The following is a 72,089-nucleotide window of genomic DNA, read 5'->3' as shown; positions in this document are numbered from 1 at the left end:
TCACGACCAAAAAAAATATGCACACCCTACTATTGTCCAATTCAACCTGTAAAAACACAAAAACTACTTATTTTGCATTTTGTGGACGTTAATGGCTTTTCTTCATCGGAGCTCACAGTTGACGTCAATAAAATCCAAAATATTGTGCCGATCGCTTTGGTATTTTCACAGCTTGAAGTGGCCCATGAGTAGAGCCGTGCATGTGAATTTTGGAGACTGATTGGAGACTGTTTATAGACGCCAGGTGACAACGCAATGTGACAAAGCAAGCCAGGAAACAATATTACAATGCTTTCCTCCTTCAATTACGTAGTCAGGGAGATGTGTGGAAAAAAAAAAGCCGTCACCGTCCACAAATAATGGCCGTCATTAAGATGTGCTGGATGTACAATATGCATTAAATCACCACTGAGTTTTTCAGGGGGATGAATTTTAGTGCTGACATTTTTACAGACAGACTTATTACAAAGTGCCAATGTTCAGGCCAACCAATGGCCCCTTTAAAAGGGAAGGTGATGTAAAAATGGAAAACTGTTAACCCCACTGACACAGCTTTTTTTTTAAAAATGTGTTGCAAATTCAAAATGAGAGCCTATTTGCAAAAAACTGCAGTAACATTTGTCAGTTTGAACATGAAATAGATTTGTAGTGTAATTCATCATAGGTTGAAAAGGATTGGAAAATGGCATTGTGTTTTTATTTATGTTTTACACAACATCACAACTTCATTGGAATTGAGGTTGGGATAATATATTGTGGGGAAAATGACATTTGTTTTATTATGCAAAGCGCGGCAGATTAGTCATTTTATGCAGTATTTTCCTGTATAAAAGATTTATATCGACATCTACACATCATCAGACATTACATCTATGCATGAATTATGCATTTTTCTGGACTGTTCCAGGCTGAATAGAAATACAATAAAATCTGAGCATTAGCATCTGAAACATGCCTGTGTTCACTAGGCTGCAGTATTATGTGTTCAACGTGCCTCAAATGATCATCTCGAACTGAGATCTTTAATGCTCGACACCTCATCAGGTTTCAAATGCAGTAACCATGGCACCAATTTTATGAACCAATGAACTGGTGGACATTTTGATGAAATGAAGCACCCCTGCTGTTAGACAATACGGAATGTGGACATCTTCTGTGCTTTTCAACAGGTTGCATCAATAATTGATGGCTGAACCAAGGTGAGCACTTTAGAGTTCACTTTTGGCAAAAGGCTTATCAGTTCACGTGAAAACAACGTGCACGTTTCTCTTCAGGTTTGTGAAAGTAACATTGTACTGTTTGATGCTCACCAAGGAATAACACTCAAGCCCATGTTTGATTTTGCAGCAAAATCAAAACACACATTTTAATTTACTGGAAGATGTGCTACTCCTGTACAGTATTTGCATAACAAGGGGGTTGGGGGGGCTAATATTTTATCTCAAAGTAGAAATGAGAAGCTCATGTTACTAGTCTAAGAATAAATAGCAACCCCTGAATAATCAGCTTATGCATCACCTTTTGTGATTAATTTTTTTTTTTTTTACAGTCAAAATGTTTCAACATGCGCTGCATATCAGGGCAGCATTTCCACACTGTCTTTACGTTGCTTGAAAATGTATTTGTTGTGAGAAGAGTTTGCAATACAATAGTTTACTACCCCAAAAATATTGCACTACCTGAAAATGTGTTCTCACAGTGCTTGAATGGTTTTTGTTTGGGTATTGCAGCTTCCCCACACATTCCCAATACATGCATGTTGGGTAAATGTACGCCTCTGAATTTCTCTTAGGTATGAATTGATTTTTACCTATACAGTAGGTCGTCGGTAATCGCCCTGCGATTGATTGCCAAACACTCCAGGGTGGGCCATACCTCTCACCAAAGTAGGCTGGGCTAGCCTGTAGCACACCCATAACCCCGATGAGGACAAGTGGTGTGGAAATGGATTTGGGTTTTTTTTCTGAAGGACAATACTCTTTTGGAAGATCCGTATGCCTTTCAAGATGCAAAGCTGCAGCTGCTTCAACACTGAAGCGTGGCCGTTAAATGAGCAGCCACAATTTAAAGTCTGATCAGCCTGATTACCCTTAAAGATTGCCAGTATTTTCACAAAACTATTTAAAGTCTTTCTGCCTTCCAGAGGATCATAAAAACATCCCCTTCATCACCACGGAGTTGAGAGAAGAGCCAAATGTACGTGATCAAATGGAGCTGGCTTGTGTCCCAAACCTTCTGTCAGCTAATGTTAATGTTGCCTCAACATTGGCTGCATTTCAGCACCCCATTACCTTGCTGAGTCTTCTCCTCATTCACTCTGAGCCAGCTTGTAATCACTGGCAGCATCAGCTCAGGAGGTCCAAGTGAAGCTGACATGATAGCGCTGCAATCTGATATTTCAAACAATAACAACAAAATTACATCGCGGGCCCAATTTTTGTGCCCAGCACAAGTCTAGTGCAACGTGCAGTCTAACTGTGGCATGAATTTCGTTTTCTTAATTTTTTGGGGGGGTATTTCTAAAGATAGGCACAGTTAGAAAAGGGCCTTTGCGCCATTTTGGGAGTGAACACGGCAGACTTTGACAATGGTTGTTCATACGCTATGCAGCACACCATTAGGGTCAACTTCAAAATAAAATTGCAACAAGCAGGACTGTACACAGATCTCAATGCTCCACTTTTGCTTTATTTTGTGGTTGGCCCTCGTTGCGGCGATTGACCTGACTTCAAATGGAGGCTGCCCATCCTGACGGCTGTCAATATACGTATATATATATATATATATATATGTATTCACGATACTGGGTGAAAACTCGTTATTGTGAAAAAGATCTCGTTGTGAAAAATGAGGACAATATTGTGTTTTTGTACACATTAACAGCAGTGACAAAGAAATAGCCTTGACCAATCATTTTATTGTCACGAGCTCCTAATGGTTCAGTGTTTTGTATCATGGACTATGTAGTTCACAATGCTGTGTTCGTCTGAAACGACTGATTTATGTGAGTGATAACCGCTGCAGTGTGTCCTGTTAAAACATCGTTTTGCCCATGTGATGAATAATCCGACCTGGTTTTCTGTTTTTTATTTAGGGTGTGGAGAGCTGGAGCTACAATGATCAGTACAGTAATACGGTTCCACAGGGGTGTGCTAAAATGCAAAGAGCACACTATATTATTTGTGTTCTATGGCATCCTGTCATACTTAGCGGCTGACAACAACATCTTGTCTGTGGGTGTCATATCATGAGTGTTGTGGAATTTTTGGAAGTGAGAGGGTCAGAGTGTCTCCACAGGGCTGCTGCTCCAGATGGCTCATTAGACAAGCGTTTGAAAGAATCCTCTCTATAAATCTCACTCGACTGCCATCCCTTCATCCTTCTGTCAACACTCCACCACCTGCTTACAGAACACCTGAAAGAAAGAGCAACATCATACAGTACATGGTGAAAACAGAAACTAAAAGCAAGTAAAATACAGGGTGTTCCGAAAACATAATTTTGAAATATGAATGTAATTGTCTAAATGTCTGGAGCAAACACAATTAAGCAGACTTATGTTGGAAAAATAAAAGATGTATTGAACAGAATTCCAACAACATATTAAAAGTGGTGCGCATTGTTGAAACAAATTCGCAACACTTCACAAATACTGTATTCAATATGCAGAATGAGAGGTGCTGCTACAATCGGCCCGGGAGCTCATCGGCTGTGTTCAGGCCCCCAACAGCACAAACTCCCATTTCTAACACTGCGCATCTATAAAAATACCAAAAGAAATCTAACTCCACCCATACTCAGAGTGAGACTGCGCTTTGTACTAGTCTTGCGCTAGGCACAAAAACCGAGCCCTTAATCTGAATATAAACATTAAACGTATGTTGCATATCTTTTTCCACGCTCAGATCATTTAACAGATAATTGGCTATGTTATTAGATTACGAAATGATTCTTGAAACACCCTGTTTTACAAAGCGTCACACACTGCATCTTTGTGCCTTTTCTCTTGAGTGTGCTACATTGCTCAAGATGTATCATTTCATTTTGTATTCTTTTTGAAGGGGTTTGTGTATTTATCTGGACGTTCTACTTTGCGCTGTTGAACCTAAATAGATTTGAGCGAGAGTGTTTTGTCTGTCCCACAAAAAAAAAAAAAAATCTGATGAAAACATGAAAACTAAATGGCAGTTTTCATGCAATGTGTTCTATTATGCAGCAGAGACACAAAAATAGGTTGAGCAAACATTAGACCATTAGCAGAAAACATTAAGGCCTTTAACATATTGCTTGGCAATGTAAAATCTTTTACAGATGCCTAAGGGTGAGGGACACTAAAATGCTTCAGCTTTTAATTACTCCATAAAGAGTTCGTAAATTCACCTGAACGGTGTCGCAGATGTTTGCTGGCCACAACTATTTAAAACATTAAATTATGAAATAAAAGGCTCTTCTAATTGAGATATTCCTCGATGATCCAAGTGACTGAGGTACACAAGTACTTAGGAACTTTTTAATGGACCGGTGACACATTCTCTTCCAGAATGGAGACAAGAACGCTTAATGACGAGGACAACGAGGTCATTCTCTTACCTTAAGTAGTGGCAGTGCAGCAATTTATTGATTTACTGTCATTTTTATGACTTCAGCGTTATATTTGTCTTCTATCTTTCCCTGTGCAATTACTAAAATGGAGGCAGTTAAAGGTGTGGGCACAGAGGTGACCTGCCTGCCGCATTAATAAATCAATCTATTACATGAACATGGCACACTGCTTATATGACAGTACCATGCCTTCCCACAATTGAAACTACCGACGTTATTTATTTATTTACTCATTATCGGTACGTTGTGTGGCTCTGTAAAGTTGATTTGACTTTTTTTTTTCTCTCCATGCAGACCTGCTATTACTTGCATGCGTGCGCTGTCTTCAGTCGATCACAAAGGCAGTGCATTAAGCCCTGCACTGACATATAAAGTCCCAGCTTGGGAATGTGATGCTGATTAAATGGCTCTGATTGAAATGGGTCCCCTGAGATGGGCTTGACCGGCAAAGAGCCAGCAGGGCCACGCTGCCTCATTGCTTCTATAACAATCACCGTATTTTTAAAACTCTGCCCTACACACTTAGACGTGTCCCTCACTACCTTTATGTCACAAGCATTCAGCCTTTTAGGTTATGCTTAAGGGTTAGAGAAAAGAGCAATCCGTGAAACTCAACTTTTAAACTTGAAGCAATTATCATTCAGAAAGAGTTGCCGTCAAACTTCTGAATTTGACTATTTGGACCTGATCTGTTGAAAGTGTTTCATCACTGAGTCATGATTTCTGATTGTTAATCAAAGATTCTTGCGTTTTGACTTTTTCCCCTACCTTAGATCACAAAGCAGAAACCTCAACAAAGTTGGTTTAATATTTTGAAAAAAGAAATAAAATAGTACAATTCTATATCTGATATACGGATATCATTGCATCCATTCATATCCGATATCTGTTCAAGATCATTAAAGTTGGAACCAAGTTCCACTTCCATCACCAGAGTCACCGTTTTTTAAATTTTAATCAACATGATCATTTGGATTTTTTGACCAACAGATTGAGAAGTTGAGTGAAGTTTTGTGATGAATTAATTTACAGTTGTGTTTCAGGACCAAGTTCCCGATGATTGGATTTACAGTATACTGCAATGCTTGCTACCACATAAAATTTTAGCGCCTGCAATATATCCATCTACTATATTTACATCAACTTCAATATGACTCGCCTGTTATGCCCAGCGTCGACGCCAGCAATTTTGGTACCTGAAGCATAAATGCTCTGTGGTGACCCCCCCCCCCCCCCCCCCCCACACACACACACATACAGTGACAGTGACAGAAATCAACATGATCTGAATATTTGTCAGTTTAGCTTTCTTTTACAAAATAACGTGAATATTAATGTTTCAAAAACATTCACATAAATAAGATGTAAATAATAATAATTTAGTCTTTATAAAACTAAGAATGGCACCAAATACTGTACTCAAATACATTAAAAATAAACAATTTAACATTAAAAAAAATAAATGCCACGACTATTAACAGTGAATTATAGGTTTGGACCATGGTAGAAACATTTTCTAAATTAATTGTTATTATGTAGGCCTATATTTAAAACACAGGTATGTGACATTTTCAATATTCTATCCTAATAGACAAGGACTGATAGGGCACAAAAAAAATATTCTGGACATAATGTGGAAACAGTGAAATGAAAGGGAGAAATTATACAGTTTTAAGATCGATTTTTTTTCCCCATATGACAGTTTCACCAATATATGTCGCCAATGAACCTCTTGAAAATGTCAACATGGTCATTGCATATAAAACACCTGTGTCTCGTAACATTCCATTTAATTTTCATGGCGTAATCAATGTGCAGGTCAACACTTTTCCACAACAGCATTTTGGGTTGTTTTTGGCGAGCTTGTATAACACAATCGAACCAACTAGGAGAGACTGTAAGAGCTGGGACTGCAGGGCACCAAAGGTAGACCAACGAGAGGTCCCCACAGGAGGTTTTCATTTTTTTTTTTTAAATAATAAGCGTAAATAAGCCTCTGTTATTTTCGTACTACATACAAAGGTTTTGCCCAAGTTTCTCTTCACGGCAGGTCTTGAAAACGACATGATTAAGAATGAGTAACAGGATATCTTGTCCTTCCACTCGGTGACACTTCAGAATTATGTTTCACCGAAAGCTGTAATGAGCCTCAGTTATGGCAGCCCATAAGTACAAAACGCCCGGGGCAACAACACAGCAAAAAAAGGTGGCGGCAGCACTAAAATTAAATTCTGATGTTAAGTAGAGAGGACCATAAAATGTGATCATGGAGATCGCAAATGGTTCCCAGGCCGCAAGTTTGAGACCCCTGCTATAAATCATTAATTTATTAGAGATCTCGTTAAGATTCATGTCCTGAGCTTTCCTCTCCGCTGTATGTATTCCGTATTTCCACTTTTAAATCACAGCCTCAGAGAGCCAGGGAGTGGACACTCACAAGACACTGTCGCGATGAGCACCTGCTGGAGCACTAACAGTCTCCTTCCCTTCCGCTCACTGACAGGCCTCCAAGTGCAACCGGCTTGAGTAAAACAATCCACCGATTTAATTGTATATACATTCTTGTTTGGTGCATTTCATGCGTCTCAATGTGGCGAGATGGACTCAGGTAACGGCTCACATCGGTTTACTTTCTTTGTCTCATGAAAGGTTCATTTTCTGTGCTTTTGGATTGCCTCCTCTATCACTGGAAGCCCGACGGTGAGAAGCAGCCACACAGTAGGGACTTGCTGCAAACCCCTGGAAAAAAAAATACTCATAATAGCACACGCATGTGCATTCAGGGTCTGTCTTAGAAGGATGAGGCGTGGGTTTATAAGTTGGGCCGGTATATCTGTACCATCATCATGACACATTATACTTATTTTCACTGTTTCGAACATTTTTGTGGGGCGGCATGGTAATCAATTGGTGAGCACGTTTGCCGGCCTTCCTGTGTGGGGTTTGCATGTCCTCCTTGTGCCTGCGTGGGTTTTCTCCGGGTGTTCCAGTTTCCTCCCACGTTCCAAAAACACACACGGCAGGCTGATTGAAGACTCGAAATTGTCCCTAGGTGTGAGTGTGAGCACGAATGGTTGTTCGTCTATGTGTGCCCTGCAATTGGTGGGCAACCATTTCAGGGTGTACCCTGCCTACTACCCAAAGACAGCTGAGATAGACTCCAGCACTCTCGTGAACCTTGTGATCATAAGCGGATTGTAAAATGGATGAATGGATGGATATTTTTGTGGGCTTGCAAAGTGATAGCCGCAAACAGTTGGCAATTATGATCTGTTGTGGATAGCTACTTTGCAGTCCTGTACACAAAGTGGCTGCTTGGACATTAAGTGTGATATGAGGGTTATTGAGAAAGAACTGGCAGGTTCCTGCGGGATTATGGTGGCGGTTCAATCAGAACACGAATGAACCCTGACTTTACTGACCTCTCTGAGCTTCAGAGAGAGTTGGCGGCCGCATACAGTGCAGCCAATTATACTCGACCTACAATGGAGACACACGAAAGATTAGACAAGGGCAGCGGCATGGTAACTGATTAGTGGGATGCTATTGTGGTGAGTTGGTGGGTTTGACGCTGAAAATGGAAAAATGTGGCCAGTTATGCAGCCAATTTGACGAGAGATTATGATGTGACATATAGTGTTGTTACTTTGTACTACAGCTGTATAAATATATACATTTAAAATAACACATTCAGAGTATGGTTGTGAAAGGTATTACTTTAGTGAGGACAACTGCATTGAATCAATACTTAGTTCTTATTAGTCTTATCCTTGTATTGGTAAACATGAACAGCCCAAGACAAGAGACATATTAAAATGTTGCTGGCTGTGCAGCTGGCGGTGTTGTGTATGAGGGGCCATGACAAACAAAATTTTGAATCACCCTCTCGCACTTTTCGAAACACTTTTATTCACTTGACAGAAAGGCTCTCTTACTCAAAACTGAATTTCTTTCTCTCACACACGTTGAAATGCTCTCATACACAAAATTGTTTCAGTACTGTGTGTGTATATAAAAGCGTTCAAGTCACTGATGTATTGGGCCCCCTAGCAGGTTCCGATACATTTTGAAAGTGAAGGAATGCATGAAAAACGAACACTTGATTTTGTTTTTGGAAATAAAATGCAATTTCCAAATTATCCACTAGGTAATGCCCTGATATAGTCAGAATAGAACAAATGAAAACAGATGATCGCAGTGCTCCTTGTGCTAATTATTGAGTAGTCGACTCTTATGAGCCAAAATGTTTAAAAAGAGAAAAGCGGATGCCGAGTGCAGAATTTTCCAAACTTTTCAATAGTGTGTATAGGTGTGTTTCAGTAGTTGATGAGCAATAAAAAAAAAAAATAATGATAATAATAATTTTTAAAAATCAGTCACAGCATTTCAGCATTGTGTATAAGTATATAACAGCATTTTTAATGAGGCCCAACACAAGTGTTTATGGGCAAAAACATTTCAACACTAACTTTAAACATTTTGCAACCCAACATTACAATTAGCGCAACATCAGTACCTGACTTACAAACATTATATTTCTTTTGATTAGGCTTGGGTTTGGACAAAGTTAAAAAAAAAAAAATCGACAAGGATCACGTTTGGTGGTATTCCTGTCTTTAAAATGTTGACAATGACACGGGTACGTTTTAAAATCTCTCAGCGGAGACTCCTTCTCCTCCACCACAACCCTCCCCGGGGACGCCATCACACCCACTATCTCTCACAGTTACCTCAGCTCTCCATCCCATCACCGTGGAAACCCATCAAACTGTTCCCAGCAGGCGTTGATCGCGAGCACGATTCAGCCATTAACACTGTATTATCACCTCCTCTAATGGAGTCATTTAGCTTCTTCACATTTCTTTGAGCGCTAATTAGCTTCTGCTCTGATGAAGTTGAATAACCAACATGTTCAGGATCGAAGTGCTTCATCAGAAGAGGATCTTTTACAGCACCAATGAGGCAACGCAGCTTCTCGCCACCAATCAATTTTTGGATGTTAACCTCCGCGAGTACATTTAGTGATTTATTCTTTCATTTTTTTATGATGGACTTGTCATTTATTTTTACTGTGTTATTGCCCATTTAGTAAACAATATTCCTTTTCAGAAATTCATCTTTTTCTAAGACGGCACTGCTTTCCTTGCACATCAACTCACCTGATCCCTACAGTGACATTCTTTTGTTTACTGCATTTGTCTTGCTAGAATTTCATGTAATTGTATCCACGGTGATAGCACACTTTGTAAGTAAGTAAGTAAGTAAGCACTTTGGACTGCTCTCCATCTAATATTACAAATGTATGCCTCTATAATCTACCAGAACAATCTAACCACCTTGTCTTACATTTTCTTTTGGTTATACTGGGGGGACAAAATGACATGTTCAATTGACACAATTTTATTTTGTCAAGTGGTGGCAAAAAATAGAATCGTCTGGATTTGGATCTATTTTAAGTAGATTTATAGTCGACTTGAAAAAAAGGCGTCTGTATTCAGATGCAGATGCTTTTATTATGTGCCAGCACTTGATGAACTAAAATAGAGTAAATTCCACACAACCATTTTTTATTGCAACACACTGAGCACACTGAGCTGTAAGACCAACCTTCGTTGCTTAAATTCATCACTGACTGAACAAAGTGAAAATAACAGAGTCAAGCATTTTCCATCGGGGACACATTATGAGAAATTTGGAGAAAGCGTCCTTTGTGGGACAGTCTTTCTTTATCTAACCTTTAAAGTGTTGTCTTAGCTCTATTAAAGGCAGCAGACCTCCTTATGGGAGGCCTTGTGCAGTCTGCAGTAAAATTGTCTCAGTGAGCCAAAATGGTCATACTGTAATTTATCACAACATTACACTTCTAATTATTTGAGCCATACTTCCACGACCACTGATGGTTTTATGGCTCTACGGTCCCCGTTCTGACCAGATAATTCAGTTCAAGTCAGCTTAAGTCAGCTCCATTTTATTTATGTAGCGCCTATCCAGAACAGAAGTTATTTCACGGCTGTTTCCATATATAGCCGTAGTAGGTCCGCACTTGTTCTACCTGAAAGGAGATTTCTATCCATCTCTCCTCTAGACAGCTTACCATAATTAGGGTTGCTCATGTGCTGGAACCTATCCCCTCTGACTTTGGCAAAGAGGTGACGGATAACCTGCTCTAGGCGGCAACCAATCAGAGAAAAACTCAACTCAATTCAACTTAACTGTATTTATAGAGCACTTTAAAATAACCACCGCTGTATACAAAGTGCTGTACATGGAGCAAATATAATTTACACAGCAATAAATGACATGTCTTATCCATCCATACATACATTTTCCAATCCGCTTTATCCTCACAAGTCAAGTCAAGTCAACAGTATTTATAGAGCACTTTCAAACAGCCATCGCTGCTCACAAGGGTTGCGGGCGGTGCTGGAGACTATCCCAGCTGTCTTTGGACACCCTGAACTGTTTGCCAGCCAATCGCAAGCCACACAGAGAGGAACAAACATTTGCGCTCACAATCACACCTAGAGACAATTTAGAGCATTACGGGAGTGTGAAACTGCCAGTGTGGAATAAATACTTTTAGACAAGGCTATGTTGGCCATGGAGAAAGTGGAGAATGGCGTGCCCGTCAATACTGTCCGTTGAGGATGTGGAAGACATCTACATTATCGGCCTTTTGATAACAGGTATGCTGCTGTTTGGTGTTGGCAGCTTTCTGTTCTATCGCAAAATTCAACCGACGGGAGCGGCTTTATTGGAAGGGAAGAAGCTGCCGGTCATTCTGGATGGTTTGGCGCGAGTGTCCAACACTCAGACTCAAGCGGTGACTGAGCTCAACCGCAATTTGATGCGGTTTTGGAGCGACTCGGTACGATCTACAACAACATGGAGAAGTTGGAATCCGTGCTGCGGAAAGAGATTGCGGATTTGGCTGATCGGCGCCATTGAAGAGATACAGGCCACGGACTCAAGGCTGTCTGAAATTGTTGGCGGCCGTCCCTCCGAAACAAACAACGCTATCTGGCCCTTTCCCCTGGATGGAAGTACGCATGGAATCTAGGGCCCCCACCATCACCCCCCTCCTTCTCGGCCATGGACTGATAAGCCGGGACTGTCTTCATGAGCAGACCTCGACGAAGCAGCTATGACCTGTACACGCATACACATACACAACTGGACAACCACACGCGCATACACATCCTTATTATCACCGTCTTCATCGCTCCGATTCTTTTTCCCCCGTGACGTGGTTCAATCTGCAGATCGCTCGTGTTGTCCGTGCAGCTGGTCAGGACGGCCGCGTCGCGGTCACCCCCCCCCCCCCCACCCCCCTTCCCATTCATCCTCCCCCTTATTACATGTTATGTCTTGGGACTTGTTGTAACTGTCATATGCTTATTTATGTGCTAGGGTCTTTTTTATCCTGGACTTAAATTATCCTCAGAAGAGGATAGTTCGAGCGTGTTTTTTTTTTCCCTCTCCCTACCCAGCGTTTTCCTTTCTGAATTCTGACTGTAATTTCCCCATTGCGGGACAAATAAAAGGGATATCTTATCTTATCTTATGTTATTTGACGGTACTGAAAAGTCGTTCGAACGTACTGCTAAAGTTGTTTTAATGTATTTAGTAAAGTTGTTCAAACATATTTAATAGTTGTTGGATCGAATTGGTAAAACGTAGGCTAAATGCTAAAAATATCCCATAATGCCACAAGGTGTTATGAGCATAAGAAGTAGATCACACTTCTCGCCAACCTAATATCATAGCCGGTCCTGAACCTGACATCCTTACTAAGTAGAGGGGCTTCATAAAGTTAAACTTGAAGCAGCATAATCTTCAGTCTTGTAGTTAAAAAAAAAAAAAAGATAAAATGGCAGATGGTTTAGTATCTTATTTTACAATCTAATCTGTTTTACACAACACACCTTGCTGTCTTCAATCTTGAATCTCACCACATTTTCCGAGTGACATTTTGCACATGCATACACAAAGTGAAGTCCGTGGGTTCTCCTGAGTGCCTTTTTTTTTCATTCAAACACATTAGGAAGGGAATGCATCAGCGAAACATGCCAAGCAAACAAAGATGCAAAACATTTGTTGGTAACAAATCCCAAAAGTAATACAGATAAAAGACACGCAAATACAACAGATGAAAAAAACGGATCAGATTGCTAAATGTACATACTTGACGACAGACAATGTCATATAGATACATTGTGAATCTCGCATTTCCTCAAGTTGTGGTGAGCCCCGCTATACAGTTCACATTGCGGTCAAGCAGCAATTAGCATACACTGCTATGCCTGTAATCCAGTGGGTGCCTTTATCTGCAAGCTCCAAAAGACTGCAACATTCTAGCCAACACTATCGTCGAGTGTAACATTAAGGCCCCATTGGGACCTTCAAAGCAAAGCACTTTTTAGTTTGTGCCATAATGAAAAACAGAAACTCAAAGGCAATTACAAGATCAAATACAAGAGCTACAACATAATAATGCTGAGATAGATGGTAACGGAACATGTTTTTGTTGTTTTGGGGGGGCTTGTAAATTACTCTGCTTCAATAATGTGATGGCTCAGGGAGGGGACACTGAAAACTGTCTCTTGTATTTTGGTGACCTTTTTAACTTATGAGATTGATGCAATGTTATAAAAAAGTTTAAAACTTGTGATAACTGGTGTGTGTGTGTGCGTGCGTGCGTGCGTGCGTGCGTGCGTGCGTGTGTGTGTGTGTGTTTATGCAGTGAGTAATTCATTTCACGCCAGGCTTGTTTATTATGCTTGCCTGCAGGCTACGGGGAGGTCAACAGCACCCCCTGTCCAGCATCTGGAGTAACACAAGTGGGACATTACCTAATTGTGTGAAGCTGCCTTTGAATGTTTTATTTCCCTCAGACACCTTTGCACCACTCTATATGTTAATTAGAGAGGAATTCATGCCAACATGGCAGTAAAAACATACTGGATGAAAGTACTCTTGGAAAGTTAATCTTCGCTCAACTCACTTTGCCGCTCTGGCTTTGTCACCTATCTCTCCTGAGGTCAGCAAAACAAACAAATGTTGTGTTTGTTTGCCTGGATCCCCCCCCCTCCCCCCCCCCCCCCCCCCCAAAATAGAATATCGTGATGTGGGGAAAGGTTTCATAAAGGCACTGTGAGAGTGTCATTATTTTTGTTACCACACACACACACACACACACACACACACACACTACAGTATAATACAATACAAGCCATGTTTATTTATATAGCACTTTAACAACAGCTGCAGCTGTAACAAAGCACTTTACAAAACAGTTAACATAAAATAACAGAATAATATAACACAACACATTACGTAAATGCCTCCCTGGTGAGGTGTTCCAGGCATGTACCACCGGCAGGGGACCCCGGGGGACGACCCAGGACACGCTGGAGAAACTATGTCACCCAGATGGCCTGGGAACGCCTCGGGATCCCCCGGGAAGAGCTGGAAGAAGTGGCTGGGGAGAGGGAAGTCCCTGCTAAAACTGCTGCCACCGCGACCCGACCCTGGATAAGCGGTAGAAGATAGATGGATGGATGGACATAACATAAAAGATGGACAGTCGTGCAATTTTAACCACTTTTCCTGCATACGCTTTGTTTTTTGAAGCAGTTATAGATGAAAGAGGAGAGAATCAAAGTGCCCTTTCACCACTGGATCAGAGACGTCATGCTCAAAACATGCACACATCTGCTACAAGTTTGAAAGTAAATAAGAAGCTATAGCGCTCAATGACAAAAAAAGACATTGGTTCACTTCTCCTGTCCCATGTAAATCCAGTTCAATTCCAAGCACAGACTCTCAGGTCCAAATATGCATCCGTGCGGAGCACAGACGCTCCTATCTCCTTATCCTCGGCTCCAAAAGCCATCCATCTAGCCACACCAACGCATAATGTCCAACAACGCCGACATCTCCGCTAAACAAAGCGGGGCTGTGAAAAATGCTGCCCATTATAAGCGCAAAAAAGCCACATGAGGCCCGGGGCTGTCCAGAGGCGATAGTCACTGAATTTAAGTTAACTGACCTCTTTGTGCCGTTTTGGAGGACCTTTTTGAGTTGTAGTTGAGTTGTTTTTGTTGTTGTTTAGAGTCATCTATATTGTCGACTGCATAAATAATAAGTGCATGGAAGGTAAGTTCAAAATGACACACACTATACAAGAGTCATATTGCGAGCAGGGATAAACATCCCACAACAATTCAAGTTGTTGACGCATAACTCCCTTGGTGTTCTTTAATCTGAAATGCAAGAGACGAGGCTGCGGAAAATCTGTTGTGAGCTTGTTAGTGTGAAGACAGGAAGTGTATTCCTTTAGGGCCTTATCAGCATTTCTCCCACATTTGCAAGACATGCAGGATGCATACCAGTGAATACCATAGCTCATCATTGATTCCCTGCTTACGGCATCGTTTGTAGAGCCAATGATTAATAATTTCCTTGGGTTTGCAGCTCTCCTAAAGCAGCATTCCCTGCTTTACCTCGCTCTCTGTGCTTACTTGCTCGTTAATGTGTGAAGAGCCCATTCTAATGACAATGGGATGACCCTGAAATAACACAATATTTAATGGTTTTTTTCCCCTAAATCTCTTATCGTCAATCTGATGCCTTCAATGCTTTCCCCCAAAATAGGGACAGGTCAATATAAAAGACTGGGGAAGGTTGGAAAATTGCACAAGTGAACAGGTTGTGAGTGTCATAATTGGGCAGAAAAGGAGCGTTCCTGATAGGCAAACTTGTTCACAAGCAAGGACAAGGTGAGATTTACCATTTCCGTTTTTTAATGGAGTTTTATCATCAGTATCTAACCATTCAAATGCGATTTGGCAAATGAATGATCAACTCAGTTTTCTTGTACTTTCACTTACTGCAGGCCATCATGTCCCAATTAAGTGTACTCTTTTTATTTATTATTTTTGTAAAGGCAGGATTGTTTCGTGTTCCCTTATTTTGGCTGATGATTGAATAGGGAAGGAAAATGTTTGCCATAAAGTTTATCATATGAATTATCGCACAAATTAAGAGCCTTAAAATCTGCATTTCCCTGAGTAGAGCTCAACAGTTTAACATCTGAGTGACCCGTGGTTCAACTTTTGTTCATAACTTTTAACCCAGGGGGAATATTTTAAGCACCAGAATCATTTTCAATCTGACGCTCTTTAAACGTCTCCTTCATCATTCTCATGCATGCTCAACACCCCCCTCAAGGTGATGAACTTCAAAGGCTGGTCAGACATCATCTGCCACAGTGCTCTGGTGTAACTATGTGTCAGCCTCTCATCTTGACAAGCAAATGTGCCTCATCAGCTGTCTCCACTGCATTATTCATTGGATGAGTGGAAATGAGTGACTCAGACACACTCCATCTTTGTGCAGTGAGTGCCCATAGCCTTTAGCAGAGTACGTCGCTGGGAGCTTGAACTGAGTAGAGTACAAAGAAAAGCTGGTAAAAATGTACTTAAAAAGTACAGTGTAATGTTTGTGTGTGCCTCTGATTTCTTTTTTTAAAAATGATTGAGGTTTAACGGATGATATTGTGTTGGACGTGTTCTCTATGAAACCACTTACAAATCAACCCAGAGATGTGTATATTAACTCATCCATCCATCCATTTTTTGGTGTCCTCATTTGGGCCACAAGTGAGCTGACTTTGGGAAAGAGGCCATATACACACTGGACTGATCATCAGTCAACCACAGGTTCCCACTCATTCACAAATTCACACCTATGGTCAACATAGATGGTTTTGATTTGTGGGAGGAAGCTGGAGGACCGGGAGCCAACCAACAAGCAAACTCCACCCAGAGCTGAGATTCAAACCTCTCCTGCACTCTTTTCCGTGGCTTGAACTGAAAAGGTAATGATGAAACTTGCCACTAGAGGGCACATTTATTCCTACCAAAACACCCTGGCAAAAACATCAATTGGAACTGTTTAATTAATGATAGATACAAATGTGCAGGCTATGGATGAACACAGTATGTGTCTGGTAAACCACTTTTAGAGTTTGAAACATTTTACTTGTTAACATTAAGTGTTCTAACTCATTCTCACAGTGTCCCTCACCTTAATGTCACAATCTGCATTTGCTGTCTGCCAGCGTTTTTGACATTCTAAAGCTCTGCAAGTGGATACGCTGGATATTCACCTCCGTGAAAATATGAATCATTCAGCAGGGGGCACACGACAAGATGGTTAGCTGACGATGATCTTAGGAGTGCAAAAAATTCCATCATCACTTACTGTTAGACTGAAGCTGTAAACTTTACATACAGTAAATAGCCAGTACTCATTACAGCAAGGGAGAAAGTTTATATTGCTGCACATACCATAATAAGTGATTGTGCTAGCATATTTACTAGCACTTATTGTTAAGAATTATTCTTAAGGAATTTGATGATTGACACGTCAATTCATCGATTAACATTGATACCTCGAGATCAAAATGTTTAATATTTCTTGAGAAACAATGTGTGTAATCGCCAGTGTTTGGGATTTTTCACTATAGTTCGTTTTTTTTTGGCTTTTATTTTTTTTAATTCAGTTAGTTTTAATTGGTTTTTAGACCAAGTTGGTTAATTTTTTTTGTTTTTTATTTTGCTTAATTTTTGTTACATTTTAACTATTGTGTAATAAAGTAAACTGCAATTCTCAAATGACTGTTTACCCTTTCCTCTTCTCTTCTAACATACAGCAATGCCGAAATAAACACGTTTAGAATGAACTAGTTCCCGGTAGTTTAATAAATATCAGATGTGTTTTCATTTAGTTTTCTTTTTTTTTTTTTTAATTTTTTCGTCGAATTGCTCTTGCCACCATTAACAGTGGTGATCAATTTCTGCTGTTTAAATGTTTCAGCATATCTGTCTGAGGTTGCATTGCTTGGGTACTTTACGTGAAAATACATGTGAAATAATGCAATAGAAAACACATGAAGTAGTAAACGTGGATGCACCACATAGATGTCCCTGGAAATGTGAAGTGAAAGAGACTAAAAAGCATCTCATTTTTTTTCTCAAATTCCTTGAAAAGCACAATGCGCAGAGCCTCTGATGGAATTGTATATTGTATCCTCTCTCGTTTTAATTGCTTTATTCCTTCTTAGGTTAATCGCACCCTGCAAACTGTTTGAGATCATCAATTTGCACCCTATGTAAGTGAGACGCATGTGCCGCGTAATTAGCTGCTTTAACATTTGCTGAGAAAGTGAGATGATGCGTCCCTCCAGTGTGTTTGTTTTGATCTTAATCCTCACTCCCCATGCTCCTCACATGTAACCTTTCCCCTGGCCCCGCCCAAAGCCACGTACATTTTCTTTGGGGACAAAAGGCCCGTCCATGAATCCTGCTGACTATGTGGCAGCGGTCCGGTCCCAGGGCTGCGCCACACTGAGCTCCCATGGGGGCTACGACCTGAAGGTTTCAGCATCAAAGAGTCGCTGGGTCAAGGGGCAGAGTAAAACCTGATTTAACCCTCCCGTACCCTTTGCATCACAATGTGTGGGTATGTTCTTGCTCTTTAGCCCTCACTTTCCCCCATGATATGCATATATCAATGATGCCTCCACGCCTCCCCAGCAATCTCATTTGTCCCTCCCACTTCTGCTTGGCCTACAAGTCACATTGAAAGCAGCTTCACTCCTCATTCAGAATTCATCTGTGCTTCAATATGTGACCTTGCCACAGGAAAAGTGATCTATTTTATAAATTTGAGGCATAAGACCAAGTCCAAACTCACAGAGCAATGAGGATCCATCCATCCATGCATCCATTTTCTAATCCGCTTCCCCTCAAAAGCTGGAGCCTATCCCAGCTGTCTTCGGGCAGTAGGCGGAGGACACCCAGAACCGGTTGCCAACCAATCGCAGGGCACACATGGATGATCAATCATCCGCGTGTTCCATTAACCTGCCATGCATGTTTTTGGAATGGAGGAAACAGGAGTACCCGGGGAAAACCAACGCGGGCACAGGGAGAACATGCAAACTCCACACAGGGAAGCCGGAGCTGGAATTTTTCAAATAAAAGCACCATTCCCCATACTTCTTAGTGCTACTAGCCATTTATCAAGACATATTTTCAAGTGCCAACACAGAAGCAAAGGATAACAAATTATTAAAATCATCACTCACCATTAGCAACATTTCAATAAGTAGTGGCCCTTTGGTATGCAGTATTCCTATAATGATTACGGCAGTTGCAACATAGTGCTGTAAAGTCTCATGCCATTGCTTTTTCTATGATGAATAAAGTTCACATGAGCACAGAGTGGTCTGTGCATTATTGGATATAATAGTTTGGCGATGAAGTTCCACGCCGTGTCAATTACTCTTGTTCCTCGCTGCTGATATGAATCAAAATCTATTAAGACCAGTGGTCCCCAACCGTTTTTGGACAATCCGTAACAGTTGGCAGCTCTGAATAGGTATTTGGGATCGATTTTTTTAATGTGACAAAATGATATTTTATTGTTATTTTGGCAGTTTGAGCTACACAAGAAGGCCAGAGAGGACACTCTATGAGGTAGTGCAGTTCGAGACCACTCCAAACTAAACTTGCAGTACCACTCTGAGGGCATCAATCAAGACTGAGCGTCATTTTAAGAGCAGAATTTAGAATACAGCTCTTAAACGGAATCTTATAAAGGAAACTATGTCGCATTAAACATGTTTTCTTATTGAAATTCAAGCCAAAGGATTTTCACAAGTTCCGCTTGCAACGGAAGAGCAGAAGGCAATTGTCTCAAGGGGAGGCTGGACTTGGCTAACTTAAATGGGAGGTGGAGACGCAGAGGGCAAAGGGCACAATCTTACATGAGTTTTCTTTTTCAGTGATACCCAATAAAGTTGTGAAAGGAAAGGAAAATGAATGGCAGCGGTGGGGTCACCGGGAGAGACACAATTGTGGCTGAGAAGGGGAGAAATCTAATCAGTTTGGAGATGCTAATTTTATGGAACACCAATTAAGGAGAGCTTTTATGACACATTTTGGGAGAAAGGAAAACACCGCGATCGCCCCCCTGTTGCTTGAGGATCTATTGTTAATGCCGCCCCCCCTCACACACACACTTATCCTCAACCTCAGCAGCATTGAGCCCAGCCTCTAATGGGATGGCACCTCCTTTCTGCCTGTCCTCGCCCACATTGGGGAAATGAGGCTGTGTCTGTTTGTTGTTCTGGAAGCCTATATGCACCGTTTATCACTGTCACAGCACAGAGACACATAGAAAGAGGAGGACAGAGGGGGGCTTTGCTGTCCAATCTGTCCTGCTTTGGGCTTTATGACCACCGGCCTCACGTGGCGAGTACCCCACCCGAGACCCATACATCTCCATCGCTGCCTTGCGGGCACGGCGGCCTTTTTATCGGCTCACTCCGGCTGCCAAGATATGCGTCTGCGCCACTAATGGGGACCCGTGTTGTGCTCCTAACTAGACAATGACAGGAGAGGCAAGATGGCCAATGTTTAACCAGCGAGTGGCCCACTCATGCCCCTGTCCGGCCCCACAGCCCCCTGTGCTTTTGTAGGCTCAGGGTTAATCTTTTAAAGGCCGGAGCTGGGACATATCCCCTCCTACCTACTGCACTGAAAATATACTACCACACAGTCACTAGAGTTGTACTTTTATAGGACCTTTTGTTTGAGTGCTGTGTACAGTCAAAGCACTTCATGACTCGACGAACCCTAAATCCCTTTAGGAATTCAAGGTTACTTGGTTGACCAAAGAAAGCGGAAGTGTTGAAAAGCTTTCTTAATCTGTTTAACTGACCACATGAGCTGCAAAGGTGAGCGCACAGAAAAAACGAGACGTTGAATTCACTCCGTTTTAGTTTGTCGAGTGATTGTACAAAATAAAATCATCTGGATCCAGATACATTTTTCAAGTAGTTGTATTTTCTAGAATTACTAATTGTTGTCTTCTTACAGATGAGAAGCAATGAACCAAAGATTCCAATGCAGCATTTGTCCCGTGTGTATGAAAGTGGAGCATAAATGGAAGAGAAACTGAAAACTGAAAATCACCATAGATGTCAAGTGCCGGTTGCACAAAATAAATGATGTCCAGATATTTCCATGTGTGACAATGAAATTAAATCATCTGGATCCAGATATTTTTTTTCAAGTAGACTCTACAACTATTTGAAGAATGTATCTGGATCCAGATGGTTTAATTTCATTGTTTTTTCAGGGTATCCCTTGCAGCTCCCTTATTCTTATTCCTTCACATCTATGTTGGTTTTCACACTCCTATCTCCTCCATCTGTGGCCCACTTTCATGCACACGAGAGAAATGCTGCGCTTGGATCTTCTTTCATTGCTTCTTGTCTGGATCAAGTATTTACGGTCCCTCATAAACATGTATTGATATTTAATGCTCGACTCAGCAGGACAGGGTCTGTTGTGCAGAGCTTGAAGGCCTGCGTTTCTCCAAGACAGAAAAAAGTGAGACAAAGAATATCAATGACAAAGGTGCTAGAACAAGCTAAATAGGCCACACGGCGGTATGGTTTTTGCCTAGTGTAGCATCTGTGGAACAGACTGTGATCCTTGACTCCATCTGACCTGTCGAGATGACAGCTTAGTGCATCAATTTGACTGAACACTGGCCAGCTGCTACGTTAAATCTACCACATAATCGAATGTGGTCAAATACAAGAGCGCTAATAATCAGTTTCGGCGATAGCAAAAGAGAATTATTATTTGAACAGTTTGCCAATTTATGTTGAGCTCCACTTCATCACGCTGTGAGTTATTTTCCTGACTTGACATTTTTAGCATAATGGGGACCCAAAACGTGATTAACATACTAATGTGAAATGTATCTCTTGAGGGGAGTATCATCATCTGTACAGTATATTATAATACAACTCATGTGCATTTTGCTGTGCAGATGTTCAGCTTTCTTACAAAGATGTACTGCATTCTATTAAATTAAAGCTAAAAAATAAGCAGTAATTGCCATATCATGTGGCCCGGTAGTCCAGTGGTTAGCACGTCGACTTCACAGCGCAGAGGTACCGGGTTCAATTCCAGCTCCGGCCTCCCTGTGTGGAGTTTGCATGTTCTCCCCGGGTCTGCGTGGGTTTTCTCCGGGTGCTCCGGTTTCCTCCCACATTCCAAAAACATGCATGGCAGGCTGATTGAACACTCTAAATTGTCCCTAGGTGTGAATGTGAGCGTGGATGGTTGTTCGTCTCTGTGTGCCCTGCGATTGGCTGGCAACTGATTCAGGGTGTCCCCCGCCCACTGCCCGAAGACAGCTGGGATGGGCTCCAGCACCCCCCGCGACCCTACTGAGGATCAAGCGGTTCGGAAAATGGATGGATGGATGCCATATCATGTTAACACATTTACTCCATATTAATTAGAATTTTTTTTAAATTGCGTAATGATACAGTATATGTTTCTAGAAAGTGATGCAGAGGTGAGAAATGAGTTCAAGTGTGAGAGGTTATTTGGCTATTGTCAGAGATTTTTTGGGGAGTGTGTGGTGGTGTCAGAGAAATAGTTGCATTTATGAAGTCTAACCAATGTCCGTATGATATTTTATTTTAGTGTGAGGATAAGAAAGATAACTGTCTTCCTCTCCAATATTTTCTTAGCATTTTGCTGTAAGAATAGAAAATGGAGCTGATTAATGTCTCATCAATAATAATTACTTTGAAAAGCCATAATTCAATGCAAATGAAAAAATGGTCAAAAAGCGAAACATTCAAGTTTTGTTCTACTCCTGAACATTACGTATTGTTTTGTGTTTTTTGTTATTGTAAAGTGTCATTGAAAGGCGCTTATTAAAAAAATGTATTATTATTATTATTATTATTGTCGGCCCGGTAGTCCAGTGGTTAGCACGTCGGCTTCACAGTGCAGAGGTACCGGGTTCGATTCCAGCTCCGGCCTCCCTGTGTGGAGTTTGCATGTTCTCCCCGGGCCTGCGTGGGTTTTCTCCGGGTGCTCCGGTTTCCTCCCACATTCCAAAAACATGCATGGCAGGCTGATTGGACGCTCTAAATTGTCCCTAGGTGTGAGTGTGAGCGTGGTTGGTTGTTCGTCTCTGTGTGCCCTGCGTTTGGCTGGCAACTGATTGAGGGTGTCCCCCGCCTACTGCCCGAAGACGGCTGGGATAGGCTCCAGCACCCCCCGCGACCCTAGTGAGGATCAAGCGGTTCGGAAATTGGATGGATGGATTATTATTATTACCATTAATGGCAGCCCAAGACCACCAGAGAACACAAAAATGTACATTTACCTTCACTTGAGATCATTTCTACCATTGATGTGAATGTTTTTGCTTGACGATATGTGTATGAATAAATATCCCAAATTTATAATAAATCCATCATTAAGGTTCATGGGCAACAAGCTGACACGCCTCTGCAACATTGTGTGGACATCGGGGACAGTGCCACTGGTTTGGCAGATCAGGGTGTGGTGGTCCCTCTTTTTAAGAACCGCAGACCGGAGGATTTGTTCCAACTACAGAGGGATCATACTTCTCAGCCTCCCTGGTAAAGTCTATTCGGGGTTGCTGGAGAGGAGGGTCTGTCGGGAAGTCAAGTCTCAAATTCAGGAGGAGCAGTGTAGTTTTTGTCCCGGCTGTGGAACAGTGGACCAGCTCTACACCCGTAGCAGGGTCCTCGAGGGTACGTGGGAATTCGCCAACCAGTCTACATGTGTTTTGTGGACTTGGAGAACGCGATGACCATCTCGACCACGTCCTTTGGGGAGTTCTGTGGGGAAGTGCTTTGGGAGTATGGGATACCGAACTTGCTGATCAGGGTGATTTATCGGTCAATCTATGTTCCTCCCCTCACCTATGGTCATGAGCTGTGGGTGATGAATGAAAGAATGAGATGCCGGATACAAGTCACTGAGTTTCTTCTGCAGGGTGTCCGGGGCCACCCTTTGACATAAGTTGAGAAGCTCAGCCATCCCGGAGGTGATCAGAGTCAAGCCGCAGCTTGTCCACGACGAGAGGAGCCAGATGAGGTGGCTTGGGCATCTGGTTAGAATGCCTCTTGGATGCCTCCCCGGTGAGGTGTTTTGGGCAGGAGGCCCCGAGGACGACCCAGGACATGCTGTCGACTTTCTCCTCCAGCTGGCCTGGGAATACCTCAGAAAGAGCTGAAAGAAGTGGCTTGGTAGAGAAAAGTCTGGGCTTCCATGCGAAAGCTGCTGCTCCCGTGACCTGACCCCAGTTAAGCGGTGGAGAATGGATGGATGGATGGATAGATGGGTATGGTTCACGGTTGATCAAAGCCATGCCTGACATATTAAACAAAAAAACAGCACGTCATACAATTCAATCTCGAAATGTGTACTGCTTAAACACTGCTTAAGGGAATAAACAAAACAATGCTGCACATCAACAAAGAGTGATAATGAACAGTTTTTGGGACATTTGAAGATCAGTATGACCCTACCCATCAGTTCTATATTATGCTGCAACTGGATGATAATGTGCCACAGATTTCCTCATCAGCATTCACATCCACCCATATGCAATTTAAGGTTTAATGTATGCCAGTAATTACCCACCTGAGTCCGCAGTGCCTTGTGGAGTCAATAACTACATTTAAAAAAGGAGCACAATTTGAAAACACATCTTCATACACGATAAATAAACAAATAAAAAAAAATACAAAAATAAAAAGATATTAAAAATAGTGAGTAAAAAAAAAAGAGCACATTAAAATACTTCATCTAAAACGTCAATGGTTTCAGGCAAGACATCCTAATAGGGTGCGCATTTTTGGAAAGTCGTTAAGCGCAAGTCCTGTGCCAACTTAATTGAGGTAATTGGCAGTTATATCTTTAAGTGAAAAACTAAAAGAAATCAATTGTGAGTCACTAACTACCCTGATGCCTTCCTAAAGTGGAAGAGTCAAGAACACCAACACACTTAATTTGGTGGTCGGTGATCAACTCATCAATCAAGAGCCAATGAGGATGGCCAGTGGCCACCAACACTCAGGTTATTGTGTGTGTTCACCTCAGGGTCAGCAATAAGTAGCTGAGGACTATGAAGCACACAAAGGGACAGCATCATGTACTTTCCACATACAGTTGCGTTGCCGCCGGCACCCATCTGAATGGACACATGGCAGGCCTATCCACAGATGGGACATAGACAAGGAGGGGGTGCGGGGGCGCTGCGTTTCTTGTGTGTGTTCGTTGCCATGGCGAGGGTGCACACGCAGAGGTAACAGACTGAAACAATGGTGCTGATGAAAGCAACAGTCGTGCCTGGGCTTCGGGGATGAAGATTATTGGGTGAGCATGTCCCTGATTCTATCCGCCCAGATAACATAGAGACAAGGGGGGCATGGGGGAAACACAGGCAAGGGCAGGGGGGGTGCAAAAAGTGGCAGAAGTTTGCAGACTGCCGACACAATGCCACCCACATGCCTCAATGAGTGGCCAACTGTTCAAAAGTGTGACATGCACACTGCCAAAAACCCCCACAATGTGTGTGTGTGTGTGCGTGCATGTGTCTGTCTGCCGGTTTGTTTGTTTTGCATTGATCAAGATTACAAAGCTGCGAATAAGACTCGTTATTTTGTAAAAATCTTTCATTAGAGGATCAGACAATTTAGCATTGGTGATGTAATGTCATATGAAGGTGAATGTATCATTATACGAAATGTATCAGATAGAAAGCTGCAGCAACAATGAAAATATAGAATTTTGTCTGAAATTGATACCGATCTTAAAAAATAAAATCAAATCAAAATTCTATTTACATCATGAACTGTGGGATAATCCGGAGCATCCGAGTTTTGCCCCTGCAAAAAAAACAAACAAACAAAAAAAATGTTGCTATTGATGCATGAACACATTGATTTGCCTTTAATTTAAAATGCTGCCTGATGATGTCGTGTTCCCTCGTCTGACTTTCGTGCAGACACTGCGGCTTCGGTTCCCACTCTGTGATGGTGTGAATGTGTGAACGGTGGTCTGTGCCCTGTGACTGGCAGACCAGTCAATGTGTAGTCCACCTTTCACTTTTTTTGAATCACTTTTTAAATCAGAATGACAATTGAAATTCCTGAAATGGCTCAGATCAAAGGTTTACATATTGTTGCCTTGTATGTTTGGCCCGATAATCATTTTTGCCACTTGAAAACATCACTTTGGTACTTTGCTAATTACTTGGTTTTCAAAGTTACTACAATCCATTACACGTGACTTCTTTAGTGACAATGAGCAGCTGGCGACAACACACCTCAATATAAAACCGTTGACATGCATTTTAACGGTAATGTATAATAATAAAGGTTTTATGAAAAATAAGGACACATCTTTCTTGACCTAAATAGTTGGGGGCTTTTTTTAAAGTAATAATGACAATCTGTCTTGATTTTACTGAACATGTACTGTACAGGAGTCGCTGACGGTGTAGTGGTCCACTCGCCTGATTTTTGTACGGGCAGCGTGGGATCGGTTCCGACTCAGTGTCGGTGTGGATGTTGGTGTGAATGCTTGTTTCTCTCTATGTGTGCCCTGTGACTGACTGGCGACCAGTTCAGCGTGTAGTCTACCTTCTGCTCAAAGTCAGCTGGAATAGGCTCCAGCAACTCCGGCGACCCTGTTCAGGATAAGCGGTGTCGAAAATGGATGGATGCATATGCTGAAATTCCAGCAGACAGCTCTGAGTGGCACTGAACAACGAATGCTGAAGTGGCTCATGGACAGAACCCGTTCGGCGGTAGGTGCAGCTCGTATCTCTTGTCTTGAACAGTTGAAGGAAATCGATTGCGCATAGTTAAAGATTTTTGTGGCTCCAAATGTTTACTACATCCCAAAATCAGAAAACACAGCCGAATAAAAACAGTTTTTTTCATAATTAATGATGTAATATTAATCCCGCTCATCTGTTTTAGATCTCAGTGGATTGTGCTGGTGTACCTTATTTTGTAGCCATGCATTGTTTATACAGGTTTATTTATCAAACAAGGGGATACATGCAGTTTGCATTTTGGACTTTTAAAAGGCTAAACAAATGTGTGGTGACAATCTCGGGAATGAACCATCATCAGCATCACCACAAACTGAAGGCCAGCATCTGGATCTGGGCCCGACACCTCCTGAAGGGGGTCTGTACTGCAATCAGTTCTGCACTTTCTGTTCCTTTCACAATCTCGCCCTCGGGCCAGTTTTTCCACCCTCTGTCTTCCCCCCGGGGTAATTGTCCGGTAATTTATGAAGTTCTATCAGCATGGCCCAGCCAATGTATGGGGTAGCCTGCTGACTGAGTTCATTCAAGCCAAGAAGAGAAGGCACGGACTCCTTTCATCCCACTCATAATCGTCAGTTCTCCATGGACCTGTGTCCTTCTTCTGATTCCCCTCGCCCCGCAGCCCTCCTCAGCAGGTGATCCTCCGTGGCTGCTTAAAGATGGAGGAGAAAGTTATTGGGCTCTTAAGTGACTCATAAACATCCCAGAGGATTTTCATAGCACCTTTGTGCCCTTTTTTTGTCATTGCTGAAATGATGCAACTGTTGCCGGCAGTGTAAATGAATAAATCACAGGACAGTTTACTCCAGCACAGAGCGATAAGAAAGGCCAAGCACTTCCTGTTCACCGAAACATCCCGTTTGGACACGTTGTGATACAATTTGATTTCGCTTTCTCCAGACTTCGATACCTTCTGGAGGACAGACAATGTGGAAGATGTTAAAATGAATCCAATCAAATCCGGCCCAAGGTGCCTTTTTCTCCTTTAATATCATTATCTCAAAGCCTTGATATTCAAGTAACCGTACCCCCTCCTCCCCCACCTCTTCAAAAAAGAAACTTGTAAACAAAAGCAGCTAGATACTCCGAAGGGAACGCTCTCAACCACATGCCCAGATTAAAGCCCATGTGTGCGTGTACAGAAGATGTAGTCACTGATCCAGTTGAACAATAGTCAGTAGAGAGTGAAGGAAGCCTTTTGGTCCACAGCACAGGTTTGTGTTTCAGCTTAGCACTTTATTGAGCCATGATAGCCCATAATCTAGCCTGATCCGCTGTTGCGACAAGCATATGCCTGTGATAATGCCCTCATTTTCTGGTCACCTGAGCACTTTCATTGGACCCCATGAGGTAAAAGAAAAGGGGTCTCTAAACCTTCAGAACGTCTGTCACAAAGCCCTCGAAATGGATGTAGGGTCTTGAAAGAAGAAAGTCAAACAGCGAAATGCAGGGTTAAAAACTGAAGGATTATGTGGAAACATGGAGGGTGGCTCTGCATTCATTTGGAAAATGCAAAGCTCAGAGAGCCTTGTGTCTCTCTGTGTGGCCCGTTGCCCTTGCAAACACATGAATGAGAATGAGTAGGAGAAAGAGATTTATTTGGCTCATGCATATATCTGTAGTCTAAGCGGGAGATCAATTATGTTTCTTTTATTCCGCCTGAGCCCCGAACAATGATCAATGTATCCGTGGATAGCAACTGTTCACTCACAAACACACAGTTGCTCTGCCTTACTGTTTCGTTGCGTCTCAATGTAAATAAGTGGCCATCTCAGAAATCGAACCTCAAACGCAGTTAGACTAAAATTCAATTAAATGAATCGGCCCTTTAAACGTGCACTGACTTTGCAGTGTGTAAAACCCATGGAAAACTGTGCCACAGAAGCAGCCATTAAAGAGTCTGAAAAGGCCGTAGAAGAATGAAATCGGGGCCTTTGTGTCCGACATAGTTAATTAGGATCTGACCCAATTAGTGAGGGGAAATCCAGCAGCCATGTTGGCGCGGAGCCTAACGATGGGAAAATCCATATGTTCCAAATAAACGGCCCATGTTGTCGCTCAAGGTTCTCCAATTATAATATCACTACATGTTGACGGGGGCAAGGCAGCCTGTGGGGCCCCCTGATGGAGCTCTGGTGGGGGGTCCTCAGGGCCCCCTTGATTTCCATTCTGTGTTTGAGGAGCACACACAGTTATAGTGTATTTTACACTGCATCAGTCAAGACTATATGCACTGTGAAAGTCAATGAAGGTGCCCCCTGACAAACACGATTAGAGACTTTGAACGTTTGTTGTCAGTTGTTTTTGGAACAACTATAAACTAGCCATTATGGCGCCCACGGCTGGAGACAAACAAATAAAAAAACATTTCCAGCATTGTCCAAGCAGCAAAAAGCTAACTTCTAACTCAGTTGTTGCACCATAAAATATAATTTGCAACAGAATCTAATAATCTCGGACACAATATCTTGCCTGCGATTCATAGAATATAAAGTCAGATTTGTAAACCATTTTGTGGAAACCTCACTGCAAACTTTTGTTTGCACAAGTGGTTAGAAGAGTGATATCCAGATTGTGAATGCACACAACTGTTTTTTTAGTGTCATGAAACCAAGAATTCCGCTGAATATTTAAGATAAGCAGATTTGCGAAAAAGCAACCCTGTGTGCTCGTGAGAGTGCAAGTGCTTTTTATGGTCGAATTAGGGGAAGACAATGCGGTGCCCACTCTTGAGTATCTTTTTAACTACCTCCTCCCCGCTTGCAGGGTCCCCTTCTAGTGATAGTGATGCGATTTCGCAGACTGTTTGGAGAGCCCGGTCAAATTTATCTCACCCCTTTTGTCTTGGCGTTTGGGTGAATTGTATCTAGTCTGCCATTAACACTGCTCTTTACATGTTCAAGCACCTCATATGGTGTTTCATGCTTCTTTCTGGTGTCGCATAGATACCGAATGTAAATAAGGCCTCGGAGGTATCTGGTGTGATGGTGCAGGGCATTGAAAAGGTTGTCTGCTTCATTGTATGTCTAGACTCTCACTTGGACATCACTTTTATTGAATGGTACGTACGTGGACAGTGTCAACAAACAAACAAACAAACACACTATGAGAAAGCTGTAGTGTGTTTGTAATGATGAATCTCAAAAAAGTATTAGGAACCATATTCAGTTACTTAGACTTGAGCCAATATTGACATCTCACATTTCATTACTATAGTAGTTGAACAATACAATTTAACCTCCTGATACTGATAACAAAATATCATGAATTATTCTATTTAAAGAAGTTACAAAATTTTTTTAAATAATGATACATTAAATTAAATTAAATACTTAAAAAAAAAAAGAGACCCGGCTTTTTCACAAAGAAAGCTTGGCAAGAATGAAAGAAAACTATTTGGCTGTATACTGATTTATCATTATCATAAATATCATTATTGTAAACTGATTAACATTTTTCAAACATTATTAAGTCAAGTAATTAAAGGAGAATTAGCAATGTCATTTAATACCACAAGGAGTTACCCAGCCACTGAGTAAATAAAGGCATCATGACAACAAAGTCTATAATTAAGTATTATTAAGGACACGGCTGAAATTGCGAGATATCATTTAAAAAGGTATCATTTGAAAATGTGATTTTCTACAATTATTGTCTTTTATGAATTTAATTTTGAATTTCCAAGTATTTGTAAGTGTGCCCTTTAAGGTACAGGGTATAAGTTCATTTAAAAAAAATCTAATTTCATAACCCTCAACAAGTACTGTCTTGAATTAAATTTTAACTCTCTCAGTTAACTCACTCTTTATGCAGCTTAACGCGTATTCTTGGTTAATGTGCTACGGTACATCTGGGATGGGGTGGGGGGTGAAGAGGGGAGAAATGTGTGTGTGGGAAGGTGCAATAGGGACCACAGGACTTTGTGTGTGTGTGTGTGTGTGTGTGTGTTGAGGGTGAACATGTGTCCCTTCTGCAATTGGCTGTAGCTCTAAGTGTCTCATTATGCGACTTATTGTTCCTTTGTTGTGGTGGCTGTATAAATAGACCCATGGGCCCAGAGGATGACAGTTTCGACAGACCGGTCATCAGACTGAATAAAGGGAATTAAGACTGTGGCTGCACTACGAGAAACACACACAGATCAAGAAAAACTGGGAAGCATCTGAAAATATCCCAGATTTTTTTTTTTTCCTTTTTGCGCTAGTCTTGCTTCAACCAAGATGGATTCCGATGCTGGTTCCACCTGCAGCCGCTCCTCATCCCCAGACCTGGTGGTGGATGACTCAGCTGGGAGCTTCTTCTCAAACAAGATGTTTCAGACATACTGCCAAGAAAACCGGTCAGACAGAGAGGCCGACCAGAGCGGGGGTGGTAAGGCCAAATCTAGATCTCAGCTCAGCAAGGAAGAGGTGCAAGACCTGAGACTGAAAGTCAACAGCCGGGAGAGGAAGCGAATGCATGATCTGAATCAGGCCATGGATGGCTTGAGAGAGGTCATGCCATACGCTCACGGCCCATCAGTCCGCAAGTTGTCAAAAATCTCCACCTTGCTGCTTGCCCGAAACTACATCCTCATGCTGTCCAGCTCATTGGAGGAGATGAAGAAGCTGGTGGGGGACGTGTACGGAGCCAATGCTGCCGTCCAGAGCCGTACTGCCCACCCATCCATCACCCCTGCTGCATCACCTGCCCACCTCCCCCTGCACCCCCTGGCCCAGTCCCTACACTCTCTGGTTGGCACCAGCCAGCATCATTCATCCACTCCAGCTACTACAGCAATTCCAGCCCCGCATTCACCTCCGTCGACCAGCTTTCTTGGGTTTCACGCTCCAGTCCAGGGCCTTCTGAAAGACCCACTCCACCTGACCACCTCCTACAGGCATTTCCCTGGCATGCCCTGCCCATGCTCACTCTGCCAAACTTTACCGACACCGACCTCTTCGTTACACAGCTTGGCAATGAACAAGTAACTGTAAAACTGACTACTACTGTTATTATCAGCATGAGGGCCCAAACAACTTAAAGAAGGAGAACCAACTGGGGACCTGATGACTGGTGTCACAATTTATACATTATGTATATAGGTTTTCTGCCATGCAAACTGCTGCTATTTTTTTCAACTAGTCTCTTCTGTGTTGCTTTAAGAGAAAATATTCTAAACGCAGAATTGATTTTATCAAAAGTAGCAAATACTGTAATTTATGTGATGAAGAACAACGAAGAAACACTGTCAAAAAATGATTTTTGTGTGTCCTTTTGTATCGGATTTCTATTTTCTTAAATTAAATTTGTTATGATCATAAAACTTGTGTGCTGCCATTATTAGCGTTTTATGTTTTTTTTAATCGTAATTTTTGAAGAAATATACCATCAACCAATTATGTTAGTTATTACAAGACATGATGTCTTGAAAAGAGTTGAGTCATACTTACATCACAAAAGCTTCGACACTACTAGGACAAGAGAGCAGTGGAAAAAAAAATGTAGATTTAGGGTATCATTGGTTGCCAACCGCAACTTTAGAGGCACTGCCCTCTTAAAGAGGGACAGAAGGGTGACACAATGCGACAACACAGAAGCTGAATGTGTTGTTCTTGACCAAAGGGACCATACATCTTTACCTCAACAGGGCGTAGGAGGTGAAAGGACAACCCAGGCACCAGGAAGGCGCGTCACTTTTGTCCGACACAGGCGAGAGACGTAGCTATGTCCTTAAGCTCTAGGACAACGATTTGTCACTGTCTCATCATGACCTATCTGCACACAAAGGACAACTTGCACCAGAGGGCTCAATGTGACCAGTCTATCAAAAGTTCTAAATGTATTTATTTATTTTATAAGGAACGCCTATATTTCTACACATCGCAAGCATAAAAGATATTCACAAATAGATGCGCTTAATGAAGTGGAGACTTGATCAAACGATTAATCGGCTGAAATTCAAACACACTGATTGCCGCGAACACGATTTAGGCAAACAACGCAACAATGACTTGCCTTCACTTAGCAACAAATCAAGCGTGTAAAATACATGCTTATCCTCCCACGGCTGACAGATGAGCTGCAGATCAGGGGAGAAATGAAGAGATGTAACTCATTCTCACCCACCTTCCTCTTGGGCCCCCTCCCTCTCCTGAGAGCCCTGAATGGGGTTGAACAATAGCCCGTGCGGGCACACAAAGGCCGGGGGTGTCCAAGCTCTCGTGCCTCAGACACAGACCCCCTCCATTCAATCTACATTTCATCATGGTAACAAGCGCTGTCAGGCCAAAAAGCCTGACACACTCACTCGCCACAAAGGCGGTTAGCCCTAATATATGAGGCTATTGACACTGTAAGGAGCCCCTGTCAGTGCTGGGGAATTGTCAGCTGTGGGACGTCTCAGTGGGGGGAGGCAGCTGCCAGCCAAACCAAGCAACGAAGCTTCTGGCGTGGGGACCGCCATTGCTGTATCACCTGGTGCCTGGTCCCTTGACACAGAGACCCGAGGTCCTCCCACAAGGCCCCCCTTTTATCAGGGCACAGGTGGGAATGGGAAGCAGAACACATTGCAGAGATTAGTGGAGACCGGCCTCCCTTTGGTCAAGGTAGATAATTAGAGACATTGACTTGTGCAAAGCTGGTGTTTCCTGATTGGCACCAGATGGTGTTAACCCACGGTGTGGCATCAGCAGTCTGGAGTGAACGTGGTGTCTGTGAGTTTGAGTGTGCCGCGTAATGGATATCCTTTAAATCATCCAATATGGGCAGGTCCTCTGTGGACCATTATGGCCAGCCACTGCTGCCGCCAGCGGTGCCTCAGCAGCTTTTGGCTCACAATGATGTATGATGAACAATGTTCCAGAATAGGACATTTCGAAAATTTGTAATTGCCGGTAATCTCAAATTGTTATCTGCACAGTACCACTTTCTGCACTTCTTGGTGTATGAGCCCTTCTTGGAACAGTGAACATAGGTGAATTTAACTGCACCTTGTAAATATTATGTGCATTGGATGTTATTGTTAATGATAATAATAATAATAATACATTGAATTGAATAAAACAAATGGAATACTCGAAGGAAATACTACAGAGTCGCTAAATTTAATTCATGCTTAGTGTAACAACAGATTGTAAGAGAATGTGTGCACATTAAGCAATACTGTAGCTTCTTTTTTTTTCATGTAAAGGACTTCTGGTGTACATATTACTGTAAACTGTGTAACTATATGAGATAGAATTATGTGACAATATGACTCTATAACTATGCCACAATGTGAATGTAACAGAGTCTGACAAATTGTACTGTGTAGATGGTCACTGCATGTCGAAAACAAACACAATGTAATGCTGCCCCATTACATTTGCGGAGTATTGTGTTCGTTTTTGAGCGATGCGCACTGTTAAAAACGATGATGACACCGTCGAGTTCTCTCACAATGAAACGGTGCAGTGAAAATGTAAGACATTGAAAAACTTGCCAGTTAAACTCATTAATTCCATGGTATTGTTGACAGATGGATATGTTAACCGATTCAGATTCTGATCAATAGAAAAGCATTTGTGTAACTTGGCTCATTCAATCTACATTGACAGGGTTAATTGGGAGACTGAAAATTCCAATTAGTGCAAAAGAGACACTGGACAAAGGATACATATTGCAGGACATATGCACACATGGTGGAGCGTCTGGATGCAGGCAATCTTCAATTAAGTGACAACACACTTCCAGGGCTTTGTTGTCTGTTTTATTATTATTATTATTATTATTATTATTTTGAGCTTAGTAAAGCCAACAGACAAACCCCACAACCCCCCAAAACTGAATACATATTAATGAGTTAAAAACACAGCTGCTGAGGGGGTCAGAACACACACACACACACACACACACACACACACACACACACACACACACACACACACACGCACATATACACACACACAAAGAAGTACCAAAGGACTTTACGTATTGTAAGGGTACCATCGTTTTTTTCTTGTTGTTTAAAAAAAACAAACAAAAGGGACATATTATACACGAGTACACACAAACAAAAAGTCACATTGTAAGGCAAGGCAAAACAATTTTATTTATACAGTATAGCACATTTCCATTTTGTACACAAGGGTTAACAAGAAGATTGACACTGTTTATAAACATTTACAGAAGACTTTCAAAATATTTAAACGTTAAGTAAAGAAACAATAGTAAGTTTCTGAAATAACTACAAGAATAAATATCTTTTAAAATTGTTTAGAGGACTTCATACATGGCATGGGGAAAAATAGAAATCAAACTGTTTAACCTGGATTGAAAGCATTTACACTCGAGCTGACTTAATTTCTGTTCTAGTGATTTCAGAAAAATGTTATATCTTTTATTAACGCCTTGTTAAAATCACAGACTTGAATTACAATGATCATCTGTACAGGTCAAAATAAACTTGGAGTTTAGTTTCACTCTTCACTTTTTTCTTTAGGTTTTTTTTAGGTCGACATGAAATGTTCTTAGTTTTAATAGGAACAACAGCATCCAGGGTATTAAAGAAATAAACAGGTTGCCTGAATTTTGGGGATCATTTGTAATTCAAAGAACACACAGAAACGATCTGGAATAGCCAAATCTGTTTCATCAACAGATGAAATGTCAACACCTTTAGAGATAATGAGATGAAGAACTTTGTGTTGGACTTTTTACATTTTATGACAATCCAAAAGTAGCATGTGTAGTCTAAAGTCCTTTGCAATTTTTATCCAAAGTGTTGTCAGTGTGAATGTAAAAATCGATTAGTAAAAGTAGATTACTGAGAGCATTTATTCAGTCCTCCATAAAATTCCCTAAAACTAAGCTAAAATGTTTCGTAAGTATTTCACCATAAATGTATTTTTAGATCGTCAAAACAACATTTAATATTTACATTTTCCAGCTAAATCTGCAAACAAAGGCTCTTTATACGACGTAATGTCGCCCAGGCGTTGCCGTTTAAAATTGGCCTTCTTAGACCACCGTAGACAGGACACTGTCACGACATAACACGATACAGTATTGTACATATTAACTAAACACGAAAGATGCCCAGAATATATTATTAAATTGTTGTTTTTTTTACACGTATATGTTAATATGTGATGATGTCAGGGCAGGTATAAACGCTTTTCGTTGCGTGTGTATTACTTTGATGTAACGGGGTAGAGTTCAGAATACAGTACTGATGATGATGTCATCGCCTAAAGATGGCTGAAGGGTGAGTGAGAAGTCACGTATTAGCTTTACTTCTAAAGTTGTTTGAGCAACGGATATGTTTTCGGGAACATTAGCCGTAAAATGTGTTGCAACTTGCGCCGATATTATTATTGGATGAAACTGCTATGCACAAACTGCCGTTCTCTCTAATGTTCGAAATAATAACAGGAAGTTCGTTTGTTTACAAAATATAGCCTAGCAAACGTTCGCTTAGCTTGAATGTAATTCTCTCTACCAACATTAATCACCACTTATCGAACGAGTAAATGGAATTGTGCTTCATTTCTCTGTCTGGCGTGTTTATTGAACTAATCAAATTGCTGTGCAAATTCCTAAGTGACAGCATAGCGAGGCGTTTATTTTGCTAGACTGTTAGCCTTCTACCTCAAACTGCCACCAACCTTTAGCCAGTTCGTTGCAAGCTGAAGCAGATTCGGTGAGGTTATGCCCAATCTACGATGACTTTAGAGCGGGAAAGAGATTCTAGGGACATGAACATTTTGGTCCTGTTATGTATTTGGCTAACGTGAATTATAATTTGCATCCGATGACAGAGAAAGCTGGTGGGGAGGCTGGCTTCATCAAAGCTTCCAGGCCGTCAAAGACAAGGTAACCATTTATTAACACACCATATTCAGGTCTAAAGTTGCTTGTCATTTTACCACCAAGTGTTACTTGTGTATGTAGTTTGGTTGTATAACTTAGTGTGAAATGTCAACAGAATCCAGGTTGTGGTTATTCAGAAGGTCTTTGAAGTTTTGCGTGAGCAATATGTCTGTCTTGGCAAGCATGTCTAAGGTTCTCTATTTACATTTTGACTCTTCTGTGCTGAGTTTGCATGTGACCCCGCACCACCTTTGTAAAGTTGTGATAGTTCATCTTTTGCCCACATTTCAAACACTACATGCACATTAAGTTATAGATGGCTTGTAGAGCTGAGGATGGATGGATAAACAGCTGACTTTCAGTGCATTATCAAGTGTCAAGTACAACTTTATTGTAAAATGTGTAGTACAGCACAGATGAAATTTCCTCCCTCTTAAACAGACAACAGACAACAAGAAGAGCCGCTGCGGGTGCCCGCGCCGCCATCAAAACACCACTTAAGATAAAATGAAAAAAAAAAGACAACACAACACATAAAACAGACAGTTTAGCCATCTTAACCACTTTTCGTCCATTCACTCTGTTGTTTGAAGCAGTAATAGATGAAAGAGGAGCGAATCAAAGTGTCCTTTGGATCAAAGATGTCATGCTGAAATGTGCACACGTCTGCTTTAGTACCACAATTGCCCACTGTGCCTAGATCTTTCTTCCAATTGTAATGTCTTTATTTTTATTACAGTCATCTGAGGCCTTGGAGTTCATCAAGCGAGACTTGACGGAGTTTTCCACAGTAGTGCAGCATGACACAGCCTGTTCAATTGTGGCCACAGCCACTGCTGTCAAAAACAAGCTGGCGGTAAGTTGTTGCTTTTGTTTTTGTCCCTGCATCTGTTAGGACTGCACATTATATCGCAAGAATGTCATTGCGATAATGGCACATGCAGCATATCACAACAATGTGCAATAAATCAATACTTGGATATGGAATCGCATGCCTTTATCCAGAATTTTTTCTGCGTTCAAAATTGCGTGGCGGTCACCTCCAGCTAATTTTGTGCCCCCCCCAAGCCAGGCCGAATTGTATTGCTCAACACAGCGTCAAGCCCCCCCCCCCCCCAGCTGTGCTTATTGAGGGATTGATGTCCCTCTGCGGTGGCTTCGTATTTTAACTGCAGGTGCAGCGTTGCGCCACTATGAGGGCGCTATACCAACAGCAGTGCACAGGAAAGACCTGAAGCAACGGCTCAGGTCACCAAGCTCCAGTACGCCTCCGTCCGTGTCCTGCGCACACGCTCGTCAAGTGCCGCCCCACAACACACCGCAAACTCGGGATGCACGATAAATACCGGAATGACGACGTCTTGTCAATGCATCTAATGACATCAAAAAACAAAAAGGACGGCCATGGGTACGACAGTGTTGTGAAAGCCAACAAAGGCGGCTGCCCTGTTGAGAAAGGAAAAGTGCAGTCCTTCTGCCAGAGAGGAGCCAAGGGCTCAAACGATGCGATCTGATTTCACCATTGACATTGTGGGCTCTTGGCGACCAGCTTTTTAGCATCGTTGATTTTTGTGGGCTACTCAGTCACTCGCCGCGTACGGTTTAGACTTCTGAGCCTCCTCCTATCTTCTAAAACAGGCACATTATTGCTTTTGCAGAAAATGCAGTTATTTTGAAGAAATGTCTGGACTGAACAAAATGCTGAACTCTGAGTACAATGCCTTCTTTCTAGGTTGAAGGCTCGTCAGAGACTACAGAGAAGGTGAAGAAGAGCCTCTCCAGCTTCTTAGGAGTCATAACAGACACACTTGCTCCACCTCCTGATAAAACCATAGACTGCGATGTTATCACATTGGTGGCAACACCAGCTGGAACTACAGAAGTCTACGACAGCTCGAAGGTGGATCTTGAGTTGACATTTTATGACAGTTAACAGAAATGTTACAGTGTTGACAGTTCAACGCCCCTTTTAAAGACTTTGCTCTCATCTTGTGTTTTTAATGCTAAACTAATTACAACTGTTGACTGATACTTTTAAGTCATGCCAGATTTTGTTTTACTCTGTGTTGACGTACTGTTTTCTATCAGAAATGTACATATATTGTAGAAAAAGACACATTTTTTCCCCTCACTGTCTGACATGGTCAAACTCAACTTGTCCGGTTTTAGGTCAGTTTGGATTACCAGTCACCCTATTTGCTCAATGCCAAAATAACGAGAGAAGAATGTTTCTGGCATTTTTTTTCATGAATTCAAAGTTAGCGTACTTCATTAGTATTTGAATTGTATGACTTTTGTTTGAGCTGAGCATTTTTTTTTTTTTTTGGTCCTTACAGGCACGGCTCTACAATCTGCAAGCTGATCCCGCCACATATTGCAATGAGCCTGATGGTAAGACATATACCCAGTAAAGATGTGTAATTTAACAATCGCTACTCAATTTAGTCTCATCACATCAAATTTTCAACTGAAATGCCCTGAATTTGTTCCAACCCTCCTCAAAACACCTTAATCACTGAGCATCCCGAGTTCAAAGTTAAAGTAGCTGTTTTCAGTTTCGGCATGTTCTTTGGACATTTTCCTTTCAGTAATAATGATTTCAAAAAAACACTGCTTGCTTTCACAGTATGCTTCAGATCATTGTCCATCTGCATTGTCAAGTGCTGTCCAGTGAGTTGTGAAGCTTTTGGATGAATATGAGAGGATAACATTGCCCCAGAGACTTCAGAATTCATTCTGCTCCTTTTGTCAGAAAATAAATAAGTAAATAAATAAATTAGAAGATAAGAAAGCCTTTATTTGTCTCACAATGGAGAAATAAACATTCATCCTGGCAATACCTAGAGTACATTGTTTCAGAATATATATATTTTTTAAGGAGAGCTACTACAAAATCACTTGAGGGCTCATTGAATGAACAGTCTTTGGATCCTTTGTGAACTTGTCAGCCTTGCTCAATATCTTTTGCACCAAGTTCTCTTAGACGAATCGTTACTTTGAACCCATTGTAGGTTTGAGGCGTTCTATGGAAACGTGTGCTGCGTTTGCGCATGTACTGCATGATTATAGAAAACTTAATGACATCACTTCTGACTTCCGGGTTGAGTGAACGCTGGCACGTTTTGGCTGCCGCTGCTCAACCCGTATTGTTTTGTGTTTTTTGTTATTGTAAAGTGTCCTTGGGTGTCTTGAAAGGCGCTTATAAATAAAATGTATTATTATTATTATTATTATTATCAAATGTGAGTCTTTGTTGTGCCTTCCATGAAGCTGCCTTGCTGTGGCACAATCGAAGACGAGATCAGTGGGATTTTTACTGACCAGAGGTCTCTGCTAATGGATGCTTTCACACTTGTTCATATGTGTTCTTTCACTTTATTTCCAACTGTTCCTCCCAGGGCCCCCAGAGCAATTTGACAACTGGCTCTCCAACTTCAGTATGGACGATAAGAAAGGTGAAATCTCTGAGCTCTTGGTTAGCAGTCCCTCAATACGAGCACTTTACACAAAAATGGTACGTCGACCTTTGTGATGCTACCCATTCATTTGTCTTAATAAAAAGCAATCTGGAGATGGGGTTTATTTTGTCTATTTTATTTCAAGGTTCCGGCAGCGGTTGCCCATTCGGAGTTCTGGCAGAGGTACTTCTATAAAGTATTTCAGCTGGACCAGGTAAACGTATCCATCAGTACACATCCTTTATGACCTCGACATCCTCTCATGCCCATTGCCAAGCATGAAACTTGTTTCATGGTCTTTAGTCCCCCTGCTGCCGAGTTTGAATATGAGAAGCACCCCCCCCCCCTTGTTGATGCTCTCAGATGGATGAAAACGGCTGGAATTTTCTACCTAATGTAAATTCCATAAATGCAATATTAATCAGAGTAGTGTTTAGACTAGTGGGGGTGCATAGAACAGATTGTAAAGAACACTTTTGACTTCCCCCTTTTAGTCCCGTTAGGTGGTTGAGTACATCGCTTTGGGTTTTGCATGCTTGGAACTAAAATTTGGTGACTGCTGTTGTTGCTGAAGTGCTTTATGTGCTTAAGTGGTAATTTTATCGTATTCTCTTTCAACAATTTTGTGTTTACCGTGGTAATTTTGCTCATGATGGTGTCATGTAAACGTGTACTTTCAATTGTGGTCTTTATTGCTGCCACTTGGCACCATCATTTGGAACGAAATGGAAAATGTTCACTAGAATTATCTGTCAGGATTTAATCCATTTGGCGTGTCTGTAATTTGTTTGAACACTTTGCTTTTAAGAACAGGATTGCATAATGTTGGTGAAATTGTTGCAAAACGTTTTGCGTTGTCAGGAGGAGGCACGGCGAGTGGTGCTGAAGCAGCGGGCTGAACAGACGTCCCACACAGAAGTCCTTGGCTGGGAGGAAGAGGAGGAGGGTATACTAGCAACAACTTACTCGTGCTCCTTTTGAAACGAGACTCGCTCACACTACCTTGATGGGTTTCCTTTTTCTGTTAGATGACTTTGTTGGTACCGCATCCTCATCCCATCTCAACTTCACGCCCCCATTGGACTCAAGCACAGCACAGGAACCGGCACCTTCGATGACTCCCACAGCAACCACACAGCTGAGTAACACAAACCTGTCTCCCGGTGACGAACGAGACGCCACCCTCTCAATTAGCAGTGACAGCGTCAGCCTGCCAACGCAACTGGAGGTGCAGCCCGAGCCCGTTGTCACCGAGCTGGTAACGAAGCTGACCGAGGTCACTGTGGACGATGTAGTAGACAAGATGCCAAAAGCGCAAAAGCCTGAGCAGACCTGTGACTCGGCTTCTGTGGCACAAATGGAAACTGGGACCCAGCCCGAGGTCACTGTGGATGCGGTGACATCATGGGCCCCAAAAGTAGAGGCCGCAAAGGAGGATGGACCCCATGACCTGAGAGTGTTTGAGCTGAACTCTGACAGTGGCAAGTCTACACCTTCTAACAACGGCAAAAAATGTACATTCCCCACAGGTTTTATATATATTTCTATATATTATTTTACGTTTTTTTTTTTTTAATTGTTGTCATCAATATGTACTCTTCCGAATCATATTAATAGTGATGCATTCCTGCTAAATCTGTTTTAAAAGATGGACCAGACAAGTTGTCATGAAGTTGAAGGCCCTAATTCCTCTTATGTCCACCAGGTTCAAGTACTGATGTGAGCGAGGACTGGGAGAAAGACTTTGATCTCGACATGACAGAGGAAGAAGTTCAAATGGCGCTCTCTAAAATCGAAGCATCTGGAGAGGTTTGTCCCTTCGTCCCTCGATAGTAGCTTATAAATTGGTGGCATGCTCAGGAGTTTTAATTTTTTTCCTTTGTTTGACCCAAGTTGGAAGAAGACTGGGAGAACTGGGAGTGAGAGACCCTGCAGCACCAACCATGTCCACGCCATCTAAGCTAATTCTCTGCTGATGAACCATGCCTTAAATCTTTGTCCACGCCGTCACCTTGTCTTATATGTCCGTTGGAGATTTTCCAGCAGGGGTTTTGAACCAATTTGGGAAACCTATTGGAAAGGGAGACAAGATTTAGGTAGGACCGTGACGTGACTATTTCTTGGAGTTACTTCGGAATGCAGAGCAGATGACACTCGTAAATAGACGGAGGTTGTAATCAAGATCGATCGCAACAACGGGGGAACCCTTTCCTTTTTTTTTTCTTTGTATTATGAGTTCATCATGTATGTTTTTGTTGGCTTAACGTTAGGTAAAAAGTAGCGGAAGTGCTGCTTGTCACCATTGTGAGCTAAAATACGACAGCAGTAATTTTGGATTATTATTATTATTAAAGAGCAATTATTAAGTCTACCCTTGCCCGCCTTTATTTGACTTGCTTTTTATGCAAATATCAACAGACCTGAGCGAAAATGTTAACACCCTTAGTTTTTGCGCATTTTTGTTACAACCTCTAATTTAAGTCCGTTATTTATCTGAATTTTTCACAATAAAATCTTAAAATTGGCATGCGCATAACTACTCCCCCCACCCCAGTCCAGTACTTGGTAGAGCCACCTTTTTTTTTGGCAATCATGGCTACAAATCGTTTTTGATAAGCCTCTGTTCCAATTTTGACAGCCACTTGTAGAGCAGTGCAGGTTTTGCTCACATATTAAGCACCAACCAGCTTTCTCTGTATTCGGATGGAGTGGTTGGTTCGAAAGATGTTCTGGGGGGCCCCAAGTATTGTGCGTGTTTAATAGCAGCAGCTGTGATGCGTACAGTAATTGTAGTTTCTCAGGTGGCTCATCACGGGGTGGCTAAGGGACGAGTGGTACGCACATCTGCTGCACATTTCTGAGATTGCGGGTTTCAAATCCAGGCTCCTACTTCCCTGTGTGGAGTTTGCAGGTTCTCCCCATACTTGACTGAGGTTCTTCTCAAAGTTCAAGAACATGCACAAAAACATGAACAATTGAACACTCAATATCGTCCTTAAGTGTGAACGGTTGGGTGTCAATATGTGCCATGTGGCTTTCTGGTGACCCGTTGAGACTCATCTCTTACCCAAAGTCATATTGGATAGGCTACATCTCATTAGTGGTGCGAGTGAGCGGTATCGAAAATTGATGGGTGGTTCTGAGGAATAAAATAAAGATTAAAGTCAGACACAGAAATTCTTATGAAGTCGTTCGGAATTGCATGCCTGCAATTTAACATTATGCAAAATGTTGTAGTAGTTATGTGATTGGACAATGTATTTGTCCAATGTATGTACATCTGTGATTGACAGTACCATTTCTGTTGTTCCATCTCAAAGCTGTCACATCATTTTTACTTTGAGTTGCTTTCAGTAGGAATTCTCAATTGTTCATGCCATTAAAGGTATCGTGGCGTACTAAGTTTCATTTTTCTTGCACCATGAAATTATCCAGATGCTCTTTGTTGTTAAAATGAAACAACCGGAGATGACTGGAATCATACGGTAATGAATGGGGTGTGTGGTGTTTTCCATTCTAGTGTAAAAGATGTCCAGGAAGTTGCCACTCATACCAAAGTTCTTTCCGCATCCTCTGTATTCTAAGTATCTTGGGAGGACGAAACTGATCAAAATCATGAAGCGGGCTATTTATATACCGGACACTTTTCAATTAAACAGGCGGTAGGTCTACAATTCTACTTTTATATAAGACAGTAATTCTTACTTAGAATTTCATAGATAGGTATTTGTCATTATGTAAAAAAAAAAAAAAAAGTGCAAGAAATAACTTCAAAACTTTTTTCCTCAGTCATGTGATAGAAAACGTGCCACACACTTTTAAAATAAAAACTGAAATAAGTGTGCACACCCTCTTACAACTTGCATGTGGCTTTTCAGAATTAACCAATCAAATTTAAACTCATGTCAAATGAAAGTCAGCATACATCTGCCACTATTTATTCTGAAAGTTCAACCTTGGTTTCACAGACCATTAAAAAATATATATATATTCTCAAACATATGGAAAATGTTCTATGAGACCAACTTCAAACTTTTTGGCCATCATTCCAATAGTTACATTTGACTGAAACACAACACTGCTCATCACCAAAAGAACACCATATTTATATTAAATAATCATGACAGTCTTTGTGCAGTTTGCTTTAGCTGGAAGCGGCCTTTAATGTGTTGGGGAAAATCATTCAGGCCAATACCAGTCAAACCAAAACCAAAACCTCGTAAAACGATTTTTGATTCCAAGTGTTGTTTGAAACGGCAGGATCAAAGTACTGTACAGATGTCAAATACGAGCACGTGTAAGCTACCATTGTTTGAATACAGAAACATACTAATATTTATTTTACCAATGAAATATTCAAAATTATCTAACGATTTTCCGGGACAAACTTAGACGTACATTTATTTGTACGGATTCATTCTATAACAGAGAAGGGTGCGTCTGTCCAAAATTGACTGCACCATCCCAAATGAAACACGTGAAGTCACTGTTGTTCCAGTTTGGCCGAATCCGCCACTCTTCTGTTGATGGCTTCTGTCACGCAGACGTGGATTAACCACGTTCCGCCATCGGCGGTGTTTTATTTATGCAAATTATTTTCACACCGAATCTCTCCTCATTAAACTCAAATAGGATTCAGCCAACCATCGTCCAGATTCTCCATGTGGCTTTTGCATTTACAGCATTTGGACTAACATAAACCATCGCGGAAGGGCTCGTGTGCAATTACAATACGCATTCTCTGCTCATCATTATTATTGTGATTAGCCTATTTTGTCATTCGAATTTAGATCAGTGATTGCTGGCTGGATTCATGAATAACAAGTGTGGTGATGAATATTATAGAGAACCTTGATCTGTGACCCCCTGATGGGTTTCATCAAGACGATTAGGCATGGAGCAAATATATTTCCCCCAGACGTCTTATAAAGAACCATGTACAGGCTGAAAAGGTCAACTGAACAATTTACAGTTGGTAACTAATAAACGGAAAGTGTATGCTTGTTTGCATGCTCGTTTATATGTATTTGTTTTATGGTTCCTTTAGTCCCACACCAGGTCCTTCACTGATGTGTGGTAATAGCTTGTGCACATGTTGCCATAACTAGACCCCAAATTACACATACACACACACACACACACACGCACGCACGCATGCACGCACGCACACACACACCGCGTATACATTACAGTCTTTCTCACTCAGTTGTCACATTTACTTCTTAGTCAGCAGAAAGGCTACAAAGGAATTTCCTGTTGAAGCCCACCACCCACCCAAGCTTGTCTTGTGTCTGTGTGTGTTTACACGGGGCACTAGCAATTGCCAATATCATGCATGGATCATTTGGGCAAACAAAGACGGGGGGGGAAGAGATATACATCCCTCTGGAGGAGCATTCCTCATAATCCATTGTTGACAGACCACTTCCTGTATCCCGTTCTCACCTACCATGCCGTCCCACAACCATAATGTCCCAAACTCCATCTCTCACACACAAAAGACACAGACAAACCACAAAGTGTCAGGATGAGATCATTGTCTTGAGAGCGCGTATTATTCTCGATATCCTAAAGGGAGAAACCCTGTAACCCCCACCCCCCACCCCCCGCCTTTCAATAAGCACAAAAGACTCGCTCTGAGGAAAGAGGCAGACACCATTGGAATGTGTTGCCAGGGTTTCTATAACTACTGGCCTCTGAATTCACTCATTTCATCAGCGCGCTTGTCTCTGTTATGACCCCGCACCTTTTTCATCCATTCGAAATACGCTCCATATATTCGGTTCCTTCATCCTATCAAATACAATTGCACTTTCCACCGAGCAGGAAGTTAAAACGGACACATTTGTGTTTAATGCATGCCCAAAGTGCTGATCTACCACTGACAAAATAAAATGTTCCAAGGACACTTAAGACGTCACTTTTTTCCATGACAAAGATTTGTCTTTTCCCAATGTCTTGTGGTGGGAACTTGCCATTTTGTTTGGATGAAGCAGTGTCTGGGAGGAATGCGGGGCTTGGATGAGGAGGGGGATGCAGTGGGGGAAGTATGATAACGCCCACCCCATTCAGATTTATGTTCGAAATGAGGGGCTCCTCTGGGTGCACGTAAGGGGACGAACAGACTACTCTGCGCAAGCCAAAGCAAATGTTTAGTCACTCAACCTTTCCCCATTCTTTACTTCTGCTTTTCTCCTCTGCGCCATCTTCTGGGAAAGTGAGCTGAGTTCCCTTGTGGCTGTCTTTACACAGCTCAACATGTTTTCACGTTTCATTCTTCAACTGGTGTGCGAAGAGCAGCTGCACAATGGAGGTTTCATCTTCTAGCCATATACTGCGCTTTCAACTCGATGAAGCTACTTTTCACAAAGACCAGTTGGTAAAACATGGAAATGTCGGATGTGTTTTACCCTTTGTTCCTATTTTACTCCCATTGATTTACAATATCTTTTCAAAGTGGCCGGTCTGCTGCGCTTTTAGCGAGCTATGTTTTACACTTAAATTACATGTTATCTATTTGATTGATTTGACCTTGCTCATTTAAATCCCCTGAGGGTACTTCTATGCTTCAGACATTGAATTGTATGCATTACACCACACAGAGATCCAAAACACATACATTGCAGGCAAGGAAGGATGTTGGAGTAATGTCGGCCACATGCAACCTCCCCAGATTGAAGGATGTTGCAGGCAGCAGAATATCTCCAGAACCCCCTCTTTTAACCATATCTGTGAAGAAAATAGGGCGCCAGTTGCCCATCAATCCATCCATTTTCTGAACCGCTTTATCCTCACAAGGGGTGCGGGGCATGCTGCAGGCTATCCCAGCTGTCTTCAAGCACTAGGCGGGGGACACGCTGAACCTGTTGCCAGCCAATCGCAGGGCACACAGAGACGAACAACCATCCGCGAAGGGACAATTTCGAGTGTCCAATCAGCCTGCCATGCATGTTTTTGGAATGTGGGAGGAAACCGGAGTACCTGGAGAAAACCCATTCAGGAAAGGGAAGAACATGCAAACTCCACCCAGGAAGGCCGGAGCCGGGATCGAACCCGGTACCTCTGCACTGCGAGGTCGCTAACCACTAACCATGCAAGGTCCACATCGTGTCAATTGTGAAACTGATAATTCAGGTGTTTATGGTCAAATTCCAAAAGCCGACTGAGACATGGACCCACTTTGGGATACCCGGCCTGAAGTGCCGCCCTCAGGGAGTCTGTTTTTGACAGTTTGACAGCATAAAAGACCAAGCAGGTCATTCTCTGACACTGCTCAATCTCTTCCACCCTTTACAAAGGAGCAGATATTGACCCTGCGGTCCGCTTGACCTCTCTTGTTGTTCTGGCCTGTCTCCTGGTATCTCTTCCTTGCTCTTGACACAGAGCTGCCAGACAGTAAAATTACCTGTATATGAATATGCCATTGTGAAGAAGCCTGAGTAAAGTCTGTGTTCTATTTTCTGTCCTCAGTGGTCCACTGTGTGGCCCCTACATCTGTTGTTTTTGTTACCTTTCGCTTAATTCAGTCTGGGCTGGGCACCTCCCCAATCACTGCACCTGTCTCACCTACACACTTGCCAATCTTCACCTTGTCAACCGCACTCACCCCTTGCAGTATAAAGGCCCCTCTGAAGAGTCACCCGTTGCCAGTTTGTCAGCTATCTTCCCTGTCGTACTCGCTGCTGCCCAGCTGTTTACGTTCAAGCCTTCCCGTACGCCTCGATTTGGTTTCTCCGACTGCCTTTGGTTCCCGCCTCCTCGACCTGTCCCTCTCCCTGACAATAAAGCGGTTGCGAGTTCATCGTGTCTGCCTGTGGGTCCTGCGCTCATCTCAAACTAAGCTGAACAGTGTTCCGTGGATGCCACCTCGTAATGCCGCTAATGGTGTGGGCACAGGAAAAATGCTAAACGAATCAGAAATGATAAAAAGTAGAAACAATGTGGAGAGGAAATGGTCAATGGCCACTCTATTTGCTTAATATGACTTGCCTTACTAATAATTGCCTTTCATTTCTTTTCCATATTAGCAAGTGAAATTGGTTCACCTTTGTTTTGCTGTTCATTCAGTGCATTTTTGTGGCATGCCTCATTTCATAATATAAACAAACAGCTAAGGAATAATCACACGCACACACACACACCCACGAGCAATTTTAACCGTCTAACCATTGCAGTGCTTTCCTGTGAATTTCGAATTTCAAGGTAGGCTCATGAAAAAAAAAAAAACTCCCTCGTGCGCAGTAGCGTCAAAAAGCTCTTCAAGAACACTCAGAGATGAAGCAAAAGGTCTGGTGAGGACTCGTGTTGAACTCAGTGTGGTTGTTTTAAAATAGACCAGCCTGTCAACGTACTGCCAGTGTGTGATGTAAGGTTTCTGTCTGCTTTCACATATTTTATTCATCCCTTTCTTTTGGTTGGTTTCCCACAGTGATTTGACACTTTGAAATAGCCAAGCAACAATTAAATGTATTGCCGAGGAAACTTTCACATAGTATTTTGTGAAACTGCTTCCACTTTTTCTGAAATTGGGACACTTTCCAATGCCTGGGGTTGATTTGAATCAGATTCGTGAGTTTTAACCCTCAGAAGGAAAGTCTAAAGTAGATATGTTCCAACTGGTAATGGACTCTATGCACGCTGCGCTTGCAGGGTTGGTTTAAAGTGGCGTGTTGACTCGCAGTCGGCAGAGAAAGGCAGAGTGACAACAATAAGCGCGGCAAACTTGTCAAAAGTCACTCGCTGTCTGCTGGAATTCATTAATGTGATTGTGAATGTATTGGCTTTCGGATTGCACAGAAAAAAAAAAGAACTGCCTTGGTTCATAATAAATAAAAAAAAGTGAACTTCCCGGCTGAATTCCCCAGCATATAGAGAAGGACAAAGATATGTACATTATTTGTTAATAACGCATTCAATACCAGCCTTTTTTCTCAAATTGGGAAAGCCATTTTTGACCATTTTTCATAATTTTTGAAGGCATACAGAAAATTGAATTCTCTAGCTATACTACCAAAATGAAGAAGGAAAAAAGAGGGGGAAAAAATAAAATTTCCACTTCTTACTATTCAGCAGTTGGTAAGTTTCTTGAAAATATTCATTTGCAAGAAAAATTCAGAGAAAAAGAAGTTTTGTGAAAGGATGCATTTCAAGCTCAACCTTCACTTGATGCTATCTTTTTTTTGTATTTGTGAAACCTCAAATATGTAAATGTTGCCTTCTTACTAAATAACAACATTCATTCATTCATTCATCTTACGAACCGCTTGATCCTCACTAGGGTCGCGGGGGGTGCTGGAGCCTATCCCAGCTGTCTCCGGGGGACACCCTGAATCGGTTGCCAGCCAATCGCAGGGCACACAGAGACGAACAACCATCCACGCTCACACTCACACCTAGGGACAATTTAGAGTGTTCAATCAGCCTGCCACGCATGTTTTTGGAATGTGGGAAGAAACCGGAGCACCCGGAGAAAACCCACGCAGGCCCGGGGAGAACATGCAAACTCCACACAGGGAGGCCGGAGCTGGAATCGAACCCGGTACCTCTGCACTGCGAAGCCGACGTGCTAACCACTGGACTACCGGGCCGCCTAAATAACAACATCCGCAGCACAAAAAGTCACTTGCAAAACAGCAGTTTATTGCAAGATAAACACTGCACTGACACAGGCCGACTTTCTGCCCGAAAATTTCGCCAGCCATTTCTTCAAGGGCACACCGTCGCTATGCTGAAACTCTGAGCACGATGCAAAGTGGTCTGCCGATTTGGCAAACCGGCGCAGTGAGCGTTGTGCCTTCGCTAAAATCAGGCTATGCCGACATTTCGACATGCGCTATCTACGAAAAGAGAGCCCAAAATTTCACAGACTACACACATTAAATTGTCCGTAGGTGTGATTGTGGACGTGAATGGTTGTTCGTCTATATGTGCCCTGGGTTTGGCTGTCAACCGGTTCTGGGTGTCCCCCGCCTACTGCCCGAAGACAGCTGGGTTAGGCTCCAGCACGCTGTATGGATAAATAACCCGAATAAGGTGTTCCTTTCTAGTGTGGGTGGGCAACCGGTTCAGGGTGTTCCCCGTCTACTGCCCGAAGACGGCTGGCATAGGCTCCAGCACCCCCCGCGACCCTTGTGAGGATAAGCGGATTAGAAAAAAGATGGATGGAGTATGAGGATGTCCAATTTGAAATTGCTTCAAGTTCCTTCCAAAAACGGATTTCCAAAGTCAAACTTGCGTTGAATGTTCCTCGATCTTTATTCAAGCCTTGCAAAAGGGTGAAATGCCTTTCTGACTTCACTCTGCTGATGCTGCGTCTCACCAGCCAAACCTGCTGATCCTGGCGCGGCGGCTCTTGGAGAACTCGCCTCCGACACACCATCCCAATCCAGGGGATCCGATTGACTCTGTGACAGCGCCATCTGCCCCTTGACAAGATTACACAGAGCACAGGGCCAAGATATCCTCAGGCGCAGCAGATTAAATATGAAATATAGGGCAGGAATAGTTGAGTCACTACATGTCTAGATTTAGTCCAAGCATATCCCACTGCTTTATTGTATGTCACTAAAGCCTTTTATCCAGGGATGCACCTGGATTTTAAATCTGTTTTATCTGTTTTACGGTATGTACATCGTTCACGGCAATAGAAATCCCACTCTCCTCTTTAAATTGGAACAAATGTTCTCTTCCTTTGGGCTGCTTGTTTTCAAGACTTGTTGGGGGTTTATTTGCACCAAAAATAGGAAACGGTGAGAGAGATGGAGGAACAGCGAAGAAGGAACAAAGACAACCACTTAGTCAAAAAATTGGTTGCTACGGAAACTGTGCCCTCCTTTCCTCTCCTCGGTCCATTTATACTGGATTTTTTTTTGGAGTGGCTGCAAATCAGTAGGATCCACTCCCAAGTCTTCCAGTGTAACATTCAAGTGATAGTTGTAATTTTTTTTTTTTTTTTAAATGGAGTTTGAAATGTTAAACTGCAAATATTGTGTTGATTGTTAAGTCCAGTATTAAAAACAGAGGACCTGTAGATCCCCAAATACGGCATTTGAATGGAATTCCATCAACCATTATGTGAATGAGAGTACTCATCAGACTGAATGTGTGTGTAGGAGGAATGCTTGGGGGGGGGGGGGGGGGTTGGACAGTGTTGTGTATGTGTTTGTTGGTTCTATCCAAAAGAACTTTCCTTACTTTCCTTGAAACAATCCAGATTTCCACCATATGGCCTGCATCCAAGAATGGTGTGTCTGTGCTTCTTGTCAGTTCACATCTCTCGCTTTGTGTGTCTATTGTGGTCGGATCTTCAGTGCCAATCCGTTACGCACGTGAAAACAATGCCAGGTATGGCAAACGTGTCATGTTTTACTCTGACTGGTTCGTATTAGCGCTTTTGCGGTTCCCACTTCCTGGCTGTACTGTTCTTGACTCATCAGGTTTTTCGCTTCTTTTTAACTGCTCTTCACATTCTTTTCCCGTTCCGCAAACTGTGCATCACATTTCCATGAATCTTTCAGCTCATCCTCGCGGGTCCGCCAATTGCCCCCTCTCTTTTCGCCCCCCCCCCCCCCCCCCGCCTCTGCCTTCTGACTACCTCTGGCTCGTTAGGCCTGGATTCCCAAGTTGTTTTCACTGAGTGCCCATTTATGGATTACTCACCAAGAAATCATGTGGCACAATTGAATTACTAGCTGTTACGGAGGCCTCACTTACTGTTGAGGCATCTGGAAAATGCTCCTTTTAAAAGGCCCTTCCCAGCCAAAATGTCCATGATCCCAGCATACAAAGAGTCTCTTCTCTTGCCCTTGTTACCCCGAAGGCGCAACTGCTAATGCTGTCTTTTGTCTGGCGATGTCCTTCCCAGACAAAAGTATCTATAAAACATACGGAAACATTTCTACTGGGATCTCACAAGAAAATGTTCAGACTATGTTTATTTTGTATTTAGTTTTAGGATGAAATTTAATTACTTCTTGACTTGGTCACAGATGGAGTTTATGAGGCTGTTTCTTTACAGCACAAGATGTTAATGATTATTAACTGGCCTCCATACATGCCCGAGCAGATGTTCAGTCTTGAGGAAGAAGCGACCTCAGCTCTGTATTTACAGATGCAAAAATGAAGCGCGCAAATAAAAGAAGCATTTACTGGATAACATGACAAGATTGTTTTATTCAGCTGATTCGTACCATCTGACATCTTGAAGTTCAAGACGGTCAAGGCCTTGTGAAGCCAAATGTGCTGTCTGGTGTCGGACAGCCTGCTCTTAGTTGTAGGTCATGCGTTCTCCAACAGGATAATAAGCCAAAACAACCAAGAATGGCTAAGATTAAAACATCAGACCACTCTGAAGTCGCCCTGATCTAAATCCTATTTAGAAACTGTTGAAGGAGCTCAAATATGGAATCTGCGAAATCTGAGACAGCTGGACCGGTTTGCTCACGAGAAGTGGGGCAAAAACATCACTTCTCATCGAGCGCTACAGAAATAATTTGATTGAAAGGATTTTCTCAAAATGGTTGTGCAACAAAATGGCTTTTGAGCTAAGCTTAAAGTCCCATCATTTGGTCCAGACCCGTTTATCCACTTTTCAGTCATTCCATCTTGGCACACACAAAAAAAAAAAGCAAAGCCTGATTTTATTAGGTATCTTTCAGTAAAATGTTAAAGATTGCTTTTGTCAGTTTCCAATGATTTCAATAATGATCAGAGTTTACTTCATGGAAGGGCACAACAATGATGTTTACTGGAGTGTTTCCAACACAAATCTGGTTACACTCGGTGTCTACTTCATTAAATAAACTTTTTAGAATGAGCAGAGAAATTCATCAATATATTTAATGCTGTGCTTAACAGTGGTGTAAAACATCAGTCTAAGAACTAGTCATCATGTTTAGGTGAGGCAGAGGCACAATTCTCAAGTTGCTATCTTTGTTATACGTTTTTTTTTTTCTAGTGCAACTCTCGTATTAGACAAAGCACCACACTTGGAAAACAAATGAAAGTCAACAAGAAGAAAGAATAAAAACACAAGTAACGATCCGTGTCGCATCTTAGCTTCTGGGTCATTCAGATTTGCGATTCGCAAGTCATATAGTAGTAGCCCGGTAGTCCAGTGGTTAGCACGTCGGCTTCACAGTGCAGAGGTACCGGGTTCAATTCCAGCTCCGGCCTCCCTGTGTGGAGTTTGCATGTTCTCCCCGGGCCTGCGTGGGTTTTCTCCGGGTGCTCCGGTTTCCTCCCACATTCCAAAAACATGCATGTCAGGCTGATTGGACGCTCTAAATTGTCCCTAGGTGTGAGTGTGGGCGTGGATGGTTGTTCGTCTCTGTGTGCCCTGCGATTGGCTGGCAACTGATTCAGGGTGTCCCCCGCCTACTGCCCGGAGATGGCTGGGATTGGCTCCAGCACCCCCCGCGACCCTAGTGAGGATAATGGATGGATGGAAGTCATATAGTCAGTGTAGGAAATCGTTGCAGAGCACGAGACAGATTCATTCCATGTTTTATGACCAGGAAATTTCCTTTTTTCCCTCTCCTCAAAATGATGGAGTGATATCCATACTAGTGCTACTTAAATAAATACCAAATTATTTCGAGGTTCATGAAATAACTCTGCTTTTATCTACAGGCCATTACCCAGCGCTGGCTACTATGGCAGCGCGCCCATTGTTGGAGAATCGTTGATTTATGCCGGAGATAATTAAGCGCAGCAACAAAGGTCTGTGTCTGAGCTCACAGGTGTAAGCCCAGCCACACACGCACTCACATAAGCTTTCTCACATTTGCACTTTCTCACACCCACAATGCCACAAAAAACTCATTATCAAGCAGTTGTGCTCCTCGATTTCGCATCCCCTACGTTTTTTGGCAAGACCAACCGTTGTCCTTCATTCAGAGTGGCAACTTAATCGGTTGTGCGGTGTTGAGAATAATTCTCTGTCATTAACACATGCGCACACACATTTGCGCGCACATGCGCGCGCGCGCACACACACACACGCACAGCTGTTGCTTGCCAAGCATTCAGTCCCGCCTCCCCTTTTTGTGAGGGAGAAAGTTTGTCTTCCTCTTCATCAGCAGGCTATCTGAAGCCCTTTGCAGCTCACTCATCGTGATTGGATGCTCCTTTCACCCCCAGGGTCCCAGTGAGAGTGTGAAACTAATCCAAGGAAAAGGCTTTCACCAAGTGGAATGGTAAGGTAACTATACCTCTGTCCTCACAATTCTTTTTCTTCTTTCCTCCTGCGGTGTTTGGAATGGTTTCAGGTTCCCAATTTGCAAAGGGCGGGGTTTCGGCTTTATAAGTGCTTGTTTTTACAATACCCCAGTGCTTTGCGCACGTGCGTGTGAGCGTGCACCCCCTCACGTAAACCGCTCTGCAGCCACGGCGCACCGGAGATGCATCAAACTTCCACCTGACAGCCATATCTATCCTCCCCACTTCCCAAAGGCCCTTCTGCAGGGTCACTTAGTGGTCTGAAATTCCACACACGAGCACACATGCAGGCATGTGCGCATGCGGAGTCTGTGTAACACACAATCACAGGTGACATCACCAGATGGATGATGGGGCCACAGCAAGGCCGAAGGCTCCTATTTCATCAGTCTAGTTTATCGAAAAGAATCCTGACTGTGACACGCACTTCGCTGGCGCTCCCATCCACTGCACATTCTTGACGACACAACGTCTGCAACTGGAAAAATAATAAATGGCAAAATGAAATATTTTTCTTTGCATTTTGTGGTCAATTCTCACACCCCACCCTGCCTCTTTTGCATTCGAATTGCATACCTTAGATCAGGGGTTCCCAACTGCCGGGCCGCGGACCGTTACCGGTCCGCAGGTCATTTGGTGCCGGGCCGCACAGAAAGAATAAATAAATTACATTCCTTCCGTTTTATTCGTTCCGGAATCTGAAAGAGGTTTTATTTTGAAAAATTACTGGATTCTCTGTCATATCAGTCTACAGTATGTCACTCTTTACAGTATGTCACTCTTGATGCAGGTGAATGTGCGCTTCTCAGTCACGTGATAGGTTACCGCATAAAAAACAAACGTCTTTGAAACGCTTTTTCGGGAAGGAGAAAAAGCCCAGCCAGGAGACAGAAGAGGAGCCAACGACTTCCAAGAAAGAGAAGGCTACATTTAATTGACAGTATCAGGAGTCCTATTTCAAATACTGATGGATATGCCCCTTTATTTTAGTTTGAGCACCTGCCCGGTCAAAGGTCACTGCACGCCCCAGTGACTGAATGTACAGTATATTTGGAGCCGTTATATTAGTTGGAAAAGCCAGTACGTCGGCCGTTGTTTAAGCGTTGCCTAGCAAGGCTTCAATTCACACACACAGGTGTGGCATTCCTATGGATTTCAAGACCGGCATTTTTCAAATAAAACCAAATGATTCAAAATCTCATTCCGCAGTTAAAATGACTGCAATTTTCGTGAGCTGCTCTTTCACACAAACTCCAAGCCACCAGCACGAGTCAGCAGCCGCTCGGCCCACGCAGCCGTCTCCAGTGGAGCACGGAATCAGTTAATTGAATCAAAACGTGCAATATGACGTTCACACCTTCAAGAGGCGCTAGTCCTTAGTTTAGTCTCCTAAAATGCTTAAGAAGGATGATGCTTAAGTTGTGGGAAAATACACAAACCGCACGAATTGACAGGGGACGTCCTCATTTAAATGTCGCTCTTCCCAGAGTGCGTGCATTTCATGAAGCTGATGGGAGAATCTGCGCAGCTCAAAAAGTGAAAAGCAGCACGCCTTTTCTGACTCTTGCCTCAAAATGCTTTAGCGGAGGGAGGATTTTACCAGATGCCTACCTGAACTGAAATATTCCTACTGTATATTTTTCCAACATGGTCGGATTCTCTCTCGACGCCGCTCCGAATGGTGGCACTTCATGAGCAGACACAGTCATATTGATATTGAAGAGTGATGATGCAATCTGAGCTCTCCTCTTTCTAAACCCTACATACTAAACCACCCACACACGACAGACACATCTGTCGTCCTGCATGGGCGCACAAACCAACAGCACAGCAGACATCAAATTGTAAATCAGTGATTTTGCTTTCCTGATTTTCAGCCGTCATCCTTCTTCAGGAGTCGAGGCGGAGAGAAACACAAACGGTAACATGTTCACTGAAGAAAGCCAAGATAATGCTTAGCAGCCTCTTTGTGTCCTTCTGACAGATTAATAAGAAGCAGAACCGCTTCAATTCATTGAAAACAAAGCAGGAAGCTAGAACCTTAATCAGCAGTCTGGAACAGTGGGCGATTCTTAAAGCACAGTTGACAAAGTTAAGATCATACTGTGACGGTGCAGTTTAAATGGACTTAATTATATACATGCACAAAACAAAAACAGCCACACTAAAACATCTGGGGGGAAAAAAGTGAACAACCTCTGTTCCTCCTCTTTTGCTTTGAAATATTGTGCATGCCATTCAACATCTGCAATGCACACAAACATATGGCTGTTTCATTTGCGTCTTTCATGCTCGCTGTCGTTAGAATCAGTCAGTCAACATTCTTTTTTCCAGGTCCAAATCCACGCCTTGCTCTTTTCTATGGAGATTTTGCAAGGGTCAACAAGTGCAAATGCTTTCTCAGGCGCTGTATTTAAACTTACCGTATTTTCCGCACTAAAAGGCGTACCGAAAAGCCTTCCATTTTCTTAAAAGCTCACAGCGCGCGTTAAAACCCGATGCACCTTGCGTATGGTTATTACGGTAATATGTCGCCCCCAAAATGGCTCCTTGTTCGAGACATGCTGACAACGCAGAGTTCAAAGTTAAGGCGATCGGGTTACGCAGTTGAACACAATAGAGCAGCGGCAAGAGAGTTCAATGTTAACGAGTCAATGTTATAACTTGCTGTTGGTTAAGTGCTTTATTAAATAAGTTTTACTGACATCTGATCGTTCTGTTGGCTTTTCCTTGAGCGTAGCTCCATCTAGTGGATGCATTGTAGATTGCGTCTTATAATGCGCTGCGTCCAATATATGAAAACAACTACAAAATAGGCCATTCATTGAAGGTGCGCCTCATAAACCAGTGCGCCTTTTAGTGTTGAAAATACGGTAATGATATAAAAACACTGTCACACCAGACATTTCAGTAGCTACTGATGAGGTTAAAAAAAGTTTGTGCGTGTGTGTGTGTGTGTGTGTGTGTGTGTGTGTGTGTGTGTGTGTGTGTGTGTGTGTGTGTGTGTGTGTGTGTGTGTGAAGGGTGGTGGCGTGGGGTGGTGACAAAGTTGGTGCCTTACTCACGGGTACCTTCACAATAGTCAGGAAGTAGCCACCATACTGTAAGTGAACTCTGAAATTGAAAAGAAAAAATGCCGTGGAATGGACAAAAATCTACACAAAATCAGACACACTCCCAACATCTTGAAGAAAGTGTTCCAAGAAGTGTGGGAGCTGCTCCAAGGGAGAGCTTACCGTCTGAAATATATTCCATCCACGGACTTGTTTTCTCAATACTTTGTTCAGTGTAAATTCAGTTGCAGTTTTTCCACACAGTTCAACGGGTGTATAAACCACAGAGAAGTGAACCAGCTGTCTACATAATGGAAATCCTGAAGCTGTAAATGAAAAAAAAGGAAAAAGAAATGAACCGTAAGGTCATCTGATGACGAGTAAGAGGATAGGGATGAAAGTAAGTTCACTGAATATCAAACTTACGTAAACTGCTGTTCATTTCGCTTTCAGAAAAAAGACCCAAAAAACATTGACATTATTTCTTAAGCTATGGCCACAGTCCCCGTTTCATGTTTGCCACTCATAATCATCACATAATAAATATCAAGCACAACATCAATCCATTTTAAATTGGGAATGGAGAATTTGACCTATTTCTGCTGGCAATCCAATCGGAAAAAGCTGACTTTGAAGGACTTTTGAAGAAAAACACACTTTGATGGAGGGCCCAGAAACAGAAAGAGGCTGCGCTGAACTGCATCTTTCTTTCTTCCCCACCTTAGTTTTGAGTTCAGTTTATCTGTATCAGTTTACAAGGCAAGCTATGCAGCCCAAAACATTCGAGCAACCAAACTATCCTGTCATGCCATTCTATACGGCCACAACAACACAAACACGGGAATCATATCTGAGGTTTACTAAAGTGCATTCTTGAAGGGTTTACAATCCTTAATCCTCCACGGCATCCGTGTCCCAAACCACCTAACACCCAATAGTAAACGAGGGAGTGTGGGAGCTCCAAAGCAAAGATTATCACAATAAACTTCCCCACCCAGGAGTTTGGTTCCAAGCCAAGCCTCAGATATTTCACTTTTGTCGACAAGCCACTTTTCCTTCCACCACTTTCTTTCCCGCATATCGCACCCCTCATTTTCTCCCTCTTTTCACTTCGAAACTATCCATCCCCATGTGAATAGCATTGCATGCATAATGAAGAATCACAGATGTCTTGGTCGATATTTCTTCTTTCGAGAATTGTGATTATTTCTTAGTTGCACATATGGAAAGGTTTACAGGAAAATAACTCTTTGGTGAGAAGGCACCGAAGGCCACATGTAGGATCCAATGACTGCCATTGTAAAAAACCAGCATCGTTGCTACACTTTCGTCCCCCAAAAAGATGTGCTCATAAATAGCACGTCTCTCTTTGACCTTTTCACTTGACTTGCATGTGTTACGCATTACAGCCCACCTTAATTTCTTTCTTCCTTTGTTTTCACTCGCATTCTTCACCAGCTGGTATGCGCTCATCCATGAACATTGTGATAACAAACTTGTCAGATATATATCTACAGCTGACTATTTCATCACCTTATTTTGTTTGTGTCTTCACGCACCTCCACATCGTTTGACTCCCACCCCGGAAAAAAAAAATACATCTAGGCAAGTTGAAGAGCTCATGCAAGCTTGCACTCCCATCAGTTGAGCTGCAGTAATGCAAACCAGCTGTCCGCATGATGCTAGCTGAATTTGTGTCTCTTTGGCCATACCCTGCGCTCTCATCCCAGTCAACTGAGTTGAGTATGCTTCATTTCAGCTGGAGTGAACGATGAACATTGAGATTTGCTCCAAAACCTGTATGCACCTTTAATGGTGTCGTCTTTAATTAATGGCGCCGTCACAGATGTACTACGGTGGTTACCCATGCAATTGGTACGAACACATCCTTGTTCCGCATTGTGTGGGTCCATCTCAGAAGTTGGTGTTGTTGATAAATGGCTTTTCACTTTGCATCTTCGAGTTTGAAGTTGCACTTACGGATGTAGCGCCGAACTACATTAGCTGACATTTGTTTTCTGAAGAGTTCCTGAGCCAGCATGATGATATCCTTGACACATTGATGTTGGTTCATCTTGCAATGCTGGCTGAGGAAAGGTCACGAGCCTTCAATATTGTTTTTTTTTTTGGGAGGGGGGGCATTGTTGTCGACATGTAGAAATGTCTCCAGATTATCGGAATCTTTTGACACTACGGACTGTAAATTGCTTTTTTCAGATTTTTACATTGAGAAACATTGTTCTTAACCTGTTGAACTATTTGCTCACGCAGTTCTTCACAAGGTGGTGAGCCTTGTGAACAACTGAGATCTTCAGATTTTCGTTACACTTTTCAATGGTGATTCCAAAAAATGTGCAGCGTAATGAATTGAACCATATTGCTTTTTGGAAACGGTCATTTTGGTAATTCTACATAACATATGCCGCATTGGCTTCGTACAGGGGTAGGGAACTCCAGTTTCTCGAGAGCCATATCTTGCCTGTTTTAGGTCCCTCCCTACTCCAACACACCTGATTCAAGGTGTTCAGGCCTCGACAGAGCTTGCTGATGAGTTAATCGTTTGAATCAGGAGTGTTGGAGTAGGGAGGGACCTAAAACAGGCAGGATAGGGCTCTCAAGGAACTGGAGTTCCCTACCTCTGGCTTAGTAGGTTAATGGAGAAGGGATCCTGGGGTTCAACTGAAGCAGCATTTTTGACAGCGCCTGTGATAAAGAACACCTGGATTCAACAGTAAATGGCAGAGTGAGCAATCATGGTCAATCAATGATGGCGGAGAGGCGGATCCGAAAAATAAAAGAGTTAATCCATTACATCCCCCAACCCCACTGCAACGAGTGTGGGCTTCATAAGGACTACATGAGTCTGCTACTTCTCCAAACAGAAATGAGAACAACTTGTAAGGAAACCCCAGCTTCTATTCATGGCTCCAAAACCTTCTGGAGTCACACAGTGTGATCATGTCAAGTCATGAAAATGAATCACTTATGATTTTCACTGCAGCAGTTTTCTGGCTAGTTTAAAGGCTCTGAAATAATAACAATGTGTCAGGCAGACTCTGGCCAGAAAGACATATTGTCATAGTATCATCCTTGAGAGACTCACCACACCCTCAGTCTCAGTCGCTATATGGAATGGAGCTGAGCGGGTGGGACAATCCATGGAGAGAGCAAAGGGTGACTGAGATTGCTTCATTAACCGTTTAGTCATCTCTGAATGTACAGAAATAATCTAGAAACACAATCCTTCTCCTCCACAAGCACTAGCCCACCCGAATCAAAATATTGGAATGCCAAACCAGTGGGTTTGGCTGACAGGCTCTGTTTGAGCTCATCACTCCCGAGTCAGGGCTCTGATGGTCTTCCACACCAAACCCGAATACAGCCATGCTGGTATGGAATGTTGGTTACATTGCGCAGTGGGGCACACTCATTTTCGAACAAAAGTCCTTCACCAACATCTTCCCACAAAGCAGGAAGCGGATAATTGTCCAAAATGTATGACTAAAGAATAGAGAGTGAGCCGAGCAAAATTCCTTATTGATTGTTTAAAAATGCCATCGAACACTTTTGTCCACACAGTGCGTCTTTATATGCCGTAAATCTACATATATGTATGCACGAAATAGCTGGATATAGCAACACTTTTAAAGAATACGTTCTTGGATTTCTGCCAAACACAGATTACCATCTGCAAATTCTTCTGAGTTTCTTCAGCGATCTATTGTTTGCTGTTGTGCAGAGGTTGAAACTCTGTGAGCCCTATTTTTAGAGACAGGTACGCGTGGGGGCGCGACATAGAAACGGGTGCATTTTGGGAGACCGTGCTACGCCTCACTGGGCGTTCGGGTGGACGGAGGGCTTTTACGATTGCAAGCCCCCGGTGCATATGACGATTTGGTGACAGAAAGTAGACTAGATTTTAGACCTGGTGAAAGGAGGGGTAAATTGTGGTGCAGGTGATTAAATGCAATGTTGGTGGATTTGATCCAATCCAGCTGCAGGCAGACACATTCTGGGCTCCGCTAATATGTGTGAGGGATGCCATCGTATTTCATTCATAAATATGACAATAGCATTCATCAAACCCTCCTAATCATTGTCAAGATATATTAATTCAATTCATCCCCCTGTACCGCGACACAGGTGGAATGTGTGTGTGGTTTTGGGGGGGTTGAAGACAGTTTCCAAGTGCCTACTTTGCAGCGGCCAACTTTCATCATCGGCAAGTGGAGATCTTCTTGCATTTCCTCTTAATTCTTGCATGGATTCCAGCGAGTCCATTACACTTCCATCATATGGATTGCGTGACTGTTATGTGCTGAATCTAAATGGAATGAAGGGAGCCACTTAGATTGGCACGGGTCGGCTGTGTTCAGTCCCACAATGGCGCAAACGCCCATTTCTAATTTCTAACTGCACCCGTCTATGAAAATGCCAAAAGAAAGAAAACTCCACCCATGTGTACAGTTACACTGCACTTTCGTTAAACCTGCACCGGGTCCGAAAATAGGACCCTTTATCTTAATACCAAATGATGGCCTTGCATGAGCCACATTGTTTTAAAATCTTCTACAACACATGCATGGTTGACAGTTAAAAAAAACCCCCTGAAATAATGCTATTCTCGACTGTTTATGACCTAATTGCATTTAAATAAAACTGAATTGTGGCAGAAATGACACACACTGACAGCTGACCATTTTTCCCCCCAATACTGAAAACCTCACGTAAATTACACGACAATTTCTACTATCTTTGTGCATGAGGTTTCATGTCTGGGCTGTTGTATAAAAAAAGCAACCGGAAAATTTAAGGGGAAAATGTCACGGTGTCAATTTATAAAAAGCAAACATTAATTGCAGATCAGGGACATGGTGGTTGTTAACCACAAGCTGCCACAGTGACCTCTACATCCTGATTTTCCATGTTGGAACGACTGCTTTGAAAAGCTACCATGTCATATCTGCACTGTCTCCCTGTCCATGTACCGTCACTTTTAAACATTATGTTGTTATTAACTCATTCAGTACCAGCCAATTCTAGACCAAGTCTGAAAAGACGTTTAAAAACGTCTTTGGGAGTGAATGAGTTATGGTTCCGTCATCAGATCTTTCCATTTCTTAAGTTAAATATATATTTAAAAAATGCCCCCTCACGCGATGCTGCATGCTGTCAATCACAGCCCACCGACACGAGACACTCAGGAGCCTGCAACCTCATAATGGTCATTATAGGAAAAATGGTCATTAGGTTTCAGTCAAAATGTTTCTTGTTTTTTTTTTCCCCCAGCCCTATGTCATGTAACCCCCAAGTTGTCTTTTCTCCTCCAGGATGTGTAACCACAAATGATCTTGTCTTACGATTAGCAGAGAAGCTGTCATTCATTTGATCACAATGAAAGCATCCATGATATGCTCTTCCTTTGCTTGACAGAACACATTTGTTAATATCGATCGTGAATGAGGTACAAATCATTTTTTCAACCACTGAAGTAGATTTTCTTTTTCTGGTATCTTGTACTTTACTTGAGTATTAATTTTTCTGACCATTTTTTAATCTTAATTGTCTTGTTCTGCTCTGCCTTGTTTTTGTTTCAGCTCCACTGTGGTCTTGTGCCAACCTACTTTTGGCGCAACAAAAAAAAAAAAAAAAAAAGGAAAAATGTTTGCCTAATCTGAGTCGGTATCATTAGCCCTTCTCAAAAACAGTAAATTGATAGTTTTCAACGTCAGCAAAGCTGCTGGAAAATCTTTTTTTTGATAGCATTCAAGACTGACTTTGGAAAAAGGGCGAAACTCTGCACGCAAAGTTTGTTTTTGTTGTTGTGCCAAGTTGTCAAAATGGGTATTATGCACAATTCCCAGTAAAACATTCATGTTTGCTTTTGTACAGAACTAATGCATTTCAGGCTTAACTTGTTTTCATTTTTACTTATAAGTTGAATGAATACCTATACTTTTAACATTTTTATCCACACGTACCTGTACTTCTCCCTTAATAGAGGGTGAGAAACTTTTCCCCCATATGATTAAACTAAGCTGTATCTATAACATTAGGTGTGGAATGCGTTCTCGAGTAATTTGAGTACCTCGATTAAAAAACATGCCTGAGGAATTTTTCCTACCATGGGAAATCATTTATTTGATGTGCACCATCGGGAAGACAAGTCAAGCCAGCCGCCACATTTGTTCATATTATACATTACGGTAACACACCGCCAACCCACTGTGAGAGCCAATTTTAAAATAAATTAATGATATGAATGACATCTACCAATGCTTCTGCAATGTCAAACTGTGGCCAATATATACTGTGAAGTCATCTGAGACATGAGAGCCAAAGCTGCAGTTAGTTTTGTTTTGTTTTGTTATGTGAGTCCCGGCTTAGTCGGATGAGTCATACAGTATACATTGAAAAGACATTTAACACCTGACCCGCGGCAACCAACTTCTCATTTTCTTCAGTCCCAGCCAAACACATTCTGCAAACTTAGCTGTTAAAGCCATTATGTGATTCGTCAATTTATGGCAGAGATGAATATGAATTAGCTGTTTGGATTCCATTTTTTCCCCGGATGTGATGATTTATTTCAGCAGGACTCTCTTATCCATCTGCATAATAAATATGAACATTTTGCAATGTGGGCTAGTGAGCCGAAGTGAAACTCACAGTGTCATGAGCCTCCCTCTGTCTTGGTGCTTAAAACAAAATCGGAGATGGCACCTGGTGTCTGAGTGAGATGGAGTGAACGGTTACAGGCTTTTAAACAATACAATTGGAATCTCCTCTCTCGTCTCTCTTGACAAGACGTCATATAAAGGACGGAAAATGGAGTCCGACTTGCGCGTCACGTAGTATGCATCAGTGACTTCGATAATGCCTCTCTCATCCGTTTGTTCAAGAGGTCACCACATTTGCAAATGAACAGAAAGCTGAAATAATCTACTCTGTCATCACGATTATCACAGCGTATTCGTTTTTAGGCGAATTTGACATTTCCTCTGTGTTTCCCCCCCAGTTCATGAGAATTAATAAAATTCCATACTTCCCCGCCAACTCATTAAAACATCTCGCAGCGAAAATGTCGTCTCCTTCTTGCATGCAAACCTCATTTATCCCATTCTCCTCTGTAAGCAATCTAGAGCGCTCCTCTGAGATGTTGGCTTTGCTGTAATTCCAGAGTAGATGAGAAGATAAGGTATCCGAAGGCTGCGGGCATGAGGGAGGCAGCACTTGAGAGACAAAAGTGAGCAGAGGGACAAAGAGAGGTTTGTTCAGGAGTAAGCCAAACTTTTATGAGAAAACTCCCACCCTGTCCTCTTCAAAGTGGCCAAAGAATTAAATAATCAAACTGTCATACTCTGGTTGAGTTCAAACATCATGAGACTAACGTATAAGTAGTCCGATAATGAAATGCTCATGCTTTTTGCCAACAATCTTAGAGAACACGAAATGGGGAAGCGAAAATGGTATAAAACAGTGGTTCTTAACCTGGGTTCGATCGAACCCTAGGGGTTCGGTGAATCGGTCTCAGGGGGTCGACAGAGCCTCTGCCAGGGAGGGTAAAACACACCCGACTCAACATGGCAATTAGTTATGACACGCCTACTTGGCCATCACTGGCTGCAGATGATCACATGGCATTGCTTGTCCATTCGGTGCTATGGGAAATTTAACGTGTGACTGTCGTGATAGTACGTCATACAATTAATAAAAAAAAAAGGAAACTTATCTCTTGATATTGTATTGACATTTTTCTGTTTTTAATGAATGTGTTTTTTTTTTAATATATCTTGATTTTATATATCTTGATCTCTGGAATGACCTCCCACTGAACATTCGGCAAGCCCCCATAGCTGCCCATCTTTAAAACCCGCCTCAAAACTCACTTGTATTCTTTGGCATTTGACTCAGCAAGACTCAGATTTGATCTTAGTTTTACTGTTTGGTGCCTTCTACCATCTTTGTTACTGATTTATTGCTTTATTGGTGTGTATATGTTGCATGTACAGCACTTTGCATGCAGCGATGGCTGTTTGAAGGTGCCCTATAAATACAGTTGAGTTGAGTTGTAAAAAATATATATTCACTAATGAAGCGTTCGGTGAATGTGCATATTAACTGGTTGGATTCGTTACCTTTAAGAAGTTTAAGAACCACTGGTGTAAAACATTATTATTATCATTATTATCCATCCATCCATCCACCCATTATCTGATCCGCTTACCCTCACAAGGGTTGCGGGCATGCTGGAGCCTATTCCAGTTGTCTCCGGGTAGGAGGCGGGGGACACCTTGAACTGGTTGCCAGCCAATCGCAGGGAACACATAGTGCTCACAATCACACCTAGGGACAATTTAGAATGTTCCATTAACCTGCCATTCATGTTTTTGGAATGTGGGAGGAAACCGGAGTACCTGGAGAAAAGCAACGTAGGTATGCAAACTCCACACACAAGCCGGAATCGAACCCTGCACCTCTTCACTGTAAGGCCGACGTGCTAAACAGACGACCGCTGTTCCCCCCCTATAATAAATAATCATCATCATCATAATTAATATTAGCATTATTATTATTAGCATTTTTATTATTATGACGTGAACATTGGCATATACAAATCAAAATATTTTATCAGCCTTCTTTTATTTATTTTGAAAATTAAATGTATTTCAACATATGTATGAGTTTTCATCCACCAAGAAAAAAAAAATTAAATCGGGTGCAAATACGGAATGTGAGCCATATATTCTGACCAAGAGTTTCTGAACACAGCCATAATATTAAACCCAAGATCTACAGTTGCCTTTAATGGGTCAAAAATAATCAGAAAGAACATTTGGTCAGGTCATTTACTTCTGTCTCAGGGCCCTATTTTCATTGCCAGCGAAAGTCGAGGCAAAGCACAGAGTAACAGTCCGCAGGGGTGGAGTTTTCTTTCTTTTGGTATTTTCTTAGACTTTGTACAGGTAGAATTGGCCAGAGGCGCTATGCGCCATTGTGGGATGGAATTTAGCTGAGTCTCGTCCAATCGTAGTCCAACCTGTCAATTGTCAACTACATCCACGGCCCAAGGCGGCAATGTGTTAGACAATTTTTGACCAGGAGCCATGCCATTAATCCCTTAAAGACGTTTTGCCTGTCTTATAAAATATGTCCGGTTTCTGTTGAATGGGCTTTCACATGTTTGGCTGGAGCATCATAATCACAAGTTCTGCAGTGTCACACATGATGTAAGCATTATGACCAAAAAAAGACCAAGACGAATGCAATGAACGGATATTAAATTTTATGTTAGAAAGAAATGCGTCCTTAATTTTTTTTTAGAGTCGGAGACTGTGGTGAAGTGTTTGAAGAATTTTAACTGAAGAGGAAGGTTAATGTGGTTGCAGGTTTCACTAGTGATGAATGACAACATAATTAAACCTGCAATGTGCAATGTTTTGGGCGTGTTGAGACACTGAATCTCCTGAAAGTGACAGATGGAGCACATGGCCCAGTTCGAGTCACTGGTCCACCGGCTCACTGCTTGGCACCGTAGATCATTTTCATCGATCACAAAGCCGTCTGCCGCATCAGTGGCCTGATGGCTGTGGTCATGACGACACCTCACCATGAGCGTGCGTGAGGCACACAGGCAGAGACCTCATCTTTTTTTGGAACATGGGCTGCTTTGCCATGTTAAATCACTGCACTGAATCCATGACAAAAAAGATTCCTGTCTACTTTGAAGTGATTTCCCTGGTGGTTGCGTCACTCATCCAAAACAGTTGCCATAAGATGATAAAAGCCTTGTCCAACAGGTGGCGCCCCCTCTCCCCCACTCTGTCCTCCGGTTTCTGTTGCTGTCCATGAAAGGGGGCCTCATACACCCCAGTAACAGATTTGATTGGAAACCATCTAGTTCCTGGCAACCAATCCCCTAGCAGTGCGCCCACACAAACCCAGACATGGTTACCATGGCAACTGTGGTGTGAGGAGTAGTCTTAATGATTTGGTCTATGGACCGAGCCAGACTATGGTCATGAGGGGGCAAGGTCTCCACCGGAGTGTAAGCAGGAGAGAGTGGGTGGGTGCTGAACCACTCGTGTGTGTTTAAGAAAAAAATGAAAAATTCACCTTGTGGGCAAACGGAATGAAGGCCATTACACAGAGTGAAAATAAAAGAAGGTAGATCACTGGCCTGTTGCACCTATAACAGCTTTCACTCTAGATTGTGTACAATATTTAATATATCAAGATTTTCAACAAGATTTTGAAGTGTATCTGTCACAGTGGTGAACGGTCAGGGCCAGCAAGGCCTTCCATGCTGGCCTGAACACAATCAGAAGCTCTGACATGTATTTACAACCTAAATCTAGTGTTTGTTCGATGAAATTGTATTCATTTATTCCCTCAAGTCAGTTGTTTAGACGTTTACCACATATTTAATTCAGTATGAGCATCTGCGCCATGCTCGTTGCGAATGTTTTCATTTTGCATTTCTGTGTTTGACTGTTTGTTCCATTTAATAAGCAGCTGTATTTGCAACAATGGCACTCCTTTTTTCCCACATAGCAAGAGTGACGGTAAAGCTCTCTTGAGGCCAAAATGTTGCCTTGTAACACAAAACCCAAAACAGTAACCGCGTGGTGATCAGTAAGTCTAGGCACCAAGTAGCACTGTATTAGGAATGGGACTGTTTTTTATTTATTTTTTTAATCCGATTTCAAATTCATCCTCACAGGGTCAGAGCACTGGACAGCAATGACGTCAGTATTTTTCTGTCCTCTGAATGGTTGGTTAAGTCATAACGTATTACAGCCAACTTTGACAAGCAAATCATGTATGTAGCGAGTTACACGCGTGAATAATCAGACTCTCTGGTCATTATAATCTACTTTATTTAAATGTGTCATGTTATTACTTGGTAGATATACAGTATTTAGATTCTAGAGAGTGATACATTATTCTGATTCTGATACAACAATATACTGTACAAGCATGACTTTATGGATCTTCCTTTGTACAATCGAACACAGACTGCCGGAACAGAAAGGCTGTCGCCGAATTTAGGTTACGAATTATAGAATTGTCTTGAAAATCAACCATTCATTCGAACTAAGGGGCGGCACGATGATGAGTGGTTAACATGTCTGCATCACAGTACAGCTGTGTAGGGTTCGATTCCAGGCTCCGGCCTTCCCATGTGGAGTTTGGATGTTCTTCCTGTGCCTGCGTCTGGTTTCCTTCCACATTCCAAAAACATGAATGGTATGTTAATGAAATCCCCTAAATTGTCCATAAGAGTGATTGCGAGTGTGAATGGTTGTTTGCCTAAGCGTGCCGGCTAGCAACCAGTTCAAGGTGTACCCCGCCTACTGCCCCGGAGACAGCTGAGATATGCTCCAGCAAGACCGCGACCCTCGTGAGGATAAGCAGTTTGGATAATGGATGGATGAATGGATGTTACGAAGGGTTTTAATTCAACACCTGATTAATTTAGTGAATGAATAAAATAATCATAAATGAAGAAGCGCATCACAATCTTATACATCATCTGTTACACGGTGCTGCTGTATGTATGTTCAATTTTGTTAACTAAACTAGCCGCTCATCTGTGCTGCTCTACTTGGAGCAGGATATCAAACAGCTTCCAAAAACTGGGCTTTTCAGCGATTACTGATGCTGAACCAATTCTCTCTGGTTACTGGAATGGGATTAAAGGCTGGGTGTGTATGTGTGCCCTTGTGTTTATGTTTATGTGTCGATGCACGTATGTCCACTAAGGAGAATGAGATGAAGACAGAAAAGGGGGCAAATCACGTGCGTGCATTCGCAGCATCCATTGTTGTTTGTTGTGATAACTGCAGCTTGTTTAATCTTGCAGCCATTTTGTTGTCTTATGTGGCTCCTCTCTATGGCACTTCTCACGGCAGTCACGGGCTTAACTTCCCAGAATGGTTACCATAGCAACACAGACAGAGGTTTATCTGTGACCATGGTGATTGCTGATGCGCCAAGATGTGCCTCGCCAAGGTTTGGGGATGTAGAGCATTAGCCCGAGTTTGAAAGGGGATAGCAGTGAAGGGAGGGGCAGACGGTTACACTACGGTTATTTTTGTAGTTATTCATTTAGATTATTTGATAAATAGTTCCGAATCTGATTACTCTTATCCTACCCATATTTTAAACCACTTTGACTCAAGTGTTTCCTGGGAGGTTGCCTGTCTGTCTCTCTGTCCCGTCATGCCGTAAACCTCGACTTTTATTGCGGAAAGAACTTTGTGTTACAATATTTTGGATGAAATGTGCTCCGTAAATAAAGCTTCATTGATTGATGTTGAGGAGGAGGACTGTGTGTGTGTGTGTGTGTGTGCTCTCGCGCGCGTGTGTGTGTGTGTGTGTGTGTGCAGCCTAGTTTGGTCCTACATGCCATTTACCTCAGTGTTCTCAAATCAATTCCTCTGCCATTTTCCTGCCACAGTGAATGGCGTTAATTTTCCCTCCCCTCTGCATGTGAGTAGTAATTTAAAAAGTGTAAATACAGCTATTGTTGGAGGCATAATCAAACATTCATGAGAGTGGGATCGAGGGAGAAGCAGAGAATCTAGGTCACAGAAAGCGCTGGCAAGACGGCTGCTACTCTTCCTCTCTTTTTTGTCTTCCCAGCTATCTCTATTTCCACCCTCACTCATTTTCTCTCATCTTTCTTCTTTCATCTTGTCTTCTCCCCACTCTCCTTCATCCTACCTTTCTTTTAAACCCACGGCTCACCTCTCATTTGTATTCCTCTTCTCTCCTCATCATCTCTCCAGAGCTCCCCTCCAACAGCTTCCTCCATTCCCTTTGCTTCGGTGTCTTTTATTCTACTTATGCACTTCAGTAAAACATAATGTACGAGTGCCACCACAACATTAAACCTCACCTGCAACATTTGAGGATGTCTGTGCATTTAAGCACAGTGTAACACCTGCAGACGACTGATACGCTCACTTATGGTAACAATCCTCTTGAACATCATCCGTCAAGGAGAAGTCATGTTGTTAGTGCTTCAACAATCATTCAGGTGCAAACTGAAGTGTCGAGCAACATATTACAAGTGGATGACCTTGATTGTAAAAGACGAGCCAGAAACAGCAAGAGAAACATTGGGAAATAGAAATGCCTTTAAAAAAAAAGATAAAACTAAGGGCTCTATTTTTTGTACTCAGTGCAAGTCTAGCATGAAGCGCAGAGGCAGGCGAGACCAAGTTTTGGTATTTTCGAAGATAAGCACAGCTTGACACAGAATCAGGTGTTCTGCGCCGTTGTGGTCATGAACACAGCCAACTTGATTGGCAGCCAATGGAAGCGAGTCTTCTCATTCCCTTTAACAGCGTACAAGAGGCACAAGTGCTTGGCATGGCGGAAGCAGGAACTGATTTGCTGGAGTTCATGCAGTAGATCGTGTCACACCGCGGTGAGGGTTGTTTGTGTTTGTCTGCCCACTTCCTGTTTAATTTAGAAAGAATGACTCTCCCCTGTCTCCCCAGGTCGCTTGCCTTTCCTCCTTGTCCAGTCTGATTCAGTCAGATGTCAGTCCCTCCCTCATTGTTGCCAGTTAAACTCGTGTTTAAACGGTCCTTGTCTCCCTGTGTCCTGTGCCAGTGTGTTTCGTCCTTATGCTTGCACTGCAGCCTCTCGCCACAGCTCTGACCAGTCCTTGCCTTGTTTCCACAGCCTTGCCTATTTTGAGTTTTCAGCCGCTGATCCTCAAATAAATATCTCCTTTACTCTGAACCCTGCAGCTGTGTCCTGTGTTTAAGCCTTGTATTGACAGTTCGACATGTGCAAAGTCTGTTTATCAGGAACTGCAAGCAGGCCAGAACGGCTGGATGATGTAAAGTTGGCCAGGGCGATCACAGATCAACGCTGTTAAGTAGCCAATGGGGACCGGCTTCCAATCTTTGTGTCCTTGTGTAATCCCCACTCACCCCAATAGCTGTTGAATGGATTGATGTCATATTTATGAATTAACTACAATGACATCCTGGTGGCCCGCTGATCAACTGGTTAGCGTGTCGGCCTCACAGTGCAGAGGTGCAGGGTTCGATTCCAGCTGCGGCCTTCCTGTGTTGCATCTTCTCCTCGAGCCTGCGTGGGTTTTCTCCGGGTACACTGGTTTCCTCCCACATTCCCCAAAAAACATGCGTGGCAGGTGAATGGAACACTCTAAATTGTCCCTAGGTATGAGTGTGAGCACGGATGGCTGTTCGTCTGTGTATGCCGTGCGATTGACTGGCAACCAATTCAGGGTGTTCCCTGCCTACTGCCCGAAGACAAGGGGGATAAGGCCATGACCCTCAGGACAAGCGGGTCAGAAAATGGATGGATGGATGGGTGGACACAATAACATCTACCACACGTCCGCGGAGCCCAGATGCTTTCTGCATGCACCTTGAACAAATTCACCAAAATCGTGTAACATGGCCTGCACCTAAATTTTGTCCTGGTTTCCAGCAGGTGCAAAGTTTACACATGTTGATTCTAATACTGGATTCATCATGATCCAGACGATCAAGAGTCTAAATCCCTGCAACTGTCCATCATCCACCCCTCTTCCTCTTCAATAAGATATGTTTTCAACTAAATACCAGGGATTGGCCTGCAAGTGGACAGTAAAAACTCGGTCTCTGGTTGGAAAACACTGTCCTGTCCGCTTCTGACCTAAATATCAACCAAAAAAGATGGGAGAGTTTGGAGTTGAAACAAAGCAAAATAACAACAAAATCTAGGTCAGATCTTGTCTTTTGAAAGCTCCACAAGTAGATTGAGCCGAGATGAAATAATCATGGTCATGTTTGAAAGAGACAGACAGACTGCCGGACTGCTGCTCCTCTTGGCTATCGAGGATTAGCCAACTGGCAGACAGGATGACTCAGTTGTCTATGCAGTTACTCTGTCCATTCTGGCTCACGAAAGTACAGATGAGAAAACAATCAGAGGGAGAACTCGTTCCCCAGAGTCAGCTGTTGCTAATAAATAAGTTCCTTACAATGAATTACATGCACCCCCCCCCCCCCCCGCGTAATTCATTAGTACAATGTGATAAACACTTTCAGAGACACCCGCTTAATGACTCAAATCATTCATTCGGGGTTGATGCTCTTTGTATAATGAAGAAAGTCTTCCTTGAAGATTAGAAGTT

The 72,089-nt window shown here is 42.4% G+C and overlaps 2 protein-coding genes across 3 annotated transcripts; both read left to right on the top strand.

Annotated features, from left to right (window-relative positions):
* The first annotated feature begins 30,412 nt into the window (after positions 1-30,412).
* On the top strand, positions 30,413-31,334 carry olig4 (oligodendrocyte transcription factor 4). Its single transcript, XM_086127899.1, has one exon. It carries the CDS (start codon positions 30,585-30,587, stop codon positions 31,332-31,334), a length of 750 nt encoding a protein of 249 aa, XP_085984025.1. The 5' UTR covers positions 30,413-30,584.
* A 4,065-nt stretch (positions 31,335-35,399) lies between these two features.
* bsdc1 (BSD domain containing 1) lies at positions 35,400-43,051 on the top strand. Of its 2 annotated transcripts, none has more exons than XM_086127856.1 (11): positions 35,400-35,590; positions 36,144-36,198; positions 36,935-37,051; positions 37,928-38,095; positions 38,532-38,586; positions 39,594-39,709; positions 39,799-39,867; positions 40,515-40,599; positions 40,682-41,134; positions 41,359-41,462; positions 41,547-43,051. In XM_086127856.1, exons 1-11 carry the CDS (start codon positions 35,580-35,582, stop codon positions 41,574-41,576), a joined length of 1,263 nt encoding a protein of 420 aa, XP_085983982.1. In that variant the 5' UTR covers positions 35,400-35,579; the 3' UTR covers positions 41,577-43,051. The 2 variants fall into 2 exon arrangements, with proteins under 2 accessions (XP_085983982.1, XP_085983981.1); XM_086127855.1 differs by having other exon boundaries at positions 35,403-35,590; positions 40,682-41,167.
* Positions 43,052-72,089: the final 29,038 nt, after the last annotated feature.

The sequence above is a fragment of the Hippocampus guttulatus genome, chromosome 13 (assembly GCF_054856545.1).
Source record: "Hippocampus guttulatus isolate MCC_2025c chromosome 13, RoL_Hgut_1.0, whole genome shotgun sequence".
Taxonomy (NCBI): Eukaryota; Metazoa; Chordata; class Actinopteri; order Syngnathiformes; family Syngnathidae; genus Hippocampus; species Hippocampus guttulatus.
Note: the sequence above shows the minus strand (reverse complement) of the source record. Positions and strands in the feature narration are given on the sequence as shown.

What these genes read in the sequence shown, in the direction of transcription:
- olig4 (XM_086127899.1), top strand. Translation starts at nt 30,585, where the DNA reads ATGGATTCCGATGCTGGTTCCACCTGCAGCCGCTCCTCATCCCCAGAC.
- bsdc1 (XM_086127855.1), top strand. An exon ending in AAGTCTACGACAGCTCGAAG is followed by an intron (nt 38,096 to 38,531) that starts GTGGATCTTGAG and finishes TGGTCCTTACAG; the next exon opens with GCACGGCTCTACAATCTGCA. An exon ending in AAATCGAAGCATCTGGAGAG is followed by an intron (nt 41,463 to 41,546) that starts GTTTGTCCCTTC and finishes GTTTGACCCAAG; the next exon opens with TTGGAAGAAGACTGGGAGAA.